We start from the raw sequence: 58,230 nt of genomic DNA on the forward strand, positions 1-58,230 counted from the left end.
TTGGCATTTCAGCATTGCCAGGGGTCATCTGCCAGTTGGGAAAGGACCTGCTAGCAGCTTTGTGAACAGGCCTGTGCTCTTAAGATGCACAGTGTCATGCGCCTTCCCTGCATTGACAAGTACAGTTTGCACTGAGTACTGCTATTCCTTCTGCAATATTTGTTGTGCAGAATAATAATAAGAATAATTTGGTTCTCCAAACAGAGAACTCGGTGAAAGAAACCGTGCAGAAAACTGTTAGACAAATTTTTAACATAACAGAAGGAAAAAATTATAATGAGAAAGAAAGTAAGCTCTTTTGTCCATTTGAATAAACAAATTCAGCCTGTTCTGGCTACACATGCACCCGTCGTGGTTCTCACAGCTCAGAGAATGTGAGGCCGTGGTTTTCCTTGCTGTCTGCCGGCATGGCGTGATGGGGGATTGATGCAGCCGGGGATGCGACGTGGTGTGTAGGGAGCAGCAGCCATGGAGTTCTCCAAGGACTGCAAAGTGTGGAGAGTCTGGGATTTTTGGACCCATAGATCAGCCAGGGTCTGCAGCATTTGGGTTTGTTGCATTAATTGTCCTGGTGCATTTCCCACTGCTTGTCCTGCTGGGTCTCCTGGGCCCTCATCCTGTCCTCTCTGTCTTTCTCCATGCTGTCGATCAGATTGGCCTTCCAAGCTCTTTGTTCACAGTCCAGGGCAGGACTGCCTTGTACAATCTCACAGAACACGTCTCCCTCGTCCTCTTCTTTCTCCTTGTGATGGGGTGTACAGACCCCACGCTGGGCAAGCAGGGGTTAAGGAACTGCTCTGGTCTCAGCCAGCTGGCCCGCTGTGCCTGTCGGAAATGTTCCAACCCCAGGAGGAGTTAAAAGGCAGGGGAGCCGCTCATTTGGAGCAGCCCAGGGAAGAGACAGGGCAGAGCTGCAACCTGCAGCTCCGGCAGAGAGCTAAGGGACAGGCAGAATCTCTGCTTGTTACAGAGACAGCCTAGGAGGGAAGCACCCCCCTCTCCCTCTCATCTGGATGCCCAGTTTTGTTCATTCGGCTTTACTTCGTTTGGGCTCCCCCAGCAGGGGAGAGCCGTAGGACTGCGCTGGTCCAGGAGGGGGGCCAGACGCTGTTCCACCCGAGACAGGACGAGAGCCATCCCGCTGCACGCTGCCGCCAGGAGGTGCCTGGTGGTGAGCAGACACCCGTCACGTCACCTTACCCAGAGGGCGGCTTGGGGACGATCACGTGGGGGCAGGGGCATGGTAGGAAGTGGCCCATGGAGGGCAGCATTAAGCAGCCCCTGGGTGTCAGATCACTGACAGCCTTCCAAGTGCCCTCAGTCAGAGCCCAGGCTCCCCTACCAAGAACCCCCCGGCAAGTCACGGGCCTACGCCCTGACCACTAGGCAACGCTCCCCTAGCAACCAGCCCCTGAGCGAGGACCGTCACACTCCTCATCAGGGTCAGGCATTCTGCGGGCATGGAGAGGGCTTATTGACACACCAACTTTGGAGCACCCCTGCGCAGCACCCCTCTCCAGCGCCAGCCTGCCGGGCTGAGAGAGAGTTTCTGGCCCATGAAGCCCTTCGGTCCCTAGACCAGGGGTCTTAGTGTTCCGTGCCGTTGCCCTACAAGGACATGATTTTTCCATAGGTGGTGGTGGTTTTAGGTGATACCTCCCGAGGGTCACAACGGCACAGCTGCTCCTGGCATCCCAAAGCCACTGAACGCATCACAGAGCAGCATGGGAAAAAGTCTCCTGCCATGGAGGACGAAACAAGGCAGGCCCTCTCTAGAAGCTTTCGGGTGAGGACTGCAGCATGTCTCCATGAGAGTTGCATCACGATCCCTCAGGAAGCTAAAAGGGAAATCCTGGGGCACATAAAGTGCCCTGCATGCCCCGCCCCACCTAACCCCACAGGGGAATGAAAAGCAGATGCCAACTCTAGCTCCGTTTGTTGCACCCTCACCTTGTCTGAGACAAAGACAAGTCAATACCTTTGTCCCGTGCCGTTGAGGCTGGGTCAGGCACCGTCTTTAAATTCAAATATTGTAAGGAAAAAAAATGTATGGGCCCACTCACCCGCATTCTCTGCCCCGTCCTCACGTTCATCTGTGCTCATCTGGCAGGACTGGCTAGCTGCTGGCAGACTCAAACAGATCCTGGCTTATGGCATGGCTGGAATCCTCCATTGTGTCTCCTCCCTTGTTCACAGGAGACGTGTCTGTCCTGAGCTCCTCCGAGATACCCGGACTGTTTGTAGAAATTCACTGGCCTTCCTTTGCACTTCTGCTGATCCCTGCCGTACCCGTTGGCCTGCATCCTCCTCTATAGCTATGCCCAGGCAATCCAATACCGCCTGTCTACTCCGGACAGGAGTGCGTCTAGCACATCTGTGTGCATGGAGCCAGTGTGGGCGGCTGGGCAGTTGCACACGACAAGGGAGAACTGCTAGGTTTGCTCTCTGAGCAGGGCAATCAGAAGAAGGCAATTGGAAAAAAATTCACATGGGGAGATTTAAAGAGGGAGCAGGGGGCGGCTCCTGATCTCTGTGACCGCTGCGCAGTGGTGTTTAAAATTGTGACCAGAGCAGCCACTGTCGTAGGGAATGGGGCATTTATTGTGTGCACTGATAATCGCTAGCTGGGGGAGGGCAGGGAAGGGCTGTGGGGATTAGTTAATAGTCATACAGCACTATGGCGAGGTCATATCAGCGCGCAGCCGTCTCCCTTTCTGATGGGCTGGGATGCTCGACAGTACTGCAAAACGTGGCCAGCAGGGGACACTGTCTAGCAATGAGAGGCATTCCCCCCGCCAGCAAACACCACTCATTTCGGTCCCAAAGGCACCTCGGTTTGGCACAAATTGGGCCCCTTCTCACTTTTCATGCTGGAAACGGTCATCAGAAATAAACACTGGTCAAATAAAGGCACCAGACGGCATCTGTTCACACCAAGGGAAGAATGCTCCAGCGTCGTACGCTTCCTGCATGCATTTACATCGCCCTCGGCGCCACCCACTCTCCCCCACCTCTGGGCCAGGCAGGTCAGGAGGGCGTCCCCACCTGCGGGCGGATGGGTTTATTCCCAGTCCCTGCCAGCTCAGAGCCCAGTGAGACTGGCAAGCTAAACTCGGCTCAAGAAATCACAGCAGCTGGACACAGAGCAGACTTACAGTTCCTCCCTTTGCACGGCAGGGCCGCTCCCCCGAGGAACATTTTAGGCAGTTTAGACCATAGAGTGACAGCGCTTGCCCTCTCCCCGGGAAAGTTACTCTCCAGGTCAGTACAGCTGGGGGGGGGAGGGGGGGAGGGAGTTTTTGCTGAAACAACCAGAATTTTTCTTTCCTTCATTTCATCCAATTGCTCTTACACCCCCTCATGCTCTGCTACCCAATTAAATAATTCTCCCCCCCCTCCTTAGCGTTAGCACCCTTGAGTTAACCTGCAGGTTTTTACCCAGCGAGCCATGAAAAAAGGAATTTAGCTCTCTTAACCTTTCCCGTTAAGTCAGTCCCTCCAGCCCCTGACCATTTCTCCTGCATTTCCCTGAACGCCTTCCCACAACGGGACGCCTACAACTAAATGTAACACTCAGGCGCTGTCACACCAGAACCCAGCGTACTGGGCTGGGGACGGGCCCTGCTTCAGCCTGCATAGTCACACGCTGATTTGCACGCTCACCTCCAGCCGTGCACACCCTTGGAATGGAGCCAAGACTACAGCCTGAAGCAGTCAACTGCAGGCCCAGTCAATGTCAGTTCACCTCATTCTCAACTCAGCCTTCAGATTTTCAAGGCCAGGAGAAGCAGAAGAGCTAACTGCTGAGACCGCAGGCAGCCAATGCCAGGCAACTCCCACAGCAGCCTCCAGCACAGGGGATCAAGCTGAGAAACCAAGCCTTGAGCTCAGCTGCCAGACCATTGTGTAATGAGGCCCTGTCCTGCAAGGACAGAGAATTGACAGCTTTACACCGGTGCCTTAGAGAGGGATCGTTACCTCACTGCTGAAAGACAGGATCCTTTGGCACCTGTAGCCTAGAACGATCTTGCCCCCGTCGCATTGCAAACCTGCGCCAACAGCCCCTAGGTTTCTTTCAGTTCTTCCTGCCTCTCTGTCCCACCCACCGGCTGCTTTGCAGAGGTTTCTCTCTAGCTGTATTAACTTCATTGTACTTTCTGCCTGGGATTCTAATCTCTGATTCAGCCTGGTTTGCCGCCCTTGCCTTTTTCCCCATTTAGCAACATCTGCAGAGTTCACTAAAACCATTCCAACTTCCGTATCACTGATGGGGATATCCAGTGCAAGGCTGAGGAGAGAGATGATTGCTCTCTATAAATACAGCAGAGGACTCAATATCAGGGTGGGAGAGGTGATATTTAAGTTCAGCACCAACATGAACACAAGAATAAATGGATCTAAACTGGCCATCAGGAAGTTTAGACTTGGTTAGAAACCTTAGTCTCATTTCATCGGGGGGAGTGAAGTTCTGACACAGCCTCCCCAGGGGAGCAGTAGGGGCAAGAAACCCAGCTGGCTTCCAGACTGAGCTTAAGTTTATGGAGAGGATGATATAACGGGACAGCCTAATTTAGCAATTGACTGATCTTTAACTACTAGCAGCCAATGTACCCAGTGGTCTGTGATGGGATGTTAGAGGAGTTACTACAGAGAATTCTTTCCAGGTGTCTGGCTGGTGATTCTTGCCCACATGCTCAGAGTTTATCTGATCACCATATTTGGGGTCAGGAAGGAATTTTCCCCCAGGGCAGATTGGCAGAGGCCCTGGGAGTTTTTCATCTTCTTCTGCAGCATGGGGCACAGGTCACTTGCTGCTGGACTCTGTACCTTGAAGTCTTTAAACCATGATTTGAGGACTTCAGTAACTCAGTCTTAGGTTAGGGGTCTATCACAGGAGTGGGGGGGGTGAGGCTCTGTGGCCTGCGTGGTGCAGGAGGTCAGACTGGATGATCATACTGGTCCCTTCCAACTTTAAAGTCTATGAGTCTAAGACCTAAACTTAAAACCTCCTGCAGGGCCTTAGGTTTTAGTGCCGATAGTGGTCCTGTTGCTCCAAATGTATTGAGTCCTGGTCCGTGACGGGCACTCCTAGACACTACTGCAAGACATAAGAAAAAACCTGCCAAAAGTAAGGCACACACCAGAACGTTCGCAGGTAAGTTTCAATGCATTTATTAAATTCTTACAAAACAGAATACAAAATTCTGGCATCAACAGTTGTTACAAAGGAAAACTTCGATTGAGCTGTATCAGTTCACCTGGTACATACAATAAAGTGCTTTTTTTTTTGTATTTGTTTTTATTTTTGTTTTTACTTTAGTTTTAATCTTTAAACTAGCCCCCGGCTCGAGGCAGCCATTGTAGAAACCAACAGTGCGTGAATGAGATTTTATGTCAAACCAGCTTTGGCAGTCTTCATCCATTGTAAAGCGGAGAAAGAGTTTTCTCCTGTACTGATAAAAAAAAGTTAGATTCACAGTAAAAGTTTCTAACCAGTTCTATGGGGAGTTAACTGACTGAAGCAGGACTGGGGCGGGGGGAGGAGGGGCAGGGGGAATAAGCAAAAAGAATTTTTTTTTTTTTAATTTCCTGCTAAAACTCGCAGGAAACTTTTTGAAAAGAAAAGTCTCCAAGACAGATGCTTTACGAGAAAAAAAGGCTTTTTAAAATAAAAACAAAGGAGGACATGGGTTAAAAAAAGACTTTGGCAACAAAGGGTTAAAACTGGGCACAGAACCTTTTAAGTGCTAGAGAAAGATTCTGGGCAAGCATTGTCTTTGGAAACAGAACCACGGAAAAATAACCAGCAAGGAGGTGGCAACGCAGGACCAATCCTCAGCACTAGCATTAGCGTCTTTTCTGTTTTATTAACACCTACACATTAAGGGCCAGATTTTTCGAGCGGAGCACCTAGTCTCCCACGTAGACCCCTCACTGCAACCCTCTGCTCCCACTGAATAACAGCAGCTACTTGGGGTCAAGTATTACTAAAAGTCTAGGTGCCGAAATGAAGATGCCCCCTCGCCCCAGTGTGTAAGGCATTTAACAGTCCCCTCAAACACACCAAGCCCTGTGCGCTTCCTCAGAGCGAGTGTGCTTCTCAAAGGCCACCTAGAAAGGAAAGAGTAACTGGGCTGCCTATTTGATTCTTAAATGGCGTGAAAGGGTTTCTTCAAAAAAAAAAATCTGTCCCTCCCTAGAAATCCAGGGTCTTGGCTACAGATTTGCCCGGAAGACTCTAGCATGGTGCATCTTTCAGCACCCCCATCAGCAAGCAAAAAATTGGACTGACTTAAACACCAGGTTAAAACCGGTGTGGATTTAAAACAAATCGCTGGACAAGCAGTCAGAAACGCTCTCCTGATCATCAACAAAGTGGGAATGTCCTCTCTTTGAAGGGGGAAATTTTCAGAGGCACAGATGGCAGATAGGTGCCTGATGCCTCTATAAATGCCATTTGTGACTTTGAACATCTCCCCCAAGAGAAGAAAAAGCTCACAAGCCATGGGAGCAGGCAGAACCTCGGCAAGTGTAAATCGCCAGAAGCCCAATAACCTCAATGGGCCAAAGACGTGACCCCAGCTGAGGATCCGAGCCGAGATCTTCAACTAGTCCTCCAGCAAAAGCAGGCAACCCCAGGGCCGGATCCCAGATCTTTCTTAGGACCGAAGATGCCAGACCTTTACGCATCAAAGCAGCAAAGAAAGGTCAACCCAGTTCACTTGCCTTTGTGGGCTGCCTTTCAGGAGAGGAAAAAAGGTGTAATGGGTGGGAAGCGGGGAAATCTGTCAACCAAATCATGGAAAACCAAAACTTCCCCTCTTGAAATCCCTTCCCAAGTTTCTTGTTTTTTTTAAAAAGGGCTGCAAACCGCAGCGTTACAATAGCTTTCACAATACCAGCTCGAGGCATCGCATACTGTACATCATTCAAGTATTTCTTAATATAAGACAACAAGGAATTATCTACAACTGATAAAAACAAAATAAGCTATAAAAAAGTAACAATGTACAATCAAGATAATGGATTATTTTTTAAAGGAGGTCTCTAGGAGTATTGCAGCCTGGTTTTCGAGGTACAGTCCCCCTTGCTTCCAATACAGCACTCCCCCCATATCTCCTTGCCACCCTGGATTCTGCAATCAAGGGAAGCAAGCACCCGTGGGAGAAATCACGTGCTGATCATCGTAAGCAAGAAGATGCATGGATTTTGGAAACAAGGTGTTTCACTTATGGATGAAGTGAAATTGCTTCTGCAGAAGAAGGTAGGGAACAGTTAATTTACATTCCCAGCCCTTCCCAAAGCTTCAAGCTCCAAATACCCAATGATCACCTAACCCCTGACGCTATTCACAATTGCCTCCCTGAAATAAACAAAACATGTATTGCATAGTATTGCTGTCAGCAGTCTTATAAAAATCCCAGAACATCCTTAGTCTGAGAAAGCATCAGGCTGAAACCAAAGTTCAGGGGAGGCGGACTGGACTCCCAAGTCAAGGTAAAGGTTCCAAAAACCTCTAGCTGTGCATATGTGATGAGTTTAAGTTGGTTTTTAAAACATAAAGCTTGAGACACCCAGTTAGAGAGAAAGGGAGACCAGCAGTAACTGGGAGAGGGCCGATTTCACTCAGTCTTGTTGACTTAAAAGAGGCAGATGTATTTGTCTAAAAGAGGGGCTTCAGGGGAGTCAGAATGAAGTCGCTGATTTCACTCACTCCCAGCTGCACACTGGCAGTTACACGGAGCTTGGCTGTGCTACTCTTCATCTGCACCAGTGTAAACGGCAGGCAAATCAGGCCCACTGTTTCGCAGGGAGATAGGGGGTTTTGATTTGCAGAAGGGTTGGGCACGCACAAGTCCCAGTGTGTCAAAAGTCAGCACTTCTGAAAGATCAGGTCCATAACACTCATTTTTAAAAGAGGAAATCAAGCAACGGGGAAGGTGCTACAGGCTGGACTGGATCAAGAAACTAGAGATGTTAGAACAAATGGAAGCACAAGATGCACCATGTGCAAGGAGATGAGAGTTTCTGCTGCTCCCCCTAGGACCCCTGCCACAGCACCAACGACAGCCTCTTCCTGATTAATCAGCCTCCGCTTGGGAAGGCCGTGGTCATAATTAAACTTAGAAAAATACCATTTAAGGAACCCCCTGAAGGTGCATTAGAGCCACTCACCCTCCAGATCAGACCCCCCACTGGCTGACCCTGCTTCCCTGCAAACTTCTCAACCCCAAAACCTGCCTTCCACACCTTCAAAGTCTTCCATGAGCCCCTCTCCCCTCAACGATTCATATTAAAGCGCTTTCTCTTCTACCCAAGTGCGGGGAACTTCGCGCACCTGTAATCCACATCCGCTTCCACACGGAGACCCAGACGCTTGCATCTGGTCTATCAAACTGGGGGAGCTCTCTGCCCATCCAACACCATAGATCGGACTTCCTGAGGGAAGGCAGCCCACATGCAACCATCACAGGCATCCTCCTCCCCCCCAAATGTATGCCGATTGCACCTCCCCCCTCCGAAGGGGGAGTTTTGGCAAGAGCTGCATTTAAAAATAAAAGTCCACCCCGCCATGGAATCCCTTAAACTACACAGATCCCACTGAAACACTCCTTTTAACTCGCTTCTGCCTCCCCGCGATAAAGATGCTGCTTTCCAGGAGTCGCCGAGCCAGCAAGGCTGAAAACCATTTCGGGCCCTGTTCCTGCACGGTCAGTTGGTTGCCGTAGGACGGAAAGCTCACGGAAAGCAACTACAAGTTTTTCCTTTTTAAAAGCACCATATTATTTCAAAGGCAAGGGCTTTGCCAGCCACAGTCTAAGGACAGGAGAATGGAGTCAATCCTGCCATTACTGGGAACCCAGCTGCTGGAGTGATCTCACAAAACCAGCAGCTAATAACTGGGGCAGAAACCCTCAATCCCCTCCCCCCCCACACCCCCCCTTCAGAAAAGGCTTGGATCCTGCTCCATAGCAAAACCCCTACAGACTTTTAAGATGACAGGCTCAGCCTTATAACACAGAGTTCGGAAGTAACGTTTCAAAACACTGGGAACTCTGGTGGAGATCCCACCAGTCGCCCTCTCCACTCCCCGCAGATCCAAGTTGTACCTGGCACGCCATCGAACCCTAGGAAGCACCTTGCCGGTACAGCTCAGTTCCCAGCCCAAGTCCAAAGGGCAGAGCCCAGGGGAACGAAGGAAGACATCGACCCCAGCAGGGTTTGCTTCCGCAAAGCACAACTAGGCTGTTTACATGAAACAAAAACCAACCAAACAAACCTCAAGTGGTTTAAGTAGCTTATATCTTGGAGCAGGGGAGCTGAGCTGAGCTTCAATCAAAACCAGGGAGCTCACTGGCTTCATGAGAGTGGCTCTCCACCCTCCTAGTGAGAAACCCATCTGCCAGCACCATGCTCTTCCCCTCAAGGCACAGGGCCGGCCCTGCGAGGTGCAGAACACCCCCGACTTCCATAGACTTCAGCGAGAGCAGAGGGCAGGCTGCCAGGATCAGAGGCACCTCCCTTGGCAATGACAGGGACTCCCCCAGGCACCAGCACCAAGCCCTGACATTCTACAAAGATCCAATTCCCAAATGAAGCTTCAACCAACTCTCCCTCCCTTTGAAAAGAAATACTGCAGCATCCCATTGCATCTTGGAGTCGCTAGGGCAAGGGCAGCAGTGGGAGGGCTGGGGCAACAGGCTTTTAAATCCAGGACTATCCTCTCCTGCCCCGCTCTCTTTTTTCTTTTTTGAGAGGTGCAATGCCTGGACACATTAGCCTTTAAACACATTAGCTTTGATCGATCAATTTCAGTTCTGGAATGAATATGTGTTTTTTTAAAAGCGCTCCCCATGGTTGAATCCTCTCAGCCCCCAAAATTCAAAGGGAAAACCTGCAGCTAGGTAGGAAAATAAATGTTAAAATGCTACTTTTTGTTGTTAAAAATACAACGGAGGTTTTTTTTTTTCCCCACAGTATGAAATGAGCTGAAGTCGTAAAAGCAGCTGCTTATACAAATAGTCCTTTGGTGTAAGGGGGGGGAAATAAAGAGTCAAAAAAAAAAAAAAAAAAAAAAAAAAAAAAAGTTCATAGGTCATCTGTTAAATGTCCTTAAATGTGCCCTGGGTGAAGCAACCTCATGCTTGATTTAATACCTTTTTTAAAAAAAATAAAATAAAAACTTGTTTTTAAACAGAAACAAACACAAGAGAGAGACTTACAAGATCAGTGAAACCTTGGAAACCAGCCAACAGGAGAGAGTCCTGATCTTGTTACCAGCGAGCAACAGCATTTTTTTTTTTCTTTCTTTTTTTTTTTTTTTTTTTTTTTTTAAAAAAAAAAAGAGGAGGATGTCCGGATACAGCACACACGCATGTACGGGGGGTGGGGGACTACAGCGGGCGAGCGATCACGCATGATCGCCCACCAGGACTAACGGAGCCCCCGCCTTCGTCATGCTGCTCTTCTGCCTCCGTTGAGCCAGCCTGGATTCCGAAGGGGGAGACAGCTGCATGGAGCATGAGGTAGCTTTGATTAGGATTGGTCGCGTCTCCTCCTCCTCGTCTTCGTCATGCTGCATCAGCTGACGGTTGACGGCGATGGCTTCAGCGGCAAAGGAGGTGAGTTCTTTGGCACTGCTGTTCCTGGAGGGGAGACAGGCCAAGGTCAGCGCGCAGGGGCTGGATGGGAGCCAAGGCGCCGAGAACGAGGAGATGCTGGCTCGGGCGACCTTTCCTCAGGCTCCCGCCCTCAGCTCTAAGGAGGTTCAAGGAGGACGGGAATGGGAGGCCAAGGCAGAGATTCACGAGCGGGGAACACGAGCCGAAGCAGTGTTCATGGTGCAGCGGCAACTGCATCATCCACCCAGCGCCCCCCACCCCCAACATCCTGCTCCGGCATGCACTGGGCCCAGCGTCGGATCCCCAGAGAACCCAGCCCAGCTCTGTCGCCTCGCCTGGCCTGAAGTCCTGAGGAGGTGAGCGAATGGGACTGGCTCAAAGGAGAGTCGGCTTCCAATTCTGGGCCTAGGGCGCCCCGCCCCACCCCGCCAGGCCAGCAGAGGCGACAGTGCCTGGGAGGTGGCGCCCGCCGCTCCAGGTCAATGGGGAAAGCCTTCTAGGAGAGTGAGTGGGGTCATCTGTCCGCACCAAGGGCCCGCGAGTCTCCCTCTGCGGACAGGGCAGAGGACTTTCAGCACCACGTGGTGCGGGCATAACCAATGCGCTCTGGTGCATTTTCAGGTCTGCAAAATCTGCCTGTGGCTAGGGAGGTAGCATCGCGGACGAGCTCCTCGTGCCACCATGGAGAGGGCTGCGCTAACGACCGCAAGAGCTGCTGGGACACTTTCTCCCTCTGCGGCAGCCTCGCACGCACGCATGCACGCAGCAAGGGGCTCGCTCACCTCTGTAAGATGATCGGGGTCGGGAGGGTGTTGTCTGGAGCACACTGGAACAGAACAGAAGCAAGCTTTAGCATCAGGTACAAAGCTCATCTCATTAGCAGATACGGGACCTACAGTCAACATCTGAGAAACCAACTCCCCATGGTAGCAGTGGGTCTCCTAGGGGAAGGAGGGCCCAGTGGATAGGGCTAGCTGGGCTCGTGGGTGACCTGGGCTCTGCCAAAGACTTCCTACGTGACTGTGGGCATGTCCACTAGGAGCCTAAATACCATTGTAGATCCAGGCCTTAGTGGTGCCTCAGTTTCCCATCTGTACAATGGGGATAGCAGCACTGCCCTACCTCCCAGGAGAAATACATTCAAGATTATGAGGCGCTCAGCGCTATAGCAATGGGGGAGGGGCCACAGAAGTACCTAAGGTAGATAAATCCTGCACTGACGGCTCTGTACGTCTCCAACGTCTTTCTTTAGGGACAGGCAGTTGGGTGGTTAGAGCACAGGAGGAGGGGTAGGGAGAGCCGGGCTCTAGGTGTGGTTCCGCCAGGGACTCTGGGCAAGTCATTTCTCTTTTCCCTATGCCTCACTTTACCTTTCTGTAACATGGGCATAATCCTTCCCTGTCTCTTGGGGGGAGGGAGGGAGGAAATCATGAAGCTCCATTGTTTGTCAAGTACTTTGAGAACCCCAGGTGGGAGGCTCAAGGGAGTTGCTAGGCATGATCAGAACAGTGGTTTAAGGCAACTTCCCTCTGGAAGTTTGAGCCTCCAGACAAGTTGGTTTTTAATGCATTCTCTCTTCTCAGGTCACTCAGTCTGCGTCTGATCCAAGGACCTCACTCATGGCGATACGTCCTAGAGCGAGATCTGAGCTGTGCCGAGAACCCACACAATCAGTTCCTGTGTCTTATGAAGTCAGAAGAGCGACTTCCAGGCTCTGCAGCCCAACAGCCACTGAGATGGGTAAGGAGAACTCCTCAAACCAGTACTCACCCCCTGCACCCAAGGATGCTCGAGGACCTGGGCCGCGCTGAGCCGTTTCTTGGCATCTCTAACCAGCAGCTTGGAAATTAGGTCTTTGGCTCCAAAAGAAATGTGGGCCCAGTCCTTGTCGGGAAATTCATACTTCCCTTCCTGGATACTCTCAAAGAGCATGTTCTGGAAGAGAAGAAGCACCCGAGCAAAGTCTGGGTTAGAAAAGTGAAAGGGGTCGTCAGTGCCATTGGCTCAGACCTCGGACGCGGCTCCCCTCAAGGAGGGCGGGAGGCTCGAAACGAAGCGGAGACTCTCCAGCCTTCACAGCCCTGCCAACTGCCCTGTGCGCGCGCAGGGAAAGCAGACGTCAGAGGTACAGCAAAGCTGCTCTGCGCGGCCAGCAAGAATCAGTTGCCAGAGAGAAGGTTCTTTTAGCCACGGGTCACACCATTGCACCGGTAGCCACGGGGGGCTACTTCAACGTGGCTGTTTCGGTCAGGGACTAGCATGCTGGAGGAGGTGAGCTGAGCCGCGTGCACGGCAGGGCCAGGCAGCGAGCATCAGTAGTAGGTCTGTTAACCTACGAGAGGTCTCCTTTAGCACCAGGGACGTGCCCGCCAGGCAGAGGGGCCGGCTCACCTGACAGGCGTGGCACGCCTCGCCGCGGTCCCAGCCGCAGTCCGTGCCGCAATGCCCCACGAAGGGCGGGTAACCGCTCAGCATGATGTACAGGATGACGCCCAGGCTCCAAAGGTCGCAACGCTTGTCGTAGATGGACGCCTCCTCGTTGAAGGCCTCCACCACCTCGGGGGCCATGTACTCTGCGGAGCCGCACTGCGGAGAGGGGGAGCGGAGCAGGGTTACGCAGAGTTGGGCCCCAGGCATCAGAGCGCCAGAAGCCAGCACTGAGGGGAGGGGAAGACCGGGTGTGAGGGAGGCAGACGCCCCCGGACGCCGGGGTCACCACAAATGCTCAGTCACCTACTATCACGAGAGGCACGTAAACCAAGACACTCGATCCAATCCCCGCCCCGAAGGTTTGGCTCCAAATATCACGACCACGACCCGCTCTATTCCGGGCCCAAACGTGAAGGCAGGACCCCTACAAAGCAGGCCGTGCTGGAGCGTAGAGCCTGGGCCTGACGGGGGTCCCTAAGTCGTTCATTCCCCATCACAGACTAGCTACGGCAGAATCATCAGCATCTACAAGGTATCAGCCAGCAGGGTACCAGAGCCGGTTAGGACTGGGGGTCGGGGGCGGGACACAGGAAATGACAACAGTGCAGCACCTCCCCTCACTACAGCTGGCGCCAAACCCTGCGATCAGCAGACAAGTTGCCTGAGCACCAAGTTCGCCCAAATGTAAACAGATTAAAAAAATCTTCGATCTGAGCTGGCAACGAAGCCAGGCAAAAGTGGGCAACGGCGCGTCAGCCCCAGGGGACCTGGGAAAGACAAAGGAACAACCGTGCCAGAGGCAAGGAGCAGAAGCAACTAAACCAGGCTGCACAACCCTGTTCTCAGATGAGAGGATGCGGCTAGGAGAGGTTGGCTTCTCGTGGAGAGAGGCGGCCAACGAAGGGTGGGCAGCACCAGCTCCCGGGGTCTACAGGGCTGAAGAGCAAAGTCCCTCTGCCACGCAGGGGGGGTTCTACTCCAGTTATACCAGCAGGAAACAAGTGGGAAGTCATAGCTTGTACATCTACCCTGCTCCCAGGCCCCGAACACAGCATCCCACCCCCTCGTGCCAGCTGCCATCTTCTTCCCCAAACCTCCCACCTTGCGCTTTCCGAGGGTAAGTCTCTAGCTCTGACGGTTACGAAGAAAACCTCCGAAGAGGCAACTGGGCGGGAGCTGATGCAGGGGCTGCACAGAGCCTGAAACGATGGCACACGGGAGGTGCAGTGTGCACTTGGCCCACCCCAGCTCCCCTAGCAGGGAACGCTGGAACCCCACTGCGGCCAGCCCAGCCCAGCCCAGCCCTCCGGGGCACACTGGCAACATCTGCACAGCCTGCTGGGAGCTGCGCCGCACGAGGGCCGCGCTTCCTTTGTGGACTGAGCTTGAAGGAGAACCGCTACGCACCCCGTGCTCAGCCCCTTCCCACCCACCCCCATCCATATTCACACAGAGGGAGGAGGGAGCAGAGAAGTTATTTAAATAACTGACCAGGGCTTCCAGGATTTTCTGCCCACAGCTGTTGAGACCCTCTGCATCCAAAGCCTCCCAGATATAAGCCAGCAGTTCAAGCCAAACGAACTATGCACAACTGTCCCTCTGGGGACTGTCTCCCCAAGCATTGCTTTGGCAGGAGCTGAGGACGACGAGCTAGAAGCGGACCCAGTTTTCCTGGAAGGGCTGCACACAGCCACCTCACTAGCATGCCCTGAGGTCCTAACACGCCACTGAGGAGCAGCAGGGAACTTGACACGACGCTGGGACCTCCAGGTGAGCCAAAGGGAACAATGCACCCAGGTGTCCCTGCAGGAGATGCCATGCAGAGATGGATCGGTTACATCCCTGGCTGTACTTAAGCTAATCAGCAGGGTCTAATCGTTAAGAGAAAAGCAATCTTCTATGAGTGGTTTTCAGCCTTTTTTCACTTGCAGACCCCTAAAAATGTCAAACGAAGGTAAAATCTTAGGTATTGTCTGCGGACCCCAGACTGAAAACCACTGTTCTATAAATCACCCCCGTGTGCGTCGTAACAGAGAACAGATCCTAGCCAGGCACCTATAATAATAATAAATATCTAGCTTAATAATAACCTAGCTCCTATCTAGCACTCTTCAGCAGATCACAAAGTGCTTTAACAAAAGAGGTCCGTATCATTACCCCCATTTTACAAATGGGGAAACAGAGGCAGAGTGGGGTTAAAAGTGACATGCCCAAAGAGCAGAGCAGTGGCAGAGCCAGGAATAGGACCCAGGATTCCTGAATCCCAGTCTAGTGCGCTGCCCACTTGACCACACTGCCTCCTCCCACATTTGCCATCAACCCATCACTACAGTATCTGAGATCCTCACCTATACTAATGAACTGACTAGGAAGGCAAGCTTTTTCCCCCCACGTTGCAGCAAGGGAAACAGTGGCACCAAAGGAGAAGCCACTTGCCCAAGACAGCGTATGGCAGGGCTGGGAAATCAAAGCCAGATCTCTTAAGTCCCAGCTGAGTGGCTCAACATCAAGATGATCCTGCCTCCTCTATTCAAATCGGATTCCCCGATGCCTGTTTGTTACAGTCGGGATGAAGTCACAGGAGGGACCCCGAATGCTTTAGTCCCAACTCCACCCTTGACAGGCAGGAGATAGAAGTTACAGCTGATCTCGTCTGTTCACTCCACACCCAGCCCTTTCCTCCCATATTGCATGTTCCCCTCTGAACTCAGCATGTTTGTTTTATACAGGCTCCTTCCCTCTTTACTATAGTGAAGGGTTCCAGGGGGAAAAGGTTCTGCCTCCACATTCTTCCTGAAAATGGGAGCAGCATTAATAGAAATGAATGCCCAGTGCCCCTAATGCAAGAATCAGACATTGTGGATTTAAAAAAAGATCCCTCCCCATTAAATTCTCCACTCCGTCTCCCAAAGCTGGCAGGTTTTGAACCTGTTCCTCCAGGAGAGACAGCAATCTGGGTGCAGTGCCCTGGGCCAAGCAGCCACCCTGATCTACCCTCCAGGACACAAGAGGGTCATCAGGGAAATGCACCATCTCTGGGGAGAGGCTGCAGCGTGGGAAACAACTACCATCTCCTGTACCCGTTCCCCCTGTGACACCAACTGCCCCCCAGATGTGAACAGCAGCCAAATCTGGTCAAGCCGCCCTCTCACACAAACCACCTCCGCCGATCCCAGGAGAGAGTCTATTCAGCAGAGAGAGAAAGGGAACAAAGCCTACGGGCTGCTTACGGAGCCAAATGGACATCAGGACTGAAGGCCCTGCAGTTAGCAAGCCAGGGAAGGGAACAGGAGGAGTTAAACAGCTGATGTAACCAGAGCCACAGATGTCTCAAAGGTCTGCCTCCCTGTTGCCCTTCCCCCTCCAGCCCTGCCTGCGCTGTCTGGGGCTTTCCAGCCCCAGCTCACATGACCGATCAGCCCACACAGGCCTTGTGAGGGAGGGAAAAAACCCACAGCAATCAGATAATTGCTTCTAATGAGAGGCAGCAGCAGAACAGCTGATGCCACAGAAAAGAAAAAAAAACCTTCTGCAAGCGTGAGCCCCAGGCAGGGCTTCACCCAGGGCTGGCGCTTGCCCAAGGGGCCCAGAGCAGCTTCTCTCCTCCCCCGCGACCATGTCAGAAACAGAAAGCAGAAGAACTTTCCACCGAGAAACCCGCAGCCCGGGTTACAAACAGCGCTGGGGACGCAGGGCGCAAAGCAGAGCGGCCCAGCCCCAACAGGCCGGCCCAGGAGAGAAACAGACTGGGGAGCCGGGCAGACAGGCTGGGAGTTCCTCCAGCAGGGCGGGCGTGTCTCGCCAGATTCCCACCTCTCCGTTCCCAGGCCAGCGAGGTGCAGCACTGCTGGGCTCAGGAGACGCTCCCCTGGAGCCACCGTTGCGTCAGCCGCGGCACTGCCCTGCTGAGGCACGTGAACCTAAACGGACCTTGACGCCAGTGAAGGAGGGTGTGGGACGGTGCCAGGCAGCCCTTGCCTCTCGGGAGCCCGGCTACTAGCACCAGGCAGCGTTTGCCCACGTGGGCGAGAACCCTGCTAGCGCAGCCCTGCTCCCCAGGGGCTGCTCAGACCCCCTCTGCCGAACTCAGGTGGCTACAGATGGGCTGAGCGGGGAGAGGGGACGATTCAGGGGGGTGGAATTCTCCAGCCTGGCTCATGCAGGGGCTCTGGCCGGATGATCCTAACCACCGCTCCTGGCCTTAATCTAGCCCCCCCCCCCCGGGAGAAAAGCTCCTCTACGTGCCAGAGACCCTATTTCCCCGAGAAGCTGGGCAGGGAGGCAAATCTTCTGCACACGCCCCAGCCTTGAAAGTAGAGGGAGGTGCTGAAATCTAAAGCACTGGGCCAAAACTACCTCCCACCTCCCAAAAAGCAACAAGACCCCCCCCCAATCCTGTTCCCAGCCACATCTCGCCTGACCCACTTCTGTAAGCTTGCGCCAGGGAACAGCCGATCCCGCCCCGCCCCCGGCCTGTCTCCTCCCCCACAGCCAATAGGGCCAGCTGTTGCTAAGGCTCGATTTTAACGTCTTCTCGGCATTGGCTTGGCGGCGTGCCATCCCCTTGGAAAGCGAGCCAGGCATGCTAAAAAAGCATTATGTAACCCTTTTCTCGAATTCCCTCCCGTCCCCGAGAGGAATGAATAACGCATGAGCTTCGCAGAGGCAGGCGAGCAGCGCCAGGCGTGCGGCAGGGAGCTGGTTTTCCCATCACCCGGGGGGGGCCTGGCCCCTAAAGCCACATGCCCATAGGGGGCAGAGACTAGTGTACGCAACACTCCCCCGCCCTGCCCAGGGCCGTTGGGTCAAGGGCTCGCACCACAATCCCCTGCTTTCCCTCTCTCCAGATCATCCGCTAACAGCCTCTGGTTTGCTGATGCTCCCCCGTTTCCTCAGGGTACGTTTCCCAGCCTAGAGAGACCCAACATCAGCTCTGTCTGCTTCAGGAAACCCCTGTGCCCAGGGACGGCTGTTCTCTTATATCTCCCTCAGGCAGCCATCCCAGCATGCCTTGCTGGGCCTACACGCCTCTGGCTCCCGCCTGACTACAACCTCCCGATTCCCTCTACACTGGATGGAAAACAGCGACAGGAATGCACCTGGGCCAGCACCAGCCCCCGGTACAGGCTAGACCAGGGGGCCAGGGTTTCAAAGGGAGCCTTGTCTAAAAGTTCAACGGAGACTAAAAACAACAGATGACGGACACGGGTGCCAGAACAGAGGCAGCTGCAGACACCCGGCTGGTGATCCAAGGGGAGCAGAAAACCACGGGGATTGCATCTGCAGATAGAAGCCTAGCCCTGGTGGCCAGGACTCCTGCCACAAATGCACAATGCTGGTCATCTTCCCAGAAGTCTATAAGCAGCCTTGGACTCCCGAAAGCCAACTGGGAGCTAGCCAGCATATGGTTCAAGGCATCTCTTTCCATGACAGTCCCTCTTCCCTGCAAAAGTCAGCCCCTCCCCCCCCCCCACACACACACACTAACAAGGGAGCAGAAACACTTACTGGTGTGAGCAGCTCGGGGGTGGAGATAGGGGAACAATCGCCATTTAATTTGATACCACTTCCCAGGTCAAAATCACAGATCTTCACAGGGGAAACCTAGGGCAGGACAGAAGAGTCAAAGGAGTCAATCACTTAATTGAACTGTCACAGTGCTAGAAGGAGACTGATTGGATTACGAGCGGTCAGGCCAGAGAGCTGATCTGGAGAAGCCCCCTGGCTCGCATGCATTGCCCCAGCAATATCCCCCTTTGGAGTCACTTCTTAGCAAATTAAAATATGGCCTTTGCCTGCCACCTATCTACAATACAAAGGAGATTATCAACAGCAAAATCTCTGCCCCCCTCAGCCAGCAGGCACCCCAATGCTCAGCTGGCTTCTTCTCTGATTCACCTGCTCTCCAGGGGGCGGGGGAGGCAGGCCTTTCGAGAACCTGCATGCAAAGGGTTAACGTCACTGCCCCCACCTCTGACAAACGCCATCCTTGCGCCCTCCACATGCAAGTAGAGCCCAGGCTCCCCACAGAGCCCGGACCCACATCCCAGCAGGGTCACAGCAAGAGGCTGACCCAGTCGCTGGAGAGGAGATCCCCCCTCCTCCAAGGCTGCCCCAGCTCCTGCCAAGCCAGGGAGCAAAAGAGCAGAGCGTGTAACTCCAGTCTTTGGACGTGCTGCCGGCCAGGCCGCCTGCCACTCACCTGTTCGGGACTCTCACAGAGAATATTTTCCGGTTTTAAATCCCTGTGCGCTATACCTGTTAAAAACAAACCCCAGAGTCAGCAAGGCCTGCTGCCTTCGCGGCACGGTTCAGAGCCCGCCACCTCGGCCATGGCTCGCAGGATGGGGGCAGGGGAAGACCAGGGGGGCTGGGTCCACCCTTTGCAGGCCCGACTCTGCCACGAGTCGCTGTAGGAAGTGCAACAGCGAGGGGGACGCTCGGGCCCGGGATACCCTGCGTGCCTGTCACATCTGTCTGAGGAAGGGAGCACCTAGGAACCGGAAGAACAGGCTACAGAGCCCCCCACCCCGCTCCCTTAGCGTCTGGACAAAATCCTTCAGAGGATTCTCCAGTGGCGGAGCTGGACATGAGGTCACAGGCCTGCTGATCTTGGCTCTCCAGGGGAAGGAGGAATAAGAGTCCAGCCCCCTGCACAGCCTCTACCCCAGCAAGTGCCCGGCCCTAGCGCCTCGCTACTTACCTTTGTTGTGCAAGAAGTTAAGGGCGCTGGCTATGTCTTGCACCACCACGCTGGCCTCCAGTTCATTGAAGTGGCGCCTCCTGTGGATGTGGGTCAGGATGGAGCCTAGGGTGCAGGGAAGGGAGACGGGGGCCGTTAGGAGGGCCGAATCTGTGCGTGTCTGTTGGCTTTCCGTTAGCCTCCCCGCCCCCAACAGGAAAGATGTCGCCAACTGGCTCCAGAGCTCCTCCCCATCAGAAGCTGGGACCAGGGATTTTGCAGGCCAAGAGCCTGGTTCCGATGGGCAGTCAGCGTTGAGCCTGGAGGACTGTGCACTCTGCTGAACCGTGAGGGGCTATGAAGGCACCTCCCTCCCCCGCCATCCTGTGGGCTTCCCAGCTGGCCGAAGGTGTCTCCATCTGGCCCCTAGGGAGTGTAGATAACACAGCTCCTGCCCGCCAGCCAGCGGTGAATGGTGCAATGAAGAGGAACAAGGTGGAAGAGGTCCTGCGGGGACATTTACCTCCTCGCATCTTCTCAAACACCAGGTAGAATCGATCTTCCTCCTCAAAGAACTCGATCAGCTCCAGGACATTCCTGCAAGGAGAGTGAGGGGGAGATCAGCTCAGCATTGCACCCTCCTTCCCCTCCCAGCCAGCCGCAGGACCTTCCTAGAGCTGGTCCCCCCGTGCAACAAGAGCATGGCATGCATATGTGGGACAGGCGCCAAGGAGTTACTGGAACCAGAAGGCCATGGGCCCACAGCTGGTTTCTTAGCATTCCAGGGGATGCTTCCTCAATGCCCCGCTTAACGACTTAGCTATACCACAGCCCTAATTGGTAGCAGACGCTTCCCTTGGTCAACACGCCGCTATCTAGAAAGAGCAACACTCAGCTTTTTATCCAGGGAGCGTGGTTAACCTGATATCACTGGCAGATCTCACCATTCTGCACCAGGGAGACTAAGCTCTCCACAAAAGCAGTAAAATACACCCTTTTCCCAAGCACTGCCTCCATCATTCAGCAGGTCACTGGGGGGTCAGCGGAGCTGAAGGGAGATCTACACTCCTGGCTATGGAAAGGGTTTTAGAGTAGCCCAGAGATGCTCATTTGGCCCGCAAAAGTAAGGTGGGAGTAATCAGATCTTCCCACCTTTACCCTGCATTGCGAAGAGAGGGCGGGGGGAAATCTCGGCCATAAGCTACAGCGTTGCCCACCCACCCAGGAAGAAAGAACCCAAGCATCAGTGTGGCCCACCGCACCTGTGACCTTGGCACTGGTAGAGCATCTCCACCTCCCTGAATACCCGGCTCCGGATGTGTCCCAGGCTCTTCTCAATTATCTGAAACAGAAAGAGGGAGAGGGTTCGGAGACCGACCCATGGCCTCTCGTGCTGCTCGAGGAGGGGGGCCTTCGGGACCCCCCCGCCCAAGCCCATAGGGAGCAGATCTAGTAGGAATTACACCAGACCTTGGATGCCAGACTGGATTGCTACAGTGTCCTAGTTACACAGGCCAAAAATGCCCCTAGAGCAACCCAATCCCCAGGGTTTAGACACTAGCACATGAGCTGGTCAGTTAACAAGCCAAACGACATCCTGCCCACGTGATCCCGGCCAGTCTCGATCCTCAGACCAGCTTTCAGAGCCACTCACCCCGTTAGAGGACCAAGCCAGGCAGCGTGGCTCCATCCAGAGAGCCCTGAAGGGGTTAACCAGCTGCAGAGCAGGCTGCTTTTTCCTTCCCGGCCCCTCAGGGAGGGGACAGCATTAGCCATGCTTCTCCTCCACACCCTTCCCTCAGCAGGGGAGGAGCTGCCCTCATTCCAAGGAGGGGGGGCGCCAGCCAAACAAAGGGTCACGTGTCTTATGCGCCAAGCAAAACAGAGGCCCACGGGACACTTCAAAGGCCGGGCCTTGGGGTTTGGCTGCAGAGATAAGGGTTCCCCCCCCCCCCCCCCCCCCCCCAGGATCTGGGAGGGAGAGAGCTTGCAGAGACAGCCAAACACAAGATAAGCTGGGCCACGGGCTGGGATCAGCTGCAGCAGAGTAAACCTGGAGTAAGCAATGGCTGCAGTGAAGCCACTCTGGATTTACACTGGCAGAGAAGAGGTCAGACTGCAGCCTCCTGCAAAGACGGGTCAGGGCAGGGAGCTCTAAGAAGAGGCCAAGACAGTGCAGGGCTGGCCGGCAGGACTCCTGGGTTCTAAGCCTCTCTCTACCACTAATTTGCTGCATGACGTCAGGCAAGTCACTTCCCTCTCAGTGCCTCCATGGGTGACATGGGGAATTATACTTCCCTGCACCCCAGCATGGGCCCTGAGGCTCAGCTGTTTGTAAAGTGCTTTGAGATCCTCAGCCGGACGGCTGAAGAGATGCGTACAGTTTCTCAGGGCAGCAGTTCCATGCCGCCACCATTTAGCTCAAGGAATGGCCGCGGGCTCCCCAAAAGGGCGTCTCCCCCTTCGCTTTGTTGTAGCAAAAAACCGGAGGTGTCCGAAATCGAGGGGAGAGGGTCAGATTTCTGGTGCGATACACGGGGCCACTGTTGCTCTGGCTGAGGCATGCGGCGTGCCAAGCGGCCAGAGAAGGGCTGCATTGTTCCCCTCCGCGGACAGCTTGGCCAGCTGCCTCCTGCAAAAGCAAAGACACTCCCCGGATACTGCCGCTCTCAAACAGCGACAGCTGCTCTCCTCCAAACCCAACACGCTTCCCTTTCTCAGGCGGTCATGACCCTGCCACCCCCCAAAAGGCCCCAGCCACGGCCTATCACTTCCACACAGATGCCAGCACGCCACAACCCCGCCGCCTGATGCCAAGGAGCCAATCGCAATGCAGCACAAGGCGGCACCGGTGCCAGCCCCTCTCTGCTTGCTGCCGCTTCAACTGCGCAGACCAAAACAGGCTGGGTCCACGCCAGTTTTGCACAGCGCCATGGCGCTCACATTTCCCTGGCCCCCCTTTGCTCTCCTGGGAATCCAGCGAAGAACTCAGAGCAATCATCTCCAGCGCCCAGACCAGAGCAGCCCAGATTGCTGAGTGAATCTTCGCCCCGGCACCACTTGCTGCCCTTCGACGGGTTTATTCTGGAACTCCAGCGGCATGTTGTGTTGCACTTGGCAGGCAATCGCGCAGGCAGCAAGTAGGTGGCTCGCCAGGACCTGTCCTGCTTCCCAGGATACATCGGGACGCCCAACGCACAAATGAGCCTGACTGGGCTGCTAGCACAACCCTTTCCACATGTCTGTCCTCCCCAGGTGCTCTGGGAGCGCTAATTTAGCCTCCCACAGCCCCCTGCAAATTAGGGCTCAACCCCACTTTACAGAGGCGGAGACAGAAGTGTAGAGACCTGCCCTAGGTCACACAGTCGGTGGCAGAGCCAAGAGCAGAAGCCAGGTCTCATGACCCCTAAGTCTGCACCTTAATTATAAGGCCGCCTTTCTTCCTCCAGGCTGGCACGCTGCTCCAGGTCAGGGGCAGGAAGCCCATCTCTGTGTCTGCGGTGGGATCTAGTCTTACACGGGCTCCTTGTGTAAGTCTGATCACCTCTATTATCTCCAGCGGCATCTGTTCAGGATCAGGGTCACCGCTGAGCCTTCTCGCTCAGGGCTGTGTAAAGATCTGACTGCACGGCTCTCCCGCACACAGCGTTCAGCTGGAGTTTGGTGCCCGTCTCCTTCTCTCACCAAAAGCCCTACGCAGGCTGGGGGTGGATGGACGGGTTAGAGGCTCGTGGCTCCACTGATCCTCTGCCCTCTCTGCCCCGCATCCTGCCCCTAAGATGTGGGGTGAGTCTCAAGGCACTGCCGCCTGCCCCCCACACCCAGCCCCATGATTGTGTGCATTGCATAGCGCCGACAGGCCCCTAGAGAAGTCAGAGCTCCATGGTGCTAAGTGCTGTGCAGACAGGAGGAGACAGCCCTTGCTCTCAGAAGCGCACAAGCTAAAGAGACCAGACAGACCAAGGGTGGGAGCGGAAAGCAAAGTCCACAAGAGGGTAGCAACTGCTGGAGGTGACACGGCAAGAGAGCGACGGAGCCGGGAACAGAACTCTGCTCTCCCAAGTGCCAGCCCAGCGCCCCGCCCCCTCGATCACGAGGTCTCTCAGCGCCCATACCTTCACGGCATACTCCTTGTTGGTGATGAGGTTAATGCAGGACTGGACTCTCGCGTGGGCGCCTTCCCCGAGCACCTCTTCCTGCAGCTGGTAGACATCTGTGGGGAGCAGAATGGGTCTCACTTCAGTCGTGTGTGTGTGTTTGGGGCTTCTGGGGGCAGGGAGAGGTTTGCAGAAGTTAGATCCAGCCCAGGCGCTCAGGGCAGAGCCCCTGTCATGTGGCCGCAGCGCCAGACAGGACACAAGGACTTTTGCCCCACATCCCAGCACCTGCTTCAGTTCCTGTCTGGTCATCAAGTGGTACCTCTCTACTCCGTGCGGGAGCCGACAAGGCTGAGTCAGGTCTGATCTGGGGCAGGTGGGAAACTCACTAAACCAAGTGCTCGCTTGGACAGAACGTTTCCAGGATTTTGACGATAAGCGGCTCCCGCCCTGAATTGCACCAGCAGGACCACCCCGACCCCAGGCATTCCTGCACCGCTCACCTTCAAACCGCCCAGAGAAGCTGTCAGTAGCTCTGCATCGTTTCTTCTTCTTGTTCCTTTTCTTGGCATCGGGGATATCAATGGGCTGACTTGAAGGCATGTCTATCCCAAAGCAAAGCCATGCAGAGAGCATTACACCACCACACCAGCACCCATACAACACAGCCCTCATCTCCCATATACTCCCTCTGGATTCACATGCTGATTAGCCATTTACCCGGCGCTATATGGTGTCAGACATGATCCCAGCTCCCAGGTGCCTTCATTGCAAGGTGGAACGGTTCAGGGATGGAGCAGAGAGGACTTGGGGATAGGACCCCTGGAGGACACAGGATTTACTGGAAGGAGAGTGGGCAGGGCAGAGGCCAGACTTTGGAAGGTGTGTCAATCTTCCGGACACACGTCTGAGCCAGTAAGCAGCCCCCCTTGACTTCAGTGAGGCTATACACATCACATGCTTAAAGTCAGACCCGTGCTGCAGTACGGTCCGGAATCAGAGCTGCTGGGGATGGTATTTCTGCCACCAGCCGCTGCCACCAACTTGGCATCAGCTGGCTGTTTTCAAGAGGGAGGAGGCGGAGGGTGAACTTTCGTGGTCATTTTCCCCAAGGGAGGGTGGAGAGGAAGAAGGAACCAACATTCAAACAGTCTTTATCCCTCCTCCACCCCGCTATTAAAGTCAGCTGCAGGGCTCACCAGGGCGGGGCGGGCACTCGAAGTTGAAGACAGATTCCAGGTGGCTTGCCTGGGAGAATTCCAGGTCGAAGGGGTTCTGGCCCTGGAGGTTCGGAACGGAAGAGAACAGGGTGAGTCACACATGCACACGCCAGGAGCAGCCAAGGGTCTCTGAGCCACTCATCCTAGGTCTCGACATCCTGCTCTGCCGCCCCAGATCATCTTCATCCCAGCCTGTGAACGCGAGTCCCACAGAGCCGGTTGTGGGGAATCCACCAACACAGCTCCCTGCATGCCAGGAGTCACTGTTGCACAAAGCCCCCTTTGCCCCCACCCCTCGGGCCAGTTCATTTTTATACCTGTACACGCATGCCTTGAGAAAGCCTCCTTGGAGTTGGCTGGAAATGGCCTTTCCCAGAGACAGTGGCCGGCTTGGAAGGGGAACAGACAACTTTATACCCAATAACAACTAACCAGAGCTGAAACATACAGGGGCAGCCCCACAGGATCCCTGACAATTGAGGTGGGTCAAAGTTACACTCGTTTCTGGGGGAGAGCATGGGCCCTTAACCGGAGCACAGAGCTGGCTCCAAAGACATCCCCCGCCCCTCCCATCCCAGCTCTAACGCAGATGCCCAGGCAGGACGGAAGGGGAACGCCCGCAGTGACCAGTCATCGGCTCCTGCGGGGGAGTGACTCAGAGGAGCGGTGGAAGCGGGAGAACGCGCCGTCTGGCACACCGAGTGGGTCACTTGGTGGACATGAGGCTCAGGAGTCATGGTTAGGCCTGTCGGTCCAGAGCTCAACAACGGTGAAAGGGGCAAAGTGAAATCCCCAGTTCTCCCCGAGCCGTGGTAAGAACAAAGCCAGCTGCTCCCATGCGAACACCGCTGCCAGCTCCAGGATTTCAACGCGCCTTCCATTCAGCCTCAACACCCCCGGGGCGGGCAGTATTCTACCCACTTTACAGAGGGGTAAACCGAGGCACGGTTTCCCTAGCGCACTCACTCATACAGCAAGTGAGCTGCAGACCTAGGACCAGGGCCTAGGAGTCCTCTCCGGCTCCCCACACCACCTCTCCTGCCCAGCACGTCACCAACCCCGGAGTGAGCTGCTGTTTTACATAGCGACAGCCTCGATACCAGCCACAGGGCGTAAAAATAGAGCATGACCAGTATTCCACATGACCTCTCGACCTGCCATCGGCTCCCAGATTAGCATGCATCCCTAGAGCCGGAGCAGGGGCTGGCCTGGCGGTTCAGGCCAGCCTTCTCCCTCAGCACATTCCCACAGCTGTCTGCTCATTCATGAGTCACACCTCTGCTGAGGGCGGGACCCATTATTCACCTGGCTGGCTCGGGGAGGCGGAGGCAAAACTGCAGCATTTGAAGCTGGTGCTGGAGAAGCCAGCCACTCGGGCGCTGAATCAGCAGGAGCCGAGGAGGGCTCTGAGCTGCGCTTCCCCAGGGGGGAAAAATGGGGTTGAGAGGAGAATCAGGGATTTCTCATGACCAACTCCGAACTGATCTGAAGAGGCAATAGAGAGAGCTCCGTCCAGCCATGCTAGCCAGGACCACGAGCCATTCCCACCGTCTCTAGCACAGGGTGGGGAGGGAAATTACCATGAGTTCGCAAGGCAAGGGATGGTGCCAGGTGGCAACTGCACCAGGGTCATTCAGAGCTGAGGGAGGGGCACAGGAAGGGTGCTGGGGTTGGCATACAGATGCCAGAGGATGCTTTGCTACTGCTCCAAGTGAAGCCTGTAGGGATGAGCTCTGCATGGGACTAAGAGCGCGTACGTCTACACAGCACTTAAACACCTGCGAGGTATCCCAGAGCCTGGACCTCTACACTGCAATTTTACAGCCCCACAGCCAGTCAGCTGACACGGGCCAGCCGTGGCTGTTTAATTCCTGGGTATACCCATACCCTGAGACATCAATACAGCCACTGAACCCCTGGGTTCAGAGCCCTGTTATGTTCCAGAGGGGCAGGATGGGAACACACAGGCACAGACTATTGGAATGCATGAGCTGGCACGTTACTGGCAGGACGAGAGAGAGGATGGGTCCCTCATTGGGCTAGAATTGTGCTTTCAGAGACCTGGGAGTCAATCTCATTTTAGGTCACAACGCCACAAAAATTGGTCCATATGCAACCAGGTGGGCACAGGCAACGTGGCCTGGTGGGTAGAGCACTGGACCGGGAATGCAGGCGATCTAGGTTCTATTCCCAGCTCTGCCAGTAGCCTGCCGGGTGACCTTGGGCAAGTCACTTTGCCGTGCCGTAACTCAGTTTCTCCATCTGTAAAACGTGGATCATGCTACTGAGCTCCTTTGAAAAGCGCTCAGAGGATCATCAGCGAAAAGTGCCCAGTCTGAGCTTGGGGTTTGTCTTTGTTCCCTCATCACTGAACTGCCACGTTGCTGGGGGGGGGGGGGGATGCTAGCGGTCACCAGTGCAATGCACTGCTAGTGCTAGAGAACGAACTTGCACATACTGGCAACTTCCTGTGCTATCAACCTTCGGTCACGCATCTGGGAAATTCACCCTTGGCTAGAACAGCCAGGGAGACGGCTACCGTGAATTAGAGGAGGAAGGATGGCCCTTACGGGGAAGGCCCAGCACTCACAGCCAGGACACTTGGGCCGTTTCCCTTCTCGACCTCTGACTCATGGAGAGGGGACAGTGAGGGAAATCACTTCACACTCCATGTCTCCGTTTCCCCATTTGTAACATGGAAATAACACTACGCTCCCTGCACAGAAAGAACAAAGTGTTATAAGCTAAGGAGCCAGGACGCTCGCCTCCAGCCCCCAGAGAGCTTAGTAACCAGAGTCTAAAAAGTCCGAGCCTTCCTCCTGTTATGAAATGTGTTCGGGTGGAGGTGGAAATCTCCCTGAATTCAAAACAAACCACACACGCCCCACTGCCATGTCTGCTAGGAAGCGAGCCAGGCCGAAGGCCCTATCAGATGAACGGCTGCCCCTGCAGCCAATCAACAAGGCTTGGCACAAGCTTCTCTAACGGCTAGAAACAGCTCGAAATGGCATGTTTACTTTGTCCGCCCGGGCACTCGGCAGAGCTGAACGAGGCAGATTCAGGACCCCTAGAATTCAGTGCATTTTGCAGGCAAGCGTCTGCAGGAGAGTTCACGTCTTTTTAGCTTGTAAGAAAGTTCCTGGGCTTGTCAGTGTCAGAATCAACAATCTGGAGGTGCAGCACCTCCAAAGAAGGAGCCTTGCCCTCTATTATCCAACGTCACCTGTAGCCAGCAGCTTCCGAATCGTTAGGAGAGGCTCTGCAGCAAAGGCATGTGGCATGCAGCATTTAACGTTTAAACACCAGAACAGGGTGTCTGGCATTTACCTAGGGAGCGTCTAAGCATTTCCCCTTCGCCTCCTTTTACAATGTTCTTTTTTTCTTCCCCATCCCCCTCACTATTTTCTTTTTACACTTCGACTTTTTGTTACCAACCCCCCTAACTCCACATCCTCTCCGATTTTTTACCCAGCAACAGGTTTATTATGGAGTGAGGTAGTTACGTAACAGCACCCCCACCGTAAGACAAAACAGAAGTTACATCACCCTGCAACGGGCACTGCTCCAGGAGCCGGTTATGCAGAGAAGTGGGGACAAAAAACAACAAACCACCCAACGCCCTGAGTGCTGAGAGTCCTCAACAGCACAACCTGAGGGTCGCTCAGCATCTGGCAGGATTGGGCCTTAAATCTGAAAGGAGAGGGTCGGACAAACAAGCCCATTCATCGAGTCCGCCAGCTCAGCGTGCCAGCTGCTGGATCCCGAATCCACAACATGCTGACACACAGGAGAACGGGGCTGATAACGCAGCCCTTCTGGCTGGGTTAGTGCAACAGACTAATTCTGTTTTAATCAGCGCTATTTAGATATTTAGCCCCAAGATAAGAGCCACTGATGGCCTGAAAACTGTAACCAAGATTAGGGGACAGTTGGAACAAGGTTTATATTTATTTTGGGGAAGTTGTCTGGCCTGCATTATACAGGTCAAACTAGATCACGATGGTCCTTCTGGCCTTAGACTCTGTGAAACATAAGCTGCACAGTAGACTCCCAGACACAGAGCAACCTCCAGAAATAGGGAGTCTCGCAGACAAGACATTTACGGTGCAAAAAAAAAAAACCAAAACCCACTAAACCTATATCCTCTTTATAGCCCCTGATCAGAGAGAGAGAGAACTGAAGACACAGCAAGAGAAAGGACGCTCTTAACTGGGTTTGGTGGAGTCAGGGATGGCCCATTTCTGACAGGCAGCAGCTGGGGCAGAGCCAAGCGCTGGGGAAAGCGTCTGTTTCGTAGCAGATAATTAGGAGCCGCATCACTAGCAGGTTGCCCCCTGCCTGCCGAGCCGAGGACATGGCGCAAGACACTGCAATGCTATGGAATAATCCCATAAGGCTGCCGTAAATAGAGCAACTGTACCACAGGGGCGCTGAGGGACATCCCTGTCACACAGCCCTTCATCGTGGATTTGCCGCTCAGAAAGTTGGGTGGCAGCATCCTGAGAGCAACAGACAAGGCCGTTTTGACATCCCCTTAGATCTGCCACCAGCGGCCAAAGCCACTTCTTTCATGTAAACACACTGGCGCACGTGTTCAGTTACCTCATGCAAAACACACTGAAATCAAGAGCAACATTCGACCCATCCCTCTCTCTCTACCGAGACAGAGGCTTCCACAACACCAAGATGTACATCAGCCCCTACCAGAGCACCTTGCCACCTTACCAGAAGAACCACTTCTCTTTTACTGCCCCCACTCCCTGCCAGTGACAACAACTTGAGAGTTATGGTGAAAAAATCCAGCTCGCTGAGAGCGAGACAGAAGATTCTAATCCACAGTGCTGACCCGGTCACTTGATGTGAAGAACAAGAGTCTTTAACTTTTGAAGATTTATGCCCTGTGCGCCACTTATCAAAAATTCAATCCATCATTGAGCGTCAGACCCAGGGCTGACATTGACCTAATGCAGACATCGCCCCAAAATGTGTTTTTATACCATCGGGTTAATAATCCACATCCAGGAAAAGCCAGGTATTACACTACACTTATCAGCAATGGGGGCTGAGCCCCAGCCAATAGAAAACATGGTCTATAGGAAGATTTCCTCTTTCTTCCCAGCCCTTTTATCCCAGGTATGTAGCTGGAGTTATGTTTATAATTATTATTTTAAAAAAATATTAATATGGTCTGGAGCTTAAGGGAGAGATTTGCAAAAACACTGACTGGATTTAGGAGCAGGAGGCCCGTTGACTCTCAAATGGAAGGCCTTCAGTGCTTTCAAAACATCTAACCCTCCTTTTTCGATAACAAGAAAGACTTGTATTTCCTGTGGGTGGTTTTTTGGGGGTAGCACAAGTCACGTGAAGGTTACAACACAAACCAGGAAGTTCACTCATCTCACACAGGTGAGACAATACTCTGTACCCTACATTGATTTCAAACGATTGCGTTGTTGGGACTAGGGAGTTATTCCAAACCCCAATCTGTCAGTGTCTGGCAGAGAGTCCCAGAGCTCCGGAGCCCCTGGGCATCACAATTTTACAGCCCCTCAGCCCCAGCCCATCAAGCCCGGGGCCAGCTGCGGGTGTTTAACTGCCGTGTAGACATAACCACGGAGGCCTGACTGGCAGAGGTACTGAGCACCCACACCACCAACTGAAATCGACTCTCTGCACCTCTGCCAATCCAGCCCATAGATTTCTGTTTAACACATATTTCTCCATATGGAGAAAATAAACATTCCAGTTCGCTCATTTGTTCCTTGAATCAACAAGGAGTACAAATTCTCTGAGTGAATGCTGAATAAGCAAGCAGTCCACGGCCTCATTTGTTATTAGCACATTAATCTCTCTACAGTTCTGAAGCTATAAAAGCACCACGTCTGATCTCATCGGCTAAAGAACTAGTCTCAATAAGAGACTCAAAAATGTGATTGCCCTGGCCAGTTTCTAATACACCAACAGTTCCCATCTCCTATTTACTGCAGAGTCTCTGAAGCCCAGTAGGTTTTGTTTTATTTTTTGAAACAAGACAAATTTCCTCTCCATTTCCAAAAATCCACACTCAGATTACAAGTTTGCCTCCACAAATTACACTTGCACCATGAAAAATAAGAACGAAAATAATTTCTAACTTTGATGAAAGCAAAGCGAAAATCAATTGGTTTATCAATTTAAAAAAAAAAAAAAAAAAGAGAGAGGGTCAAAAGCAAAGGAACAGAAAGAACCATGGAAGGTTTACCTTGAAAGAACGATGGAAACCTTTGATTTCTGTTTTCTTCTGCACCATTTTGTTGAGATTTTTGACCAAAAAGAGGGGGGGAGAGGAAAAAAAAATCCGAATAAAAATATGGGGTGAAAAAAAGTAAATTGGGGAAGCAGGAGAACTAGTCCTGATTGGCTGGATGGAGACCCTAGAGGAAAAGGAAAAAGGAAAGAGACACAGGGATTGTTACACGGCTGCTGCTGCTGGAAGCTATAGAACATCCTGTGACATTTTTTTAATCAAGGCGGCTGCACAGATCCATTTTAATGCGGGACCAGGGGCGGTGCGCTCTCTCCAAAGCCACTAATGCCCCAGCACCTCGGTCTTGCATACACAAATTCGTAGGGTTTACAAAGCAATAGCCGCCACTTCTGCTTCCCCGCAGCCCTTCCCTAGCACGCTCAGACCGAACCCCAACAAAGCCCCCCGCTCCCGGAGAGCTGCCCCGTGCAGGACAAATGCCAGTCCCCGCCCTAAACAGCAAACCAGGCTGCCCCGCGTATAGCCCGCCCCCTTCCCCCGGTCACTAAACCCCCCCCAGTCTTGTCGAGGGGAAACGTCCGGCAAGATCCGGAACTGTTCGGGTTCCAATCCTGCCCCACAGCGCCCGCGAAGAGAGTGATTCGGAGCAAGTCCCAGGTGGGGACAGGGCAAATGGCACCAAGCCAGGCTCCCCTTCTCCCTGGGCTGCAAACTCCCCCGGGGGGGGGGAGGGGTTGCAGCACATACACACGCTGTCTGCAGCGCCGAGCACTACCTGGACGGAGGGGAGGGGGCATGTCCCCTCGATGCAAAGCACGCACACACCCTGCACCCCTCCCCGCACATTAGATCCCGGCCTCTCGCCAAGGGAAGGGTTTGATCCCCCCGAGAAACAGCCAAATACCCGTCATGGCCCTCCCCGAAATCCAGGAGAGCAGCAATTAACCCGCAACAAAGGGCTCGCTCGCTCCTTCCTTTGCAACTGCAGCTACTACGGTCACTCCCCCTCTTTGCACGCCTGCTGCTTCCGAGGGTCCCTGGTCCCTACTCCCCCCCCCCACACCTCCCAGGGCATTGCACCGACCCCACTTCCCCGGCATTGCACCCCCGGGTCCCGATCCCTGCACGGATCCAGGGAGTCCCACTGCAATTCCCGTCCCCCACAGGCCTCTTGCTTTGGGGGTCTATGCCCCCCAGTGCTGGGGGGGGGGTGGCTGCTAACGGGGCCCCCTTGCCTGGCAGTCTGTCCGTCCGCCCGCTCTTACCGAGCCCGGGCTCCGCAGTGCTGCCGCCACTGCTGATGGTATCACGGCCCGGGCCGCTGCGGCTACAGGGGGGGAGTTACGGGGCCCGGCTGCAGGACGCGCCGCCCTTTATATCCTTCCCCGCCCGGGCCGGGCTCCAAGGCCAGCCCCGCTCGTCAGCTGATCAGTCCGCGGCGCCCGCGGGCTACGTGCCGCCACTCAGCGGGAGTCAGTGACGCGGGGGGCGGCTCAGCCACCCCGGACCGGTCTGGGCCAAGCTACCCCTCCCCGCAACCCCATAGCACCGCCCCCAGCCACAGGAACAGACCAAACAACCCCCCCCCCCCAACCCTCCTAGTATTGCACCAGCCCCAGGGACAGACCGACACCCCCCCCAGCATTGCACCGACACACACCACCCAGCCCCAGGGACAGACCGACACCCCCCCCAGCATTGCACCGACACACACCACCCAGCCAGAGGGACAGACCAGTCCCGCCCCCAGCCCTCCTGCCACTGCACTGCATTGCACTGCCCCCAGCCACACCGACAGACCAACCTCCCCCCAGTCCTAACTTTGCACCAGCCACAGGGACAGACCGACTCCCCCAGTTCCCCTTGGCATTGCACAGCCACCCCCGGCTCCCCTGGCACTGCTCCACGCCCAGCCACAGGGACAGGCCAAGATGTTAAATTTTAACACATCCTCCAGCACAACAAACACAGGAATCACTTCTGCACAGGCCTTTCCTGCTGTTGGCACTTCACTGCTTGGTGGTTGTTTTGAAGCCCGAACAACCACTTTATCAAGGCGCACAGTCTCGGGGGCCATAGAGTTCACCATATCAGATCAGAGCATTGATCCAGCTAGTCTGGCATTCTGCCTCCAGCTGGGTTATTAGGCTCTCCCATTGACACACTAGACCCGGCTAATTGTTCAATGCTGTATATAGCAGCTTGGGCGCAAATTCCTTCTTGAGCTCTCTGGTGATTGTCTCAAGCTTTGACGCATGGAATTTTTTACCAGTATCTTGGCAGGCATAAGACATGAAAGGACCCAGGACAGCTTTGTGTGTGTGGGTATAATCTTTGTGGGTTTACAGCTCAACTGCTGATTGTGATGTTCACAGAGAGGGGAGGGGGCTATGTAGTGTATGGAGAAGGGAGGGGCACATATAGAACAGATAAAAGGAATGGTATTCCCCCCCCCCCCCAAAAAAAATACAACAAACCTGTGGAACTCAGTGCTGTAAGATACTTATTGAGACAAATAGCTTATTAAGATTGGATCTTGACTGTATAGCAATAAGAATAACAGATGCTGTAAAACTAGCTAGGATAAAGTCACAATCCCTATGCTTCAGGGCATATGACCAACTGGGGTCAGGAAGAATATTTTTTCCTCAGTTAGGTGCAACATGGTGGTAGCTGGACAGTGTGTATGTGGGGCAGGCGGAAACAGGACACCAAACTAAACTGAGGTGGCATTTCATAGATTCCAACACCAGAAGGGACCATTATGATCATCTAGTCTCACCTCCTGTACAACACAGGCCATAGAACTGCCTCAAAACTATTCCTAGGGCAGATTTAAAAAAAAAAAAAAAAATCCAGGCTTGATTTTAAAATTGTCAGTGATGGAAAATCCATCATGATCACTGGTAAGTCTTTCCAAAGGTTAATTACTCTCACTGTTAAAAATGCACCCTTATTTCCAGTCTGAATTTGGCTAGGATCAACTTCCAGCCATTTCCTACCTTCCTAAAATCTTTTCCTGTATTCCCTTCAGATTCCCAAGTTAGCCAATGTTCTATATGACTGTTCTTCCCTCCTGAGGCAATACTGACATGGCAGGGGGATGGACAGGAAAGCCCCCAGCTGCTCTACTAAGCAAGATGACTTCAACTACAGGAGCAGGCTAAAACCAGATTCAGGCTTAGTCCAATTTAGAAAGGTTTATACTGCAGGATAAAGAGTGACACACATGCAGCCAATTAAGCACAAGAGAGGAGCATTACATCACCAGAACCAAGCATCATTGGCTAATTGGTGAGCCTGCCCTATTTGTGTTGCTGTACTCATGAAGTGTTTTGCTTTGTTATTTCAAGTGCCACTTGTGTTCAATTTTTTCCCAATAAAAAGAGCAAACGCTAGCTGGGCCTGATTCTCACTGCACCTGGTGGTTACAGCATAAGGAGTGTGCAAACTGCTAGCAAAATCAGAATGGTAGCATTTCACACCCGCTTTGCACCAGTGTAAATAGAACTGAGGTAATGGGGAAACTGGCCCTTTGGTGTTTGTTTAGTTTTTTTAGTTTACAGAGGTACAGAAGTCAAATCTCCAGGTGAGACCAGGGTGTGTGCATCTCCTGTGTGAGGCAACAGCTCTGAGAACAAAATGAACACTGCACAAGGCTCTTAAATATTTAAAGGCCCAGCAGCACATGCAACACAGACAGTTCCCCCACCTACATGCACCTTCTCAATGACCCCGTTCAATACTTCCCTCAAATTTGGCTGCCCTGGTTATTTCTCACCCATATTTTTATCCATCACAATATTTCAGGTGTGGGAAAAACTTCTAGACTTCTGTTCATGGCCTACCCTGCACTCTGATCCTAAAGTAAAGTGTAACAGAGGCTTCCACCAGCCCAAGGCAGAGACTAGCAATTTTAATGGCTCCTATCCCCGTTCCCACCTGCCCATGAGATAATTTTGTGACTTTCTCTCACTGACTACAAAACCTCCCATTCTCTCCTGTGGTCTGGCTGCTTCGCATGATCACTGCATTAACTGCTGCTAGGAATACTCATGTGAAAAGTTGCACAGATAAAGAGGAACCATCCATTTCAATGGAATCACCAAAATGTGTGATTTTCTCCCCTCAAAAAAGATCCCTTTGCCCTGGGGCAGTTTTGTGAGTTTATGGCATTTGCACCACAGCTGACTTAACCAGTTTTAATCGCTCACTCTCGGAGCATTTAAATAAGCAGTTCTCAACCTTTTACATGCAGGGACGCCCTTCCTGCGTAGCCAGGATTGCCCATCCATTCAGCACTGTGGGATGTGCAAGGTGGTCCGACCCCCCAGACACTTGTTTATGACCCCATCTCCCACAGTGATGGGACCCCAGATTGAAAACCCAATTTAAACCGAGCAAATGCCCTTTTCAAATCGCCTTCAAAACAGTTTTAGGTCACGTGATGCGTCAGCCAATCAGAACAGAGGAGAATGTAACTTTCTTGCAGAGGACTCTCGCTATACTTACATTTTCTGAGTGCTGGGGCCCAAATTAGTTTTTGAGGCATTACAGGGGTAAGTTATTGCACATGCTCAGGTCATGGGGTGTGGCTGCAGCACGTGTAGACAGCCAACAGACCCAAGCTATCTTTAAACCAGATCAGGAACCAATGGCAGCGTGAAGCCACAGGGCTTCGGCACGGGCTGTCGGAGTGCATGGGATCCTGGACACTGACTCGGGCCGCTAGCCCATGCTGAAGTCTAAGAGACTCACAGACTCAGGGCAGGTCTGCACTACGAACCTCAGTTGACTTACAGCCATTGCAGTCAGTACTGCAGTTTTCCATGTCCACACTACCCTCCTTTTGTCGGTGGAGCCGGTCCTCGCCAGGAGCGCTTGGACCGACTTAAGATGGGCAGGGTGGGGGGCTGAGAGCTCTCAGAGCTCCCCACTGGGACCCCAGCTGCCACCCAGATTCCCAGCTCCCTGCCGCCTGTGTTCCCCACTCCCCACAGGGAACCTTGCTGCTGCCTGGGCTCCCAGCTCTGAGCCCGGGAAGCAGCCGGGCTTGGAGTGGGGTAGCTCGGCCGGGAGCGGGGAGCTGGGCTCTATATGGAGCTCCCCACCCGCCCCTGAGTGAGAGCCTGAGCCGGGAGTGGGTCACAGCAGGGAGTCTACCAGCCTTTCTTGTCAATTTCATGGTTCCTGCAGGGTGCCGTGAAATTGACAAGAATGACAGTCAACAGCCCAGGTAAGCAACAGCAGCGTCTACACGGACACTGCGTCGGCCTGAGGACACCGAAATAAGCCCTGCGCCTCTCATGGAGGTGGAGTTATGATGTCGGCATCGTAGGGCCCTTACATCGGCGGGACCAAGGCTGTAGTGCAGACGCTGACGTAATTAGGTCGACATAAGGCAGCTTACCTCGACCTAACGCTGTAGCATAGACCAGGACTAAGGCTAGGAGGGACCACCATGATCATCTAGTCTGAGCTCCTGCACGTTGCAGGCCACAGCACCTCGCCCACCCCACTCCTGGAGCAGGCTCAGAACCTCCGGCTGAGTTACTGAAGTCCTCACATTTGGATTTGAAGTCCGTGCTGCTGCAGCATCAGTGCTATGGGGTGTGAGCTGGCTAGAGCAAGGCTTGCTGGGGTAGGTCTACATTGGCTGTAATTATACCCTGCAGTTGCAGTGCAGACATACAGATGCACAGAGCCTTTGAAACTGGCCTTGGGCTCCCTCCAGTCAGATTTACACCCTCCTGTTCTTTTTAAAAGAAGGGGACCAGGGCCTCAACTGCACCCTTGCTTGTGAAATAATGCTCTCTTGTCATGGCCTGGCTTTGTGGGTATGAGGGAACGTGATGTTGTTCTCTCGTGGCTAAGCCTATAGATAGGATAAAAGTCCTATTACTGCTCACAGCTGGAGATGTCCCATTGCTCTAGTAGGAGAGGCCTGTGTTTCTGAAACGGAAAGAGCAGCACATGAGCTTTGCTTGCCCAGCTGTGGGCATGATTTGCAAATGTGGGTTCATTGCGCTCTCTTTCCCTTTGCGATTACACCTCACGATGGAGCTAATCCAAACACTCCTCCATGCTGGGAAAGTTCAGAATCCATCTGGGCCTGAATTTTGAGTCTTGGGCCTGCCTCTGGTTGTATCAAAATGAGGAGTAGATTGAATCCATTCTTAGCGATTGGCAAAGCTTGGTTTTTAGGTCCTCCATGCCGACTATGGATTTTGAATTCTGAATCCCAGCAGAAGGGAGATAGTTGGGGCTGCAGGTGTAGGAGGGAGTTATAAACAGGAGGAAGGATGTCACAGGGGCCAGTGAGGGTGATGGGGGGGAACCACTCATTTCTTTCATAGTCCATTAGATGACTGTGTTTGCTAGGTATGTGGGAGTGTGAAATTGGTGATATTCTTAGCCTGGGGCTCTCAACTGTTTCCATAGTGTGGGCCACATCTGAACAGAGAGATCATCCTGTGAGCACTTCCTCTCTATCAAGACCACTTACACAGCTGGTCAAAAAACGTCCCAGCAGCAACATTTTTCAATGAAAAAATGATCATACACTTTGGTTTGGTTTGAAATTTTGAAAACTGAAATGGTTTCTTTCCAAAAACTATGCTCTTGTCTACTCCCTCTCTTTCCCCCACCCCCACCATCCAATGCCCTGTTTTCACCACTGGAAATTGAGGGGAAACGGAAGAGGAAAAAGGATCAGGGGGAAAATGCTGAACAACAATTTTTTGTTTTTAATTTTTTTCACCTGAAAACTGAAAAGTGTTCACAGGAAATCTTGGAAGAAAAAAAAAAAAGAAGAAGGAAAATCTTTCAAAATTCCTGGTAGACAAACAATTGGCATTTTGGGGCCAGATCTAGTCAGATAACATCCCTATAGCAACCACTGCTTACATGGAAAAGTAATATGATGGAATGCATATAGTGTATTCTTAGCTCGCTTTTATGCCGGGTAGCAGCTGGAAACAATGAGGAAAAGCCAGCACCATATAACTAGCCACTCAGACTAACAGCGAAAGGCTACAGCTTGCGAACCACTGTCTTTAACTATTAAGTTCTTTGCTTTTAAGAGCTTGGGGGGTTGTGAATAAAGTGATAGGTATGTACGGCTTTGTCACTTAGCAACCTTCGCTAAAGTGTATTGGTTTTGGTATTCAAACTGTAAACTCGTTGGGGCTAGAATCTTGTCTTGGCAGAGGTTGTACAGCACCTAGCACAATGAGGGTCCTATCTTGATTGAGGCCTCTGGGTGTTACTAATTGATAAATAGGAGAGGGTTCAGAGACGAGTCATGAGTATGATTAAAGGATTAGAAGACATGTCTTAAAGTGACAGACTCAAGGAGCTCCATCTATGTAGCCTAACAAAGAGAAAGTTAAGGAGTGACTTGATTAAAGTCTCTGAGTACCTACAAGGGGAACAAATATTTGATAATAAGCTTTACAATCTAGCAGAGAAGGGTCTAACATGAACCAATGCTGGACGTGAAGCTAGACAAATTCAAACAGGAAATAAGATGTAAATTTTTAACAGTGAGAGTAATTAACCCATTGGAACAATTTCCTACGCCTCGTGGTGGATTCTCCATTACTGATAATTTTTAAATCCAGGCTGGATGTTTTTCTAAAAGATCTGCTCTAGGAATTATTACCGGGACGTTCTACAGCCGGCATGACACAAGAGGTCAGACTAGATGATCACCATTGTCCTTGCTGGCTGTGGAATCTATGAATTTTTTTGCATTTTCTTTTGGGTAATAAAATTTGTGAATACAAAAGAAGCCCAGTCTTCTTCAGACTAAGTAACAGTATTGTGATATGTATTACAGCAAAACCAATATTGGCACCCCATTGTGCCAGGCGCTGTATCAACATAGTCCATGCCCCAAAAAGCTTGCAATCGAAAGAGACAGAAGATTGGGGGGGAGGGAGGGGAAGAGGCAAAGAGCCTGGCTCAAGGTCACTGGCAGAGCTGGGAATAGGACCCAGCTCTACTGACTTCCCGTCAGGCGCCCTAGCTACTAGGCCATGCTGCCTCTCACAGAGTTCAGATGAGTTTGTGAAGAGGTTCCTTAAAGTTACATAGCCATTGTGTTTTATTTACACCCACCTGCCTTGCAGTAGCAGACTAGTGCTGCCCTCTATTGGATAGAATCAGAAGTGCTCAGCTGTGAGTCATAAACCCAGTATTGTTAATGGAGATTTTCCTTTAATCACGTAATGGAGGCCTGGGACTCTCAAGCCGAAGGGTCTGGCTTCTGTCCTCACTGTCATGGTGAGGTGCAGTGTCCGGCACCGAGGCGCCCATGAACTCTGTAAGCAACCCCAGATTTACCCATTTCACCCCCCAGCCCTTCCGGTGTCCGCAGTGCAGACTGCAAACCGACTGCAAAAGAAATCGAGCAAGACTTTATGTAGGTCACCTGAGATGGCAATTACACGTCAGTGAACAAGAGGAGTTACACACAGTGCAGTGGCTGGGCCAGGCAGCAGAGTGGCTCCAGCGTGACACAAACAGTGCTGTTTCCCAGCAAGGGAGGGGAAAGGCGTGACCCAGGAAGTTTCCCAGGCACCAGGCCATGGGGTTGGCAAAGGTGCTGGCTTGAATTCCAAGGCGGGGGGAATCACCCTTTGACAAATAAGCATAGTGAATTTCAGGTGCTGTGTGGCTCTATGCCAAGCAGCCAGGAAGGCCTTAGGGTGAGAGGAAGGCATGCGCCAATCTAGGGCTGCTACTCCCATCTGAGGCTTGGAGTAGCCCCCATAACACCTGAGCCCTGCCTCCCTCCCTAGTAGGGAGACTCAAAAGGGATATTTTTTCCTTCCGCCAACACCAACAAATGAGTGTTAAAGCCCTGGCGCGAAGGACCCCCTCAGCGTGGCTGCAACCTGCCCAGATAAGCTCCCAGGCACGCAAACGCCAGCACCTGCTGCCGTCCGGCGCACTGAGGCCCCTCTCAGTTGGTTTTTCGTCTCCCAGCGGAACGACTGTTGTTCGCTCGGTGCTCTGGCAACACTTGTCCGCGTGATTCACCATCAGGCACGGAGCCGCAGGAGGCCACATCAGCGGGCCCTCCAAGCCAGCAGCCCCACTCCTCATTCCCGAACGCTGGCTAAGGAGCCCCCCCATTTCTGATGCAATCAGTGCTGCCATCTCTGGAAACGCAGCAAGCAGGTAGCTAGGGGAAGCCTCAGCAGAGGGGCTGAGGACGAGCCATAGAGACTAACTTCTCCTTGACCCCTAGAGATGGTCTCCAGGACGAGACACATCGGTGGGGGAGTTTACGCTGCTAATGCTGCACCTGTTCCACGCACCCCAGCTGTGCTTTCCCCGTGGTGACAGTGGAGCACAGCAGTTTCACTTCTCTTTCACTTTCCACCTTTTGCTGGCAGCGCTCAGCTGCCTGCCATTGGCTCCTGGCTGTTTCTAGGCTGCGGGTGCATTTCCTTCCAAAGCCCTCCTGGGTCTCTTCCTCCAGCTCCGAGCAGGGGTTGCCAGGCCTGGTTTCCAAGGCCTGGAATGCACCGGATTGCTCTGATCTGCAGCAGCTCGCCCAGAGAGCTGAACCAGTGAACGGTGACGGAAAGCAACAGCCACGTCACCTCCTCATGCTCCCCGCCCACGGATCAGGAGCCTGTGAGGGAAGGGGCAGGGAGGAAGGTGGTCCATACAGACATGGCTGCGTCGATGGTCTGGACAGCCGAGCGGGATCTTCTCAGTTCTATTCCAAGTGCAGCCCCATCCTCAGTAGTGGGCGTGGATATTATGTGAGTGTGCAGGTGTGCACATGCCATGCGAGTGCATTAATCTGCAGGTGGCTGCATGCGTCTGATATTTGTGCATGCACAAAGTGGTGCATGTTTATGCCAGCATTTATGTGCCTCACTGGACACGTAGCCATCGGTCTGTACCACGTATGCACACGTCTATTTAGGTACAGGGGTTTGTGCATGCGTGCGGATGTGCACGCAGGTGTCTAGTTAATGTCAATGCATTAGTCTGTGGGCACATGCCTGTGACATTTGCACGCACATTTATGCACAGGTGTTTGCACACATGCATAAGTGTGTGCACATCCACATGTGTGTAATGTTAGGGCATTAGTGGCACGCATCTGCCTCCCAGAGCGAGGATGTGATATTTGTCCATGCGTGTATTTGCGTACAAGTATACCAGCATTTACATGCGTTCCTGTGCATATACCCCGGCTTTATGAGGTGTGCCCAGGCAAGTGTCCATGCAGAGGAGGTTGCATGCACAGGTGTCACTGTGCATAGTGGGGGAGGTGCGCACATGTGCACATGCACAGAATGCTGGTACCTGAGTCAGCACGTGCAATAATTGTCCATGCGTGTGGTCGTGTACACGTTTGCACTCATACTTGCGTGCCTCATTGCACATGTACCACCACTGCGCCCATAGATTTATTTCTGCAGCGGTCTTTGCACGTATGTATCTGTATAATTGTGCACGTGTGTGTATACACATGAAGATACAAGGGTGCGTGTTGGTGAGCGCAATGGGCACGCAGTGGAACAATGAAACCTTGGAGGCAAGGCTGTCCCACTGCTGCCATCCATCTCCCCTCCTTCCTCCACAGCTCACCACTGCCTTGGTAGGCAGCCAGGCTTGAGGGCAGGCATCCAAAGCAGAACACAATTCCTGTATTTTTCCTCTAGGCTCTTATTTCCAGGGCAGGGTGGGGCTGAGGGGGCTCGTTCATGTGGATGCCACTGCATGGCAGGGCTACAAATCTATTGATGCAATAGGCGGCCGAGGAATAAGGCCCTGCCAGGGAGCCAGGGGTCTTCTCAAGGGCTTTTGTCTGTGCAGAACTAAACCGCAGAGAGCTCCCTGGGGGTGAAAAGGGCTCCGGGCGTGGGGTGGGAGGCTCTGAAAGGGACAGATTAGCTAGACCACAAACCAATTTCGGTGGCGGCTGCAATCTATTCTCTGCTCCCTGCTGGAGTGGAAAGAGAAAAAAAAAAAGAGATGATGGACACAGCATGTGAGAGGGGCGGGACTGGAGCCGGGGCTCCCCAGGGTTCGTTCTCAGAACTAACTCTTTATAAAAGCCTGGGACAGGCTGTTGCAAGGCACTGCTGCCTGCGGGTTGGCCCCTTGGCCTGACAGCCTGGGCCCAGCTGCTCCCATCACCAGCAGAGCTGCACAAACGTTCACCCAGCTGTACAGCCAGGCCTCTGCCCAGCGAGGACACTCACCCTTCGCAGTACGCCTGCTAACCGCACCAACCTGGCCCGTGCCCTTTGCCGCTCGTCATAGTCCCCGTACCGTTCATGGAGAGTCTCCTTGTAGGTCAAGTAGCAGGGGGGGCCTGTGCTTTTGCACTGGGAAGATAGGGATTCTGCCCGTCAAGGGGCTGGGAAGCTGAGCGGTCGTGGCTTTCAGTACGTGGATTTGCAGCGTTGTCAGCTCTTGGCCTTTTACCGCTGAGGAGCTCGGTTTGTTTCCTCCCAGCTAGATTCTAGGCTGCCTGGTTGCAGAAAAACGCTTGAAAATGTGACCTGGAAAGGTCAAGAAAAGAACCCCCCCACCCTTTATTATTTTTAAGCCAGTCCTGCTATTTTAGGGGCTGACTCCTGATTTTGGAATGCAGGGGGTTGGCAACAATGTTCGTTACTTTGCACTTTTACAGACGCGACATCAGGCTCCCCCCGGCTGCCCGTGGTTGTGGGGGTGGCTCATTCATTCCCTAGGGTTAGCCATTTACTTCCAGTGGAAGTGCAGGCACAGTTAAGCATCAGACGCTTGTGGTCTCACCACCACGGAGAGCCTAGCTGACACCCTCCGACAAGAAATGATTTCCCCCTCCGCTGCCTACAGAGGCCGCATGGGAAGATGATGCCTGGGATGGGGCACTGGGAAAGCTTGCTCTGCCGCAGACTCCCTTTGTGAGCTTGGACGAGTCACTCAGTCTCTCTCTGCCTCAGTTTCCCACCTATAAAATAGGGATGTCTCCCACCCTTTGCCTCCCTACTTAGACTGTAATCTCTTTGGGGCAAGGACCATTTCTCATTCTGCCTGTGCCGCACGATGGGGCCCTCTCTGCACTGCTGTGATACAAATAAATAACAATAGCAGAACTATCAATCTGGTGTCTTTGGACAGCTTTAAATTCACCCCGAAAGCAGAACAACACACAACCTGGGAGCTGGAACCTTTAAAACAAAAAGAAAAGACAATTAAACTAAAGAAGAACGTTGAAAACCAATTTACAGGGGGCTCAAATAAAGGTAAGAATGTCACTCAGCAGTTCAGAAGAGAGGAACATTTTCATTTCATTTGATTTTTTTCCCCCCAATGAAATTTTCCATGAAAAGAACTGTTGAAAAATGGAACATTGACCCAAACAAACATTTTTTTATACATGTTTAAGAGTCTCTATTTAGAGATTCATAGGCCAAGATTTTCACAGCTGACTAGAGGTTTTGGGGGCCACCAAGGGTGTTGGAACCAGCAGTGCAGGGCGTGCGGCAGCATCTCCTACCTTGAAGTGGTTTCCATCAGGTTTTGTTCAGTGTCTCTCAGAACCCCCCGTATTTGTTGCAGCATCATTGGGTGGGGTCATCATCTTTGAGTGTCCAACTTGAGACATCTTAAGGGGTTGCTGTAGCTGTGTTGATCCCAGGATATGAGAGAGACCAGGTAGGTGAGGTGATAGCTATGAGTGGACCCAACTTCCATGAGTGGAAGGGACAGAGCCAAGCTTTCCGGTCTGGGAAAGGTAATCAGCAGGTCACAGCTAAATAGCAGGTGGAACAGATGTGTGTTAACGCCTATACTTAATCTGTTCCACCTGGTATTTAGCTGGGACACTGAGTATCTTTCCCAAGCCGGAAGCAGAGCAGCTCAAACTTTTCTGTGTCTTATTGGACCAACTTCCGTTGGTGGAAAAGATGATATCTCACCCACCGCGGCTCTCTCACTTCTTAAAGGGTACAGATTTCCAGGAGGCCACTGCTCAGCGCTTTCTGAAAGTCAGGTCCCTTTAAGGTCTCAGCCGGGGCATCTTGACCGAATGCCTCAAAAAGGTATTTAGGTGCCTCGCTCCAGTTGGGAGCTGGGTGCCTAAATACCTTTGACGAGCTGGGCCCTAGTCACTTCGGAATACCTTGGTCATAGATTCTAAGGCCACGAGGGACCATGGGACCATTCAGTCCAGCCCTCTGCAGAGCCCAGGGCTGAGAACTGCACAAACCAAACCAGGGGTGCAGGCAAAGGCTGGGGGGCCCGCTGTAATGGGAGCAACCCCACCGCTGGGTCCCACTGCAGGCTGGTGGCCGACACCGCTACCTGGGCTCGCCCGCCTCTCCACAGCTGGGAGCAGCTGTCTGTCGCGCCGCTCACCCCACTCCTCCTCTCCCTGACCCACCCATGGAGACGCCGTAGGAGGCGGACAGGACACACGAGAACTGGGGAGGGGAGGGTCTCAGCAACCCCGTCCCTGGATGTCAGACAGGAAAAGGGAGCCAAGCGGAATCTCTCCTGAGAGAATCGCTGATGATCAGTCGCGACAGAGGGTGAAAGCCAGGGACGTTCCTGACTGTCACACCTCCCCACCCTCTAGAGAGAGTCCCTATATAGCCCACTGGTGCCCAAACTTCCCAGTCGCAGCCCACCCCCATCCGCAATGGAGCCTGTCTGCACCACCAGCCTCCCTTATTGCACAGTTGTCTCAGCAGAGCAGTGTGGGCTGAAGGCGGAGCTGGCGGCAGGGCTGGGGCTGGGGCTGGAGCTGGGCTGGGGCCGCAGGCGGGAACCAGGAGCAGAGCCACGGCCGGGACCAGGGACAAAGTGGGCTGAGTGATGCTCCCTTCCCGCACCCCCTCCCGAGGGGCTGGCCTGGGCCCTGCCATCCCCCCCCCCCTCCCCGAATGTTCTTCTGTGCCCCCCAAGGGGGCATGCCCCACAGTTTGGGGACCGATGGTCTAGTCCATGGTGTCCTGCTCACAGGCAGCACCTTTTATCAACGGGGCCCCGAGTACTTCACAGTCAGTAGGGCTCACGTCCACCCTCCAGTCAATCCTGGCCCCCGCCCCCGCTTGGCAGGAGTTTCCTGGGTTGCCATGGAGCCAAAACTGAGACTTAGGCATCTATGTCCCTTTGTAGGTCCCACCCTTGATCTCTGTGCCTCAGACCCCCGGTCTGTACAATGGGCACAATCTTTACCAGCCACCCAGGGGTGTTGGGAGGGATTAGCTCAGGGTTGTCCAGCGCATTATCAGAGAGGTTATTGTTTTCCGAGGCAGAGAAACCGGGGAGGGTTGCTTACTTTCTGCAAAGTCACAGCCAGTAACAGCACGCAGCCAGAAAGGGAGGAGAGAGGTGGATGGAAAAAAACCAGCACAGAAGTATCAGCCCCGCTGGGCACCATGCACGGTCTGAGATGTGATCCCAACCTGCTCCCTTTGAAATCAGTGGCCAAATACATGCTGATTTCAAAGGGATGCACATCTGGCCATATCCGTCCATAACTGCCAGCTGGGGAGTGTCGAGGCAGGAATCTTTCCCGCTGAGATAGCACATCCCTCTGCCCTCCCCTGCAGAAAGCAGCCGTGGAGAGTCACACATACCACTGGGGGAAGGACCCATGGCCCCAGCCCCAGACTGTGACTGTTCCTGGGACGGTCAACGCTGAAAGCCAGTGCAACCAGCACTGCTCTGACTTGCCGTAATTACTGTGGCCAACCCCTCCCAAGTGCTGAGAAATCATGAGTCAGGCTCTGAAAAAAGCATGAGATTTAAAAATAAATAAATGTGTTCTTTATTTGCTTTTCAGTTTCTGAGCCTTTAGAGGCGTCACATCTTCAAGTTTCTCGGCGCCCGTGAGGGCTAGAACCATTTTCTTTTTTTTAAATGAAAGCTGAGATTTTTATGTGATCACAGGATTCCAGAAACTGGGGCTTTAAGAGAAATACAAAATATCAGGAGGCTCAGCAATGCCGGTTGCATGGACACAGACAACTGTCAAAGCCACCCCTCTTACTTAGCTACCCTGAATGCCACGGATAACGTGCCCTCCAGACTAAAACCCCTGCCTCAAACTCCTCTCAAAGTGCGTCTACAACAATCCCTAGTGGATAGAGCACAGGACTGGGCATCAGCAGACCAGGTTCTATGCCTGGCTCCAGCATGATGGGTGCCTTTGGGCAAGACACGTCACCTCTGGGCCTCAGTTTTCCCATCTGTAAAATGGGGATAATGATACTGACCTCCTTTGTAAAGTACTTTGAGAGCGACTGGTGGAAAGAACTAGATAAAAGCTAGGTATTGTTATTGTATATATTACACTCTCACACATGCAAACAGACTGCCTTGGGATATGCAGTGCCCACGCTTCCCACTGATTTTAGGATTTTTCCTGTTTTTGGTTGACCCACCCAAGACACGTTAGGGTCTGGCCTTCTAGATGTGCTGAGCCCCCACAGCCCCCACTTGATCTTGGACAGCCGGGTTTCCCTCCAGCTAGGCTCCCCAATCATTGAAGCACCCCCAAATCCCATGACCCCATTTGAACATTTAGGCTTCAATGGCTGTAAACGTCAAATGCAAATTTCTCATCTTGCTGCCTTTAAACTGCACCTGGGGGAGAGGGGGGGCAGGGATGTAAAGGAATTTAGATTCCTAAATATAGGCACCTACCAGCATTTCCAAAAACTCCTAGGTGCCTAACTATTGTTTTCTATGGGAGTTAAGCGCCTTGGAACTTGGAAAAGTTCAGTAGACACCCATCTTCATCCGTAGGTGCCCGTGAAAGTCGGTCTCGGGCTGTCTTACTGACAGAGCCACTTAGCTCAGCCATCAGCTATTGGGCTCAAGAGTGTCACTTACATTGTAGGGAAGAGTCACAATCCGGCTGGAAGTGACCTGGAGAGAGTCTCCAGCTGAGGCCTCTGCCCACTCTCTGGCCAGGGTGAGGCAGGAGATCAGACTCGGTCACAACCGTCCCCTCTGGCCTTACAAATCTGTGAATTTATGAACCTTAGAAGACAGAGACCCCCATTCTAGCTCCCTTCGACTCAGAGATGGGTGCCATCTGCCGCCCCTAATCCAAACACCTCAGCCTCTGGAAGCTGCGACTAGGGGAGCTTTGAGTAAAGGCAGTGGGAAAGTGGCCAATGAGTCACACATCCAGAGCACGTGCCTCCCACCTAAACAGGGCGGATTTACTGTTGGGGCAGGAGAAAGATGCCTGGAGCGCAGAGCAGTTGGGTGTAGCTCTTCTGCTGTCGGTGAAGTAACTCCTTATTTACACCAGAGTGAAGGGGGTCAGAATCAAACCCCTTAGGTGGCCCCAGGAGTGAGCCGCCTCCCCGTCCCTACGTCTGCAGGCATCAGATCCCGGTCCGGTCCGGTGTAAATCAGGAGTAACTCTGCTGAAGTCAGCGGAGCGGCACTGATGTGACACTGGTTCCCAGCCAGGATCAGAGTCAGCCTCTTCACCTGGTGCGGAGGAGTTGGAGCGGCTGTAATGCGCCTCCTGAGAGTCGGGACTGAGTAACAAGAGGCTGGAACCCCCCCAGCGACGGAGAGTGTCGCCCGCAGGGACTCCGCAGCTGTGGGGGAGGGGGGCCCAAGCCAGATGCTGCTCAGGTTTGCACAGACATTTGAGGATCTGAGAGCTGAACCCGACCCAGTGCCTGAGGCCTGGCTGTGGGATCTGCTGCCCCCGCCCCTGGGCTACTCCTAATCTGGGAATCAGCTACAGCAAACACCCTGGAAACCATCCTGCACCGTAGGTAACTGATCACCCTGCCCCCCTGCACACACGTGCCCCTATACCTGCCTGCTCACCTGCGCGCGTGCACACACATACACACCCCTACTGTCCTCTCACATATCCACACATCTCCTACCTCCTCCTTCAGCCTCACTCCACACCTACCCTCCCTGCTTCCTCCTAAGTCCTGTCCCTTCCCTGGTCTCTCCATTCAGCTAATCCTCGCCCAGAAATCATGCCACATTAACATGCCATGTGTGTCCCCCCCCACGGCTCACCCTGTGCATTCATCACAGCCTGTGGGCGTCTGGTCTGTTGAGATGGGAAGCTCTCTGGGGCAGGACTGCAATTGGTGCAGCGCCTGGCACCACGGGGCCCAGTACAAACACTACGGATAACGTGAGACTAACCCCGTCCATGGTTGTAAAGCACTTGGCCATCCTCAGCTGGCAGGACTGAGCGTTACTCATTAATTATCAGTATTACCAGAGCACCTCGCAGCCCAGGGCCCCGTGGGCCTCAGGGCAAGACGGACACAGCCCCTGATCCATCCTTCATTTAAATGCAAATCAATCTTCACCGTGGCGCTGCAACCAATATCTTCACAATCGGGGCTACCGACAGCTGCAAGACACGGTTCAGAGGGCAGGTGGGTGTGTTGACTGGGACATATGCCGCCTCCTGATGGGAGCTCAGCAAAGCCCCTATTGGCTCAACTGGGGGCGGGCTCCCCTTTGGATAACCTGGTAAATGCTCCTGTTTAGGGCTGGTGTGTGGCCCAAAGCCAGGGTCGGCTCAGGCGAGAGGCAAAGCTCAGGCCCAGCCAGGGGACAGAGCTGGCTTCTACCAGGCCGTGCTCAGCACATGCATGCCCTGGAGAGGCTCAGCCCTCTGATGGGGGGCCACAGAACTGCCTTGCTGCTCGGGGCTACCTCCCCTCACGCTCTTGTTGACGGCCGGGGCCACGAGAGCGCTCAGCACCTCACCAGAATCTGGATTTTCACTCAGGCTTGTGACAGCCCCACAGGACGTTCTCGGGGGGGAAGCGTGGGCTGGATGAACCTACTGACCCTTGAGGTCCTGTCCAGCTCTGCCTTTCTATCAGACACCCCGGGAACCAACGCGGCAGGTCGGTCAAGCCATTGGCTGGGCCCAGCTCCCCGGGCATGGAGGGACACAGCCCTCCCGGCTCTCTGTGGCGGGATGAATGGAGCTGCAGCCCTGCTCCACGTGGTCTCCTTTGCAGAGACCCAGCCCCATCCCTCCTGCTCCTGGACCACACAGAGACCCCCCCACAACGCACCATTATGGAGCCACGGTGTTTCCAAAGCGGCAGCACCAGCAGGACTCCAGCTTGGGGTGGGTTACATGTCCCAGCTACAGACAGACAGAAACTGAACCTGGGACCATCAGCATCAAACACACAGGGCCCTATGCACTAAACAGCTTGGTCCCATCCCCCCCCAAGGAGCAAGCTAATATAGCAGCTGGGGCAATCGGGGCTGCCTGCAGGGCGAGGGAACCCTGTGCATTAGGCATGGAGACCCTGTACCACCTGGGAGGGAGACAACAGCCAGGCTGAAAAAAAACTGGGCACAAGGACCTGGCTGCAGCTGTGACATAAACAGAAGGGGAGGAGAGAGCCAGCAGAAAAATATTTGTCCCAACGTCAACCCCACGGTCACCCACTCCTCGCCCCTTCTCCCAGCCTGCCCCGGGCCAGACGATGGCATCCAAGAATGTGTCAGTTCACAGGGGCAGGGACATGATTAAAGAATCAATGTTGAATCCGCCCCCCCCTCCCTCCCTGGCCGCCAGCAACGCATCGGGCTGGGAACTCACGCAAGGACTGGTTCCTGGCAGGGAGCACGGGAGCAGTGGGTGGCTCTTGGGTTTTCCCTGCCGCCCACTGCTCCTGCTCTTCGCATGCTTGTTCTGTTTACTCCAGGGGCTGCCATCCCTGGCAGGCGGGTAAGCCATCGCTTGCTGACACTGCTAGGGGGTGGGGAAGGGACAGTAACATACTGTGCTCAGAACAAGCCTGCCTCCCTCCCCCTTCTCCGTCAGCAAAACAGCCCAAGCTCCCACCACCAGCTGGAACACGCTGTGAAGTCGAGGAAAGGAAAACACCGTCCCTCTTGGTGCTGATTGTGTGCAGTTCACTTTTTCTAAGACTGGCTTTTAAAGCACATTGTGCGCCGGGGGACAGGTGCTGGATAGACAGGCCTTGCAGGCAGTTGCTGTAAATAAAACCAACATCGCAGTCCATCCTGCAGGTCTCCATGGAAATCACACAAATCCCTAGCTCTTCTCTCAGTAGATCCTGATACTGCCCTCTTTTGTAAAGCACTTTATCCCCATCCATAAAGTGGGGAAATGGAGGCACAGCTAAGGTCCAGATCCTCAGAGGTATTTAGACACCTCTCTTCCATTGATCTGGGCCCAAGAGACTTGCCCAAGATTACCCAGCAGGCTAGTGACAGAGCAAAGAACAGAAGCCAGGTGTCTGAGTCCTGATCCTGTGCCCCCCACACTAAGCTACAGTGTCTCCCCACTGCGCTAGGCGCTGTACAGACACAGTGAGAGAGTCCCTGCCCCAAAACGTTTACAGTCCAAGCAGACCAGACAAAGGACGGCAGAGACGAGGCTGCACTGGATCTAAAGGAGAGTCTGTACTGGGGCTGCTGGACGCAGACAGACCCTGTGGTCTGTCTCTGCCTTTGGAGCTTCCATCCTGCTCTGTCTAGTGTGACTGCACAACTACCCCCGAAGTCCTGGCCTCGGCTGGTGACCATGGAAGGACTCCTGTCTGCACTACATCCCTAAGCAATTTAACTGCTTACTTGATATTTAGCACTGGTGTCAAGCCAGCCCCTCTGCAGGGTCTGAGCAGTCAAAGCCTTCACTAACTGCGTGCTGAAGGCATTCCCCAAGCCTTTCTGTGATCTTCAGCAAGTCTGCCGTATTTAGTTTCGGCTGCCCCGTCCCAGGATGGCAGAGGGTCATGTCACAGAACGAGCAGTCCACTCCAGTCAGCAGCACCATGCTGCCCTGGAAACGAAGGCAGGGCTGGACCCTACGAGCCAACCCAGCAAGTCCCAGCTGAGATGCTGCTGGTATTAGTTTGGTCCGCGCAACCTGAGAATGGCTCAAGACAAAACAGGAAACCGAGCCCTCTGACCTGCCAGCCAGGAAGCCTGCTGCTGTTGCAGCTGGGAGAGCTCGGGACTGTAGGGAAAGCGAGGGCATGTCTATACTGCAGTCTGAAACTGACATCTAGATTAGTCATCTTACAGCCACCGCAGTAACTACCGCCAAGGCTGACGTCCACACAACCCTCCTTCCGTCCGTGGTGCACGTCCTCACCAACTGAAGAGGGCCAGTGTGGGGGGTTAAGAGCCAGGGCTGTCAGCTCCCCACAGCTCCCTGCCAGGAGCCCAGCTGTCCCCCCCAGGTTTCTCGCCTCCCCGTTCCTGGCCAGGAGCAGTGGGGGGAAGCAGCCCCGAGCTTCTCGCCTCCAGTGGGGGGAGATCTGCACCTGGAGCCCAGTTGGTTGCTGTGCTCCTGGCAGTAACCGAGAGGCTAGGGAGAGAAGCAGGGCTTCCAGTGGGGAGCCTGGGTGGCAGCCCGGCTTGGAGTGGAGACCCAGCAGCTGGAGCCGTGAAATCGACAAGGCAGCCAACAGGTGATGTAAGGAACACAGTGCGCCTACCCGACACAGCGCTGTCCTAACTAGACCGACTTACGTCCTGCTGACATATGATGTCAGCATCACAGGGCACTTCCATGGGCAGGAGCAAGGCTGTAGCGTGGACACTGACATAGTTAGGTCCACGTTAGCTGCCTTATGTCAACCTGTAGCATGGACCAGGCCTGAGTCACTGACAGTCCCTAGCAGCTCTGGCCTGGCGCGGGCATGAAGAGATGGACTGATTTATTCAGGGCAAAGTCTAAAATGTCGCAAGGTCATCGACATGAGAGCGGACAGCACCGTGCTGCTGTTCTGATCTGCTACCATTCTACACCGTCACAACGGCACTAGGGCCAAGGCCACGGAGGATCAGTTGCCACCTAGGAATAATCCAGCCCTGTTCATTAGGGAGCGTTGCTTTCAGGGCAGGCACGCTGAGACATTAGATTGAGAGAAACACTCCCACTGGAAGGCTGCAGTGTAGCACTGCCTTTATTCTTTGAATTCAGAACGACAAACACACAGTAACCAAAACCAGAGAGAGACAAAGCAGGCTGCTCCCTAAGGCAGAGAGGCACAACTCACCCCACCTTGTTCTAAACCAGCTCTTTCCAGACTGACCCTGACCTCACACTTCTCTGGAGAGACCCCCAGCCTGCGAGCAGGGTCAGGGAAACCCCCTCTTAGTTCCCACCCCACACACTCACTCAGAGTGATTAGTTTGCAATTCCAACACAATCCTCACATGCACCACCACAGTTAGCAATCGTCCTCTACCCACAGCAAAGACATCTCTTGCTTGATGGCTCCTCCATATATTTGACCCCTTCCCTGCTCCCCCTGCAGCCTCACCACCCCTCTTCCACCTGACAGCTCCCAGAGACACCACTCAGTCTTGCTTTCCATCCGCATGTCTCCTCCTGTATGCTGTAGCCCCAGCCTCCCTGAGCTCTGCAGCTTCCCACCACTGCCGCCTCCTCCTCCAGAAAGTAGGACTGATTCACAGGGAATCCCAGTACGCTGGGATGGCTCCAGGCATGGGGTGCTCACTCAGGGTGAAGAAGATTCTCTGAGCCCACTGGGGCTTTCATGGCAGAGCTTGGGTCCATCTCAGTCCAGCTTTGCACCTGCTGTACATGCCGTAATACCAGCCCCACTGCCTGACAGCAGCTAAGGCCCAAAGCACTTTAGAAAGACCGATCACATGCTCACCCGTCACACCCCTCTGGATTTACACTGGTGTAACGGAGCAGAACCTGGCCCATGGGATCTGGCTTCACACAAGCTGCTGATCCCGGTATCACAGCCAACGTAAAGAAGACGTGGGTTGGGAGGGTGAAGCGCATTATCGGGCACATGGCCTCGCTCCCAAGGGAGCTGTCAGACATTATGTAATAGCACAGCACGAGACATGGTGGTGTGTAAACATCGCTGTTTACCCATTTGTACTGCACCCACAGGTAGAATTTTACCATCAGAGGAGGAGAGTGTAGTCCAGAGGGTGGGGAGTCAGGATTCCTGGGCTCTGTTCTCAGCTCTGGAAGGGGAGTGGTGTGCAGGGGTTAGACTAAAGGCGGACTAGGAGGTTCCCTGGATTATATTCCCATCACTGGGTGGAGAGTATGTGTAGTGGTTAGAGCAGGGGTGGACTAGGAGTCAGGACTGGTGGATTCTATTCTCTGTTCAGTTACTGATTCACTGCAAGACCGAAGCAAGCTACTTAAATTCTGTGCCTCAGTTTCCCCACCTGTCAGTGGGGATAACAGTGCAATGAACTGTCTAGTTTGTATCTGCAGCACTGCCCCCTACTGGATGGAACCAGGACAGGTCTCACCAGTACTTCATGGGGCCTACACTGCTCAAGGAGATTCACTTTGCACAGGGGGGGAAACCGGATCATGTACTTTAGAAGCAGGCGGCTGGGAAGTCCGTCCCTACTGTCTCATGGTGAAATTCTGTGTCACCAGAGCGTGCAACAACAGGACAGCTGCGACATCCGGGCCATTTGTTAGCAACATCTGCCTGCCACCCAGGGCGGCCACAAGGCTCAGTTCAATTGAGCATAGGCAGAGGTGTGGCGTGAGAAAGGCAACGGCTCCATTTCTTGTAGCGCCCGTCCCCGCTCCCATCCAAAGCAAACCTTCCATTGATAGCAGCTAGGAGCACAGCTCCAGGGGTCACTGTCTCAGTTGCTCCCCGCCCCCAGGCTGCTGCTCTTCAACAAAACATGTTTTCTTTTATGGTTTTATACAAGAGGTATTTAGAGCAGAATTCGGGTTTCTGAGAAACGCCGGAGGCCCAGAAGGGGTCTGAACTTTTGCTCCCAAAAACCTCTCCCGAGGTCTCGAGGGACCGCCCCGCAGACACTGGGAAGCGTTAGATACACTGACTGCAGCTCTGACAAGCTGCATTTTCAAACCCTGCTGCAGGGCCGGACCCAGCCCAGCGACACAACAAGGAAAGGCCACCAGGCCACAGAGAGGGAGAGACCCTGCCCCGCCCAGCCCGGGGCTCTGAGCCAGAAGGAGGTGCCCCTTCTGCTGACTTCTTCCTTCGTGACAATCCATTCCTTGTGGACAGCGCTTTCATCCTCCCCCAACCCCAAGTTTTAACGCCGGTTTTTGTTGGGTTTTGCGAATGATAGGGGCCCAGCCCTCAAGGACAACCCTATGAAAACAGCCCTAGACCCCAGCAGAGACCCAACCACGGCAAGTCAACCTTAGCCCCGTGACGAACTCTGCAGCGCAACAAGCCGGTATTTGCTGGTTGGCCCTTGTGAGCAACCCTACAATTAATGCACCTTGCATAGCTCCAGCACCCCTCCCCCTCATGCACAACCCTACAATAACACAGCACCTTGCATAGCCCCAGCTGCTCCCCGCTCCCCTATGTGCAACCCTACAATAACAAAGCACCTTGCAATAGCCCCAGCTCCCACAAAACAACAACTTGACCCTATGAGTAACTCACACATACCACAGGCCTGTCCATGGGAGGTGGGGGATCCTGCCTCTCTATCACAGTAGCATGCAAAGGCCTCTGCTAACTGGCTCTTGCACCCCTTCCCCAGCTGGCAAATTCAGCATCCCCCAGCTGGGTCACACCCAAATCACCCCTGCCTGTTAATCTAAGGAGCTTGTTTACAGCTCAGGAACAACCGCTGCAGCTCTCAGGGACGCCCTCTCTAGCTGCCCCAGGGATCCTTCCTCCCGTTCTCCCAGCACCAGGGTGTGTTTTCTCTGCACCCGCAGTCTTGTGACTCTGGCACCATGCTAGCCCGTTCTTGGCCCAGGCCCTGCTTTGCAAGGCAAACAATCAGGTGTTGGCAGCGGGTCCGGCTGCTCCCAGAGAACATGATGCAACTGCTCCCTTCAGAGCAAAAACAGAAGGTTCAGAAGGAGACACCGGGGCAGTTGAGAGCAATGTTCCCCTCCACCAGCAGCCAGTCTCTGGGCTAGCAGCCATGGGCTCCCGCTGCATGGGGCTGTCCCCACCCACACTCCGGGGGAGCTACCCAGGGACTCTGCCACTTGAAACTGGTTTCAGTTCAGAGAATCCAACACAGATTGGTTATTTACAGACCCACAGGTTTCACTTTCCCCTAAAAAGGGGCCAAATGCAGCCCTGGTGTAACAAATTTGGTGGGGTTACAGCAGGGATGCTGCAGCCCTACAAAAACAGAACAGGGGGTGCAGTAAAAAACCAGGAGGGGTAGATTAGGCCTCTGTGGATGACTGGTAAGCGTGGGGTCACAACTGCACAACACAGTTTTCCCACCAAGCAAGCCTACAATAACACCCCAGCAAGCTGTTAGTGACTGGGACATGGGCAGTCATATCTAGTGGTTAGAGCAGGAGTTAGGCACTCAAAAAATCAGAGCCGAGAGTCAAAGCAGGTTACCCGAGGCAAGGCAAAAACTATTACACCAGCCTGCAAGTAAATACTTCAGTGGCCAATCAGCGCTGCCGGGCTGAAGAGCCAGTCTGCTGATCCTGCCCACCAATCTGGCCATGTAGCAATCAGGCAGCTTGCCACAGGCCAGCTGTGCTCCTTCCTTAGGTGACCCGGAGACTTGCTGTGCTGCAGGCGCTGACGTCTGCCACCCTACAACACACCAGCCTGATTAACCAACCCTACGATAACACACCAGCCTGCAGCACCCTGTTCCCACCAAACCCCCTTGCAATCACTCACCGGCCCGCATGACCAACCCTACAATAACACACCAACCGCTGTTCCCCAAAACACACAGGCAGCCTCACTCTGGCAGATGCGAGGTGAGCGATCAGGTGCTAAGCGCGGCTCGGCGCGGGGAAGGCCACACAAAGGGAGCAGGGCTTCACGAGAGGATTGAAAGAGCAGAAGGAGGATGAAGCGTCAGCCACTGCAGACGTAGGGATGAGGCCCATTGCATCCACCAGAGCTGCAGGATGCTCCCAGGAGCAGCCTGGCCCTGTGCCCTGGTGATGAGCCAGGCTAACCTGCCGTTCCTAGGCTGCTAGCGCCCTGCTCTTATTACGCTCCAGTGGCACCATCGTGGGCCCCGGGGGCATTCTCTGCACTGGCACGTGCTGCCCTACGCCGCTTGCTCGCCATCACAGCCCCAGCATAAGCGGGGGGGCTGGGGCAGGGGCGAAAGGGCAGGAGGCCAGAATGTTTTTGCCCTTAGGCTGCTCTCTAGCCCATAGGCTGCTGTAATTTGTGTTGGGGGCCCACGCCGGTCCCAGGCATCTGGGCGGGGCACAGGTGGCATCAGGGCACCACGGCACACGCTCCTTGTCTCTCAGGAAGTGCAGCCCAGACCCAGGCCAAATCCAGAGCCTAAAGCAGGGTGGGGTTTGCCACTCACCCGGCTGTCACACGCAAGGAGGCTGCAGCCAGGCCTGGTCTCTGCTGCGCCCCATCCATCCCAGCACAGCAGCTCCACAGAGTGTAACTGACAGCAGGATCGATCCTCATGGCGCACAACGGTCCTGGGAGGCTGGGAATGCCACGCCCGGCTGGACGGTGTGCTGGGGACAGCAGGGCAGAGAGGAGCTAACGGCATCGACACTTTAGGCTAACAACCCAACAGGGTTTTGATTTTCCAGCCCATGTTGCAGGAAAGAGAAATAAATATACGTAGAAGGAAACAAACCTGGCAGCTACTGGAGAAACCTTAAGGTTTGATACAACAACAAACTAGCTGGGGGGAACTAGACCCTGCTGACGCCTCCTCCCTCACCCCCCAGCTCTGAGGGAGGATCCCTGTCAAGCCCTGATTAGTCCCTGATCAGTTACTGCTTTGTTTCGGGTGTCCCCGAGCAAACGCTCAAACATCAACAGTGCTGGCGCTGGATCTTTGGCGCGGGGCTTTGGCGATGGAGAGTGAGCCTGAGTGTTCCTAGCCAGCTGTCCCCAGACGTGTTAACGGGGGGGAGGGGGCTGGAGCTGGGAGCTGATCAACCCAGAGCTAACCAGCAGCAGCTGGTCACCTCCACGGCTGTGTAGAAGGCCTTCAGGGAGTAGGATGGCCTGGTGGTTAGGGCAGGCGCGTGGGCTTTGAGAGAGGCTGGTTCAGTTTCCTGTTCTGCCACTGACTCTCTGTGAGACACTTAGGCCTGGGTCCGCAAAGGTATTTAGGTGCCATTTATGCCAATGGGAGTTAGGTGCCTACATGCCTTTGAGGGATCTGGTGCTTAGCTCCTCTGTGCCTCAGTTCCCCCTCTATGAAATGTCACTGCCCTGCTTCCCAGGGAGGATTGTGAGGAGCTCAGACCCCATAGTAATGGGGGGGGGGAGGGGCAGATAAGATAAAACAGAATAGATGCTGACTTTATAATGAGTGTAAATCTCTTACCTGCTCTGGTGGTGCATGAGGGATCCTAAATGTCCTGGGCTAGGAGTCAATTGCCAGCAGGTTTTACTGAGTTAAGCAACAGGAAAAAATACCAGAGACCCCACTGCGACCGTGATGTTGATTATTTGTATTCCCATAATGCCAAAAGCCCACAACCGAGATTGGGGCCCCATGATACTAATATGTAATGGCACGTACAGCGCCTAGCACAATGGGGACTCAACCTCAGGTGTGTCTGGATACCACTGGGATACGAGCAGTTACAATAATCCCAAATGCATCTTCCAAGGCAGCACCCCCAGATGATGCAGCTATCCATCCCCACACACATCTAGCTCTCTGCCTAGCTATTCCGAGACACATCTATATATCTATTAATCTACCCTTCTATTTGATCACCGGGAGAAAATATAACAGAGTCTCTCTCCCAATCACAGATCCCCCTCCCTCAACCCCATGCGACCGCAGGACAATTCTGCGTACCTGGCTGCAGGGCCGTGGAGTTCGAACTGCTGAGCATTGTGGGATCTCTCGTGGAGGCCTCTTCAAGCGACAGAAGCAAGCGCGGTGTCTACACCGACGCTGCATCGCTCTGGCTTTGTCGCAAAAAGCTCCATGCCGCCCGTCCAGGTGATTTTTGTGCTGTCGG

At 53.7% G+C, this 58,230-nt stretch overlaps 1 protein-coding gene across 1 annotated transcript; it reads right to left on the reverse strand.

The window, feature by feature from the left end:
* Nucleotides 1-10,337: 10,337 nt before the first annotated feature.
* MKNK2 (MAPK interacting serine/threonine kinase 2) lies at nt 10,338-32,683 on the reverse strand. The gene is made up of 14 exons (XM_067557706.1): nt 32,564-32,683; nt 31,293-31,464; nt 25,031-25,112; nt 24,335-24,436; nt 23,850-23,947; nt 20,997-21,076; nt 20,258-20,331; nt 19,756-19,860; nt 19,255-19,310; nt 18,561-18,656; nt 13,014-13,208; nt 12,393-12,557; nt 11,405-11,448; nt 10,338-10,646 (listed from the first exon to the last, which is right to left on the reverse strand). Exons 2-14 carry the CDS (start codon nt 31,338-31,340, stop codon nt 10,412-10,414), a joined length of 1,380 nt encoding a protein of 459 aa, XP_067413807.1. The 5' UTR covers nt 31,341-31,464; nt 32,564-32,683; the 3' UTR covers nt 10,338-10,411.
* Between the last annotated feature and the right edge of the window lie 25,547 nt (nt 32,684-58,230).

This window comes from Emydura macquarii, unplaced genomic scaffold (assembly GCF_026122565.2).
Source record: "Emydura macquarii macquarii isolate MOO-44397 ecotype Brisbane River unplaced genomic scaffold, CSIRO-AGI_Emac_v2 contig_306, whole genome shotgun sequence".
In the NCBI taxonomy this organism is placed as follows: Eukaryota; Metazoa; Chordata; order Testudines; family Chelidae; genus Emydura; species Emydura macquarii.

Coding starts and splice junctions, on each gene's coding strand:
- MKNK2 (XM_067557706.1), bottom strand. CDS start 31,340: ATGGTGCAGAAGAAAACAGAAATCAAAGGTTTCCATCGTTCTTTCAAG. Junction 24,437..25,030: donor CGAGTGCCCGCCCCGCCCTG/GTGAGCCCTGCA, acceptor GCTTTGGGATAG/ACATGCCTTCAAGTCAGCCC. Junction 19,861..20,257: donor GTTTGAGAAGATGCGAGGAG/GTAAATGTCCCC, acceptor CCTGCACCCTAG/GCTCCATCCTGACCCACATC.